The sequence below is a fragment of the Melitaea cinxia genome, chromosome Z, assembly GCF_905220565.1.
Source record: "Melitaea cinxia chromosome Z, ilMelCinx1.1, whole genome shotgun sequence".
In the NCBI taxonomy this organism is placed as follows: Eukaryota; Metazoa; Arthropoda; class Insecta; order Lepidoptera; family Nymphalidae; genus Melitaea; species Melitaea cinxia.
Window position 1 is genome coordinate 10,386,343 of NC_059424.1, and position 72,089 is coordinate 10,458,431.

At 33.6% G+C, this 72,089-nt stretch overlaps 1 protein-coding gene and 1 long non-coding RNA gene across 2 annotated transcripts; both read right to left on the minus strand.

Moving 5' to 3' along the window:
- Window positions 1-4,353: 4,353 nt before the first annotated feature.
- On the minus strand, window positions 4,354-29,865 carry LOC123668589 (intraflagellar transport protein 122 homolog). Its single transcript, XM_045602317.1, has 23 exons — window positions 29,731-29,865; window positions 29,311-29,541; window positions 28,344-28,554; window positions 28,080-28,227; window positions 27,824-27,978; window positions 27,528-27,725; window positions 27,211-27,348; window positions 26,791-26,919; window positions 25,985-26,149; window positions 24,798-24,938; window positions 23,926-24,023; window positions 23,311-23,464; window positions 22,594-22,752; window positions 21,499-21,659; window positions 18,777-18,905; window positions 18,173-18,318; window positions 16,173-16,323; window positions 15,588-15,776; window positions 14,975-15,083; window positions 12,954-13,116; window positions 9,017-9,195; window positions 8,068-8,220; window positions 4,354-5,005 (listed from the first exon to the last, which is right to left on the minus strand). Exons 1-23 carry the CDS (start codon window positions 29,790-29,792, stop codon window positions 4,832-4,834), a joined length of 3,543 nt encoding a protein of 1,180 aa, XP_045458273.1. The 5' UTR covers window positions 29,793-29,865; the 3' UTR covers window positions 4,354-4,831.
- LOC123668591 lies at window positions 13,462-13,924 on the minus strand. Its single transcript, XR_006745595.1, has 2 exons — window positions 13,892-13,924; window positions 13,462-13,542 (listed from the first exon to the last, which is right to left on the minus strand). It is a non-coding gene; the product is annotated as an uncharacterized LOC123668591 (long non-coding RNA).
- Window positions 29,866-72,089: the final 42,224 nt, after the last annotated feature.

Below are 72,089 nucleotides of genomic sequence, written 5' to 3' on the forward strand. Positions count from 1 at the left end.
AAACCCATTGCCCTTGTGATCCACGTCTATAAGTTACTATACCTTACTAATCGCATTTGTCGCAGGCTAGACTAATTCCAGCTAATCGACTACCGGCACATCGATGTGTTGAAGTGTTTATACAAAGCCGCAACCATGACAGTCCGAGTAAACAACGGAAGCACTTAACCTATTTCACTGCAGCGCGGAATTCGGTAAACTTTACCGCTGCACTGGAAGACGTTTTTTAGCTGATGAGGTTGTAAGGGCTAGGTATAAACATCAATGGTAAACACCTCACACTGCTTCGATTTGTCGATGATATAGTAATCCTGGCAGTCCCTGGAATAACACAGCAGTATGCTGGGTGACATCCATAGCGTCTTACAACGGGTGGGTCTTAAAATGAACATGGAAAAGGCAAAGGTTATGTCTTATGTCCATGTCACCCCCATACCTATCGTTGTTGAAGGCGCCACTCTTGAAGTTTTCGACGAGTACATCTACCTGCGACAACTGATCAGCATGGGTAAGTCAACTTCGAGAGAGAGGTAACTCGTAGAATCCAACTCGGTTGGGCAGCGTTCGGGAAGTTACAAAATATCTTCTCGTTCAGTATACCCCAGTGTCTGAAGAAAAAAGTGTTTGAGGAGCGTGTGTTGCCAGTGATGATCTACGGCGCAGAGACTTGGTCTTTTACCGATAGATTTTGCCATAGGTTCAAGGTTGCACAGCGAGTGATGGAGAGAGCTATGCTTGGTATTTCTCTACGTGACAGAGTCCGGAATGATGAAATCCGTAGACGAATGAAGGTCACCGACATAGCTCTCATTATCTGACATATCTCTCAAGCTGAAGTGGCAATAGGCAGGGCATTATTGCAAGAAGAATTTTCGCATCTACATGTATTGTTTAACAAGTACTTCTTACTTATGAATAATAATAAAAAATCTTCTACTTACAGAAAATCAGAAACTTTATTTTAATTACTCGTATAATAGATAGGAAAGTTTCAAAACACGACGAAGGTAGTTTGAAGTTTTGAACATATTGACTACAATACGAATCAAATATGATTAAATTTGTTGTATTTAGTGTAGGCCTGTAAGGTGTTTGAAAAAACATCATATTTTTCGCTAAACGCGCTATTTTTAAACTGCTTGTCCAGAAATTTGAATCACAATGTTTAATTTTCTACAATTTACCCAGGTGATACCTGTATTTAAAGATAAAAAATACGTGATTTTATTCTACTCTAAAACCTCATCATAGATCACCGCCACCACCAGATCACCAGGGCCTTTTTAAATATCTTTTGGTTTATTTTGGATTATAAACACCGTCGTTTGGGTATTTACATGTTCAACGTGATTCTTTAAATTGGTTCTATTTATAAACCGATTGACATGAAACAAACACTAAATGTTAAGTGAAGCTTACCACAATATGTTAGTGAAAATCGAATCTAAATCGGATAAGCCGTTTCTAAGATAAATGTGCACAAACATCTTACATTTACATTTTTATTATATATTATACTGTTTTATATCTATTGATTTTGTGTTACCAATAATAATATAATATTGAGATGGAATCTCTTTATTCATTGTGGTTCCTGATTGTGATTTGAGTATGACAAACATCGACTGGACAGCAATATTTATAACAAGTGACATCGTACGACAAGCACGCTTCGGTCATGCCGGTGCGCATAAAACACGGTCTATAATACGCATTTTTTTCGCGACCTTTCCTCTAAATAAATAATTGGCTTAGTACACAATGAATGTCAATTACAATTCAAACTTTTTAATTCATAGATTTCCGTCACAAAACTATCAATTTCGCTCATTTCAAAAAAGGAAAGCACTTTGTTCAATAAAAATGGCATAAATATGATTAGTGCTTAAATTTCACTTCGATTAGATAATTATTTAGTATATTTTTTAATGTTCTCACCGCAGCTGTCGCCATACTGGACTACCATTGTAACATCTGTCGACATATTGTCGCCCAAACCATAAACTTTGTAGTGCATCTCTGGTTTATCAAAAAACATTATCCTTAAAGTGTCACTTATCACAAAAGAAGTAAAATTATTTAATTACTTTGCGACATTAAAAATAACTTAAATGTAATATCAGTGTGAAATTTACCGCTTTATGTCATAAAAACCAAGAATAAATTAACTATAGTAGCCAGAAGTGCTTTTTTTATCTTTCTTAAACATGTTTTATATTGCATATAACGTCTGTACTTTCAAAAAACCGTTTGATAGAACTACGTACGCGCTTTAATTAACATGTATTTAATACATCTGTCTTTAAACCAAAGCTGCGTATGACTGGTTTAATTATAACGTGATTGGTCTCAAACATGTTTTGTATATTTACGTTTACCTACGTGTTTCATCGACTTTGTCATTTATCGTTCTACAAAAATAATATTTATTAAATTTCTGTTAACAGAAAAAAAGTACTTAAAAACAAAAATATTAAACATACCATTACATAAATTTCAATTTAATGTATAAAATATATATATTCGTATGCAAATAATTCATTAGAAAATGTGCGAAATTTTAAAATCGATCAACACAATACCACGAAACGAACAGGTGATATTAAAGTTTTTTAGTACATAAAAAAATTAGTATTTTTTAATATAATGATCGTTATACATAAGGTTAAATTTTAGGGGCCAGTGTATGCTCGAATTAGTAGGGTGCTCACTCATCCCGTGTTATTAAAACCACCATATTCTGTTTTGAGTTTCGATGAGTGAGGATGAGCGGGATTACAAACTGAAATAACGCGGCAAGATGAATCTTTGCATTCTAATGAAGACTTATTATTAATCAAAAAATATCAATTACTTTGTACCACCTGTCCACTGTGTTGCTACGTCGTATCTTTGAAGGAGTTTTAAACCTTTGATATCACTACATCAACTTTGATATCTTCGCGTTGTAACTAGTGAATAAAATTAAGATCGGGCGACTATGATACATAATCGATGTTACATTAACGGTAACGGCAGTATATTTACCTTTTTTAATATTATTAAATCTATGTATTCGCTGTTTGGCTACGGCACCAAAGAATATAGCCACCCCTCTCTTCCCGTGGGTGTCGTAAGAGGCGACTAAGGGATAACAAGGTTCCACTACCACCTTAGAACTTAAGAAGCCGACCGATGGCGGGATAACCATCCAACTGCTGGCTTTCAAACACACAGGCCGAAGACGGGCAACAGTGTCTTCGGTGCGAGAAAGCCAGCCCTGCGGTCACCAACCCGCCTGCCCAGCGTGGTGACTATGGGCAAAACACATAAGTTCGCGCATTTTTGGCGCGAACTTGTGGAGGCCTATGTCCAGCAGTGGACTGCAATAGGCTGGAATGATGAAATCTATGTATTCTGCCGTTGTTGTTGTTGTAGTTGTGATGAAAACAGTTCTATTCGACTCTGCCTGTGATGTCTCTATTTAATCTCAAAGGGAACGTTAAGCATTAGTTCCGGTTACTGTGAATATTTAATATTCATCCTCATTTTTGGAAATTTAATGCCTAATGACAGTAGAACCTGCGTAATAAATAGTCCTTTTGCTAATTAGTGGCAAAATATCTCATTGCTAAACGTATCAGAGACTCCATATTTTTAACATGTAAACACATAGCTTATAACGAATAGTTTTAGTGTTTAATTAATTAAAAATAATTTATAAAAATGGGTGTAATTAGAGATACCAGAAAAAAATAAAAATCTTGTATTGTGTTTGTACGAGATACTTGACCTATGTGTATGTTTGTATGATTTCATAGACAATAGACTTCTAACGGCAATTTTTTTTTACGTAAAGATAAAATGTTATATTAAATTACATGTAGAGAGCATATAATAAAGATCATATTAATATTTCTATGACATTTTCGAATTGTAGTAAAAATCAATAAATTAAACTCGGAAGTATACTATCAAATACGTTATAAAACGTAAGATGCGGCTTATTTACGTGCATGTACGTATTTTTAAATTTCTTTCTTACCTTAAACTTATTTCCAACCAAGGAATATAATGTCAATGACATTTCTTTGTCAATTCTATCTATTGTAGGTAGCTTTGAAACTATTTTTGCGTACATAAATAACTATATTACACAAGTGACTATATTCTAAAATAAAATCTCTCCGAATAGGCGAAAAACAGACGCCTCCCTATAAATAACGTGGTTATACAGAACCCGTCGACTGTAAAAATCTGTCACCGCTAAATCCTTGATGGTGACAATATTTTATATACTACTCTGCCACGAAAATACGGCAGGTGTGATTTCGCGGCAATTGCTTATATTTAATGGAATAATAACCGAATTAATTCATAATAATTTTGTATATTTATAATACGATTATGTGAGTTAGGTACATTGTAAATATTTTTAATATTCTTTTCACATTGGTAAAAGCAACGTCCTGAATCGTTATAACAGTATAACTGTACACACATATTATTTGTTTCCAAACTGTATTTTATAGTCCACTTGCGTTAAGAAAATAGCCACGCCAATTTAATCCACCAAGTGCAAAAGAACGTCTGTCTGAAGGACTAACTTCAATTGATCAATTTGAACACGACTTTCTAATTTGAATTTGATGAATTACTCAACACTTAACGCAAATAGACATGATATAGATATACTTGTCATTTAAAAATAACCTCGTTCAACCGTTTCTTTGTCAGTGTTGACTTTGTTTAACATAAATTCAAGAGGTCAGTAAATAAAAGGTGATTTCTGAGTATCACTTATCTTTAGGCGGGTGAATAGTATAATAGGGTCTGATTATAACCGTAATTTTTACCAAGTGGCGTCTTCATTACTGAGACTGCGTGGTGTCGGAGATCCAGTGTCGTTCGTCGGAGAACCTTCCCCACTATCCTCTGTGTTCTTAAGTTCTTCAGACAGATGTCTACAGAAAGGGCAGTGGCCCTTCGTGACTAATTGTATTTCGTAGTCCTCCATATAAAACAACTGCAAATTTAATATGAATTGTTACATCTGAGACATCTTGAAAAAAAAATCCGATTTCCTTTATACGTTATGTTTCATTAAATATTTTAAATATTTAATAATTTTAATATGAACAATGACATTATAAACAGTATAACGTGTAAAGTATTTCTTTAATGAACAGCAGGAACGAATGAATAATTTTAAAGTTGGAAATCTATAACGATTATGTGTTTTCATATAAAATTAATTAATGAACTAATATGTTTTATATATTTTTAACATTATTACGATTGTAGAGGACTGCGGGAAACCAAATTTAAAATTCCGTTTCAGGTTTTACAGTCCAGTAGCTGTGTCCATACCACCTTATAATAACTAAAATTATTAGTTTTTGTTTTGCAGACTGAATTTTTATACAATTGGGCCGGTAAATACGATTGGTACGGTACGCCTAATGGTAAAATTTAACAGAAAGACATTCTCTACCCTATTTCCGCCATAAACGCAGTCAAGATCGGGAGCAGTGGTTACACAACAATATTTGACTCTCTGAAGGGGGCAGTATTCTTTGGCTGTGATCTTTTGTAAGGTGGCATCTTGAAGAGGTACTTTCCATTCGAGATTATGATCATATGTATTTTAATGTTTTGCCTTATCTTGACAAAAATTAACTTGTTCAAAATAACGATTCACCATTTCTAATTTACGATCATCATACTACCTAATTGGGTAGATTATAGTATATTAGTCTTGTGTAACAACAGTAGGTCATTAGATTATATAAGTGGGATAAGTTTACTTTATAAGTATTTCACATGAACGAATGAAATACCTGAGTATTAGAGATGTGCCGTACAAGGTAAATTTTTGATTAGATGCACCGGTATTGATCCGCGCAAAAGTAATATTTAAAAAATATCTGTCGTGGTTAAGTCTCATCTTCGCGATTCGGTTACTTTAGCTTTTAATATATATATCTAAAGACTGGATACTTTGAAACCGTACATGAAATCACAGCATTACAATCGTTTAGTACAACTTATAAATATGAACTTCTAATTTTAGATGTTATGTCTGAAGACGCATGGTGTTATTTCACGACCAGTTTCGCGTTATAGATTAGAGCTGGATACCCAAAGATTATCAAAGTTGCTTTTCTGCGTTAGAGGCGAAAACATCAACTTTACATTAGGTAATGATTTTTAACACCAATAGCAATTATGAATTTCTTTTAGCATTTATCCAATTTTTTGAGTGCGTTTCCATTTTTACCTTTATATTTTTATTGTAGCAAAAGAAAATGTCTGCCTGAATTCATTATTTGATTATTTTTGATTGATATCTGGTCCCCATTCTTTTAGAAACTTACGAGGGGACGGTCCGGCAGGTGAATCGAGTTAAGAGCACTTCGCGTCGTTATAATGTGGGTAGGTTCTAGAAAAACGTCAAAATTTTAGCCGCCAACTCGGCTCGGTTTTCTAGATATCGTCGTCCCTTAAAGTTGGAAACCCGAGTACTTGTCCATGAAATTGGAATTTTAGTACAACAAATGTATGTACATTATTCTAGTTTTTGCTATATTTTTTTATTGATGTTTAAATTTTTTAAGCGCTTATTCTGTGTTAGTTCTTGTTAGCAAAAAGCAGCAATTAAGTATACTGAATATATAGACGATATAATCTATTTTAAATATTTTTACTGTAGTAATTAAAATCAGGCGCCTAGACAGGTTGCATTCGTAAGGCGAATTCTCCCGCCATGTATACTGACTGTTCTTTTCCATATTCAAAATTGAACGAATTTACATATTTAACTTGGATTTTTTTTTACGTTCTGGGTATTTTTCAATATAATAAGTAATAGATTTTTTTTCAGTTTCAATAATACAAATATTTAATAATAATAGACTCTACCTCCTTAAAATTAACAAGACTAAAAAAAATAGTAGGCTGCGATACAGCAGTGACCCAGAACCTTCACGAGCGCGGCAGGTATTATTATGGCTGTCAAAGGAAACACTATGTTCTAATGTGTTTCTAACAAAGACCTATACACAATATGTACTGCAGTCGACGCCGTCGACATTTTCTTTTGAAATGTTACGATGCATCTCGCACCATGGGGTAATTAATTAAAGTGTGTTTACTTTTTTACATTTTGAACAAGAACTATTTTTAATATTATTGTACAAATATAGTACACATTGAGAACGTCACGATTCAAAATTATTATTATTTATGTAATATGATATTATAATTCGTAATATTGTAATGTTCTTTTTTTAATGCTCACTTGATGGTAAGAGATTACCGTAGCTTATAGACGCCTGCAACACCAGAGGCATTGCAAGCGCGTTGCCGAGCCAATCCCCAATGCCCCCCCAGCAGCTCTGGTCACCTTACTCACCAACCGGAAAACAATACTGCTTGAAAACAGTATTATTTAGCTGTGATCTTCTGTAAGGTCGAGGTACTACCTCAGTTGGGCTGCTCCATAATTTGAGCAAGAAATTCCTGCTGTGCCCTACCTCAGTTAAGTGTTCATTGCAGTGCAGTTGTAGTGTATATTATAAATATGTTCTTAGGGCCTATTTCACCGGCCTCCGTTAACGTTATTACACATATTAACCAGCGGATAAAAGTTTATGATATTATTATTATTTTCACTATCGAATTCAACTAAGTATATTTATGGCATATTTCTATTCTCAATTGTGAATCTAAGAGACCTAAAAGGTCCTAGTAGCCTGTTCTTCCTCCTGGCGTCCGCCACCTTGGCGGACCGGTGAAGCACGCCTTTAGTGTGAGCGCCGTTTCAGAGCTCGCTGATAAAATTAATTACTAATAGTTTTAGGCCTTATTTCATCTCTATTACTATACTACTTTTAGATTTATACGTGGAAAATAGGAATATCTTTCAAAAACTTTTGTCTGCTGGATACCGTCACATGTCAGATAACTTTATTAGCCAGCGAAACAGACCTTAAAACATTCTTAAACGAGTAATAACGCCGTCATATTTTTCATATTATATTTCTGGTATGTGTGTTTGAATATGTAGAGAAAAGTATGAATACATACGTTACGACAAGAAGAGCAGGTGGTCACGGGCAGTTCGGGTAGCATGTTGCGGTAGTAGATGGGCGGTAGGGGGGGACGCTCCACCACTATTATAGAAGCAGGGTTGAGGCGTAGTAGGGCGAGTCGACTGCACTCGACTAGCCCTTCATCTTCCTGGTGATACAATAATTATTCGTATTAAATTTTATTTTTAAAAGAGCTATATAATAATATACTTTATTGCACATTTAAATAAAGAACAAAATTAAAATTACAAGCAATTATAGTAACAAATTGTACAACCAGGCGATCTTATTGCTAAAAAGCAATCTCTTCCAGACAACCTGATAATGAAAGGGATATTGCTTTTCAGATGGGCGGGTGGTGTACAGATTTAAATAAGTAAAAGAAAAAAAATAGAATATATAACTATTATATATGCATATACATTATACACATACGTACGCAAAAAAAACATATATAATATATATAAAACATATCTTACATCTGAATTGGAATGAATTCATATGAATATGATATGAATATACAAAATATTACTGACACACTTTTAACACCGGCAGGTGATAATTAAATGTTGTATAATGGAAATTAATACATGAAAGTTAACATAACTATATATTATATACATTTGTGTATGATTTAAACTGACAATAACTGACGAGTGATTCTCTGATAATAATTTCAATCATAAGTCCAAGGCATTAAAAAAATGCACTTGTAGGTTTAATATTTACTTCATTACAAAGTTATGAGTATGACTAATGTACTACTTTTGAACAAGCTAAACAACTTGCCACGTACGTCACGTACTAATGTTTGATCCATCATTGCAACTTACAGTTTCTTGTCCACATTTATTTTTAGGAAAACTTTTGTGCATATGACATTATACTTTATCTAGAAAATTAGATCTTATCAATTGACTGTGTGTAAAAGACAATTTACTAACCTCTTCAACTTTATCCAGAAAGGGATCAGAGTAGTCGATGTCGTGGTCTATTCGAAGTATGTCCGCTCCTTCATTGTTTGCATTCTCTACTTCTGGTATCGGAACACGTTCTATGAGCTCCATGGCCTCTTCGTGCGTGATTCCTTCCGAAGGCTCGAATTGCACCAATGGTAGAACCTCTAAGAATTAATTCCATGATTTTATATTATTCGAATAGTTTTACGATCCATGAATATATTTCTGAGTGGAGCGATGTTCTTCTGTTATTTTATGTTATACTAGTTAATCCGGCGAATTTTGTTGGTAACATATATTTTTTGCGTGATTTTTCTATTAATTTTATTTTTATTTATTTATTTATTTACTCTTTATTGTACACCACAATATGCAAATACAATATAATAATAATACAGACAACTTAAGAATGTGTAGTACAAGAGACGGTCTTATGGCTAGTTAGCCATTTCTCTCAGACAACCCGTAATAGGATTGAGTATTGTTTATTTGAAGATCGGGTAGGTAGTGTTTATATTATAATAAACTTACATACAAATATCTACACATTAATACTTACAAGCAATACATATATATACATTTGAATAATATAATATAATAAACTAATAAATATAACAACAGTATCTCATAGCACTTACAATCAATTTCGCCATAAAAATTAAAAATTAATAAAATAATTAAATAAATTTAATTCTAATAGCCCTCAGTATTACGGTAATGCTTTTTGACTAATTTTTTGAACGTTGGGAGTGATTTGGCTTCTTTTATATATAATATTAAATTATTCCATAGCTTAATTGTCCGAATAGTGAAAGACCGAATGAAAAATTTTATTTTATGAACAGGCAATTTTAACAGAAGATCTTAGGGAAGAATGGTCGCCAATTCACATTTATCTTTTAAATAAGACGGAGCTTTAGAATCAAACAACGCACAGTACAGAAGAGACAAAGTATGCAGGTTTCGGCGAGAACGTATTTGAAGCCACTAGAGCTTGGAACTCAGAAACATGGTCATATTTGCGAAGGCAGAATATAAACCGTATAGCAAAGTTTTGAAGACGCTCAAGCCTATTATGTTGGTCCTCTGTTAGATTAATATAGCTTACATCTGCATAGTCGAGAATCGATAGGAGAGAATTTGCCAATATAATTTTGGTAGGAATTGGTAAAAAAGACTTGAGGCGCCGTAGGGAGCTCAGCGCAGCGAAGGTTTTTCTTCTGATTTCTTTAATTGTACTGACCACGATAAAGTCCGATCGAGTTGTATACCAAGGTCCCTTACGGTGGCACAGTACGACAGACTAATACCATCTAGTGTTGAGCTATCAACCCCTGCAATCAAGCTTGGACTACCAATAATTATGACCTGTGATTTGCTCGGGTTAACATTAAGTCCGTAGCGTCTACTTCACTCAGAAATGTTAGCTAAATCTCTGTTGATTAAATCAATTGTACTATGAAGATCTTGAAGCATTGTGTGACGATAAATTTGGACAACGTCTGCATACATATGGTAGAGAGAAGAAATGGATTGAGTAATCGAATACTAATTTTACTTAAATTCGGTGCAGTATTTCGTATGTTACGCGCGTACAAACATTCCGGCGATTCATTGTCATTTATACAGAAGATAGTTTTGTTACCAGAATGATATGTTACAAGATATATCAACCAATCAATAGGTATATTGCAGTTATTTCGTTTACACTAACTGCTTCTAAATTATTTATTATTAAAACTTTTTGTCCTCAATTACTCTTATTTATTTATTAACACTTACACAATAAACAAGAAATAAAATAAGCAAGCAACATCAACAATAATTAGTAGAAAAATGTATAAAAAGCGGCCTTATTGCTTAAAATTAAAATGAAGACTACTCTTATTAAGATGATGTCAAAGTTTTCTCTCTATTTAAGTTATATATAATTACTAGCTAACCTGGCGAACTTCATACCGCCTTATTTTATTTTTTAGTATAATAATTACATATGTCAAAATAAATTATAGCCTATCTTTTAAGTTGGATCAAACTGTACACGGTGTGCAAAGATTAAAATCTGTTAAGTAGTTTTTAGGAGTCCATCGCGGACGATATATATATATATATATATATATATAATAGCATAATAGTTTTTATTATGTACATAAAACTTATTTGGAAAAAAATTTGGACACTATAATCTGTACAATAAAAGATATCATAGCTCTTAGTAAAAATCCAAAATAAATAAGAACCTGAAAGGTACAGAAGCCTTCGTATTTCTAGATCATTTTAGGCTGGTGGTTAATGAAGGAGTGCAATTGCCATTGATGGAGTAGACAATAAATGAATATTATCGTAATGTGTGAAGGGTGTACAATAAAATGCTAATGGCAAGGAGCGGTAATGCGTTAATTTTTTCAATTGTTTTGTGTTCAATAATCCTACTGCAATTTACGACTCATTTTGTAGAATTTCAATGGCATATTGAAAAAAATGATTAAAAACTATAATTATAATAATAACATAAGGGTATGGAGTAAGGGTACGATATTCGTTAATTCTACCAAGAGGAATGACTATTTATTTTATTCATTATTTATTTATTTATTTTTAATGGAAACAAACAGTGTATAATATTTTTTATAAAATAGCAATTTGGAAAATCATCACCAGAAGTCAGTTTCCAATGACTAATAATACATAATAAGTACGTGGCGTTGATGCGCCTTAAAACCAAGCAAACTTACATGAGTCAATGAGATTAGAGAGAGTGTGAAATTATTTGATTTATAGATTACATTAAGAATAAAAGAAAATAAAACAATTGTATCGATCAATAAGAATGTTAACTAGTACTTGTACTAGTAGGTACATCTTCTAAATATATATTCTCAAGAAGCTAGACCCAGGTTTTATTAGAAAAAAATGTAGGAGCGGTCACAAATAATAAAACTCCACAGATACTGAAATAGAAACAAGTATTTTTATATTTACTTGTAACGACACCTTGAGGCAGTGGCCGCAGAAACTAGCGGTAGCGAGTTCGATCCCCACTAATCGACAAACATTTGTATGGACTATCAGATGTTTTTAATGTGGTCAAAGCTAAACAACATACTGGTTTTAATCGAAAAATTCTTTTAAAGCTAAATAGCTCATTTAGCGTGGAAGACATAGAAATATACCATCATAATATCAGGCTACGGCAATTTTTTAGTCTTTTTATTCAGCCTGTATTCCCACAGCTAGGCATAGGTCTCTTTCTCCACGTAGAAGGATCATAGCTTAATCCACGAGACTGCTCCACTGTGGGTTAGCGAATATATTCCCTACTATGAATAACGATCGCTATCAGGTGTACATGATAACGATCGCTATCAGGTGTACATGATAACGATCGCTATCAGGTGTACATGATAACAATCGGGACCGATAGTTTAACGTGCTCTCAGAGGCACGGTGGGGAAACCCACAAGAACTAAAAACCAGACCGGAAATAAAAATCTGTATAATCACAAATATTTGTGTATGTCCACAAGTGGATATCCACTCTGAGCGGGAATCGAACCCGAACCGTCGGTTTCAGAATCGGTGTCGGTGTCGTTGTCGCTACCGACACGGCACACGGGTCGTCGACAGCTAATAGAAATGCAGTATCAAAAAAAAAAAAATAAAAAAATTTAAAACGCTAAAGGTTACAGCTTTTGATCTTATAATGTATTTATTTATTATATTTATTATTTTATTGAAAACACATAGTGAAACACAAAGTAGTACAAAAAAAGGAAATCAAAGAGAAACACTATCAGCATGCAAAGGCGGTCTTATTCGGTCTTATTATATTATAATCTCTATCAGACAATACCAGCTTATGATATTATATAAAAGTTTGTATGCAAACAAAGTTGCGGGCTACTATAGTAATAAAATTTACCATGAGTAGCAAGGGAGTAAGCCAGTGGATGTTTACACCGTGGACAGTGGTTGTCGAAACTCTGGACGTGACGGCGACACCTCCAGCACAGTGGAACCACTTCATCTTCACCAGGATCGATACTTCCTCCTCCACTCTTCAGCATAAGCAACTCCACGCCTTCCTTTGTTGATAAACAAACATAAAATTTTGTACCTAGGAGGCTAGTAAGCTGTAGTGTTTTAGCCTCTTTATAGTATGATTACATTGTATTTTTTTAGGCTTTGTTTTTTTTTTTCAACTTTTTAACATTAGCAGCTAGATATTTTTTGTTTTGTATTTTAATACCTTACTAGTGGCCGCTCAACGGTCGAAATTTGATCATAATTAAAAATTTATATTAAAGAGAACAAAAAAATTATGAAAATAAAGAACCTTTTTTTTTTAAATTTTCAATTTGACTACAGACTGAAAATCAACAAAAAAATATAATATGCGTCTGTGTGTCAACTACGTGGTGGTGTGAATAATGTTTTTTTTTTATCGATTTAATATATTTTTATGCATAATTTTGAAAAAACATTAGCCTTCTGCACTTCTCTAATATAAACTATATCATCATTACAGCCTATACAGTCCACTGCTGGACATAGGCCTCCACAAGTTTACGCCAAAAATAACGTGAAATCATGTGTTTTGCCCATAGTCACCACGCTGGGCAGGCGGGTTGGTGACCGCAGGGCTGGCTTTGTCGCACCGAAGACGCTGCTGCCCGTCTTCGGCCTGTGTATTTCAAAGCCAGCAGTTGGATGGTTATCCCGCCATCGGTCGGCTTCTTAAGTTCCAAGGTGGTTGTGGAACCTTGTTATCCCTTAGTCGCCTCTTACGACACCCACGGGAAGAGAGGGGGTGGCTAAATTCTTTAGTGCCGTAGCCACACGGCACTAAACGGCATAAACTATATAAGCGTACGCAATTTCATACTCCTCCGTCCGCGCAATTTTCGTAAAAAGGGGTACAAAGTTTTGCTTCACGTATTAATATATAGATGATAACTAGCCTACAATCAAAGTAGAATAAGCTTGATAAATAGAAAAGTTGCAAAAACGAATACTATTTATCTTTTATTTAATTTAGTTTTGTTTGAACGATACATTTATGATATATATACCTATTCGAAGGATATCAAAAAAACACGCAGAATTAAAGAACCAAATGCGCCATCTATCCAAATTGGTATTACTACAAATGTATGATACTTGGCGTTTACAAAAAAGTAACGTGGCTCACGTTACCATAGATGGCGCTTACGAACAACCAGACATATAAATAAAAAATTAATATACACAATCTTAAAAGTCTTTAAAATTTTAATCTCATTACAATCATATTATATATATATCATGATTTTATAATAAGAATTTTCTTTGTTAAAATATGATTTATAAAGTAATAACTTCACTAACGCCATCTAGAGATATCTAGCAAAACCTACTCCTAGATTTATTACACTTCAAGAATCTGAACTAAAAGCTCCTTATAATTCGTGCAGCAGAATGTTGGAACCAACATAGAGCAAAAAATAAGCAAACATTTTATAAAAATGAAAAACTGACATTCGCTTTTTTTAAATATCTAACATCTACAGATATCGGTTTGTTACATTTCTAAACAAATATAATTTTATTAAATACTAACTGTGCCCGCGACTTCGTGCGCGTTGAATAGTGACTTTACATTATCAACGTGACTCTAAATTGGCATAATATTTTTATTTATAAGCCGATTGACGTGAAACAAACACTAAATGTTAAGCTAATCTTGCCACAACATATTAGTAAATATCACGTCTAAGTCGAATAAGCCGTTTCTAAGATTAGCGTTCAAACGGACAGACAAGCACACAAAATTCTAACAATCATCTTTTTGGGTGCTGTTTGCGTTGATAAAGGTCCCAATAATATTTTTTCTCATATATCTTATGTACAGACAGCGACCCGTTACATTTTTATTATATATATTGATTGAATGAATAATTTTACCTGAAATTTTGGAGGAATTTGTAGACCCAATATTTTATCCAACATTTGTCGTGCCAGTGTATTTGCATTGAGGGCTTTAGCTTGCTTCGCCAGGCAAAGATATAAACAACTGTCATATGTTAATGATAATCATTGTAAAATAATACCGTGATTGTTAATTTGTTATGTCCTATAACTTAAACATTATGTTCTACAGTATAAAATTATACATATAAATTTAAATATAAGAAAAAAACTAACGACACCCAAATTTATGTGAAATTAAGTTTTTTAAGACTACTGTAAACTTTAAAATATTTTCGATAAATATGTCAAATCTTTTTTCAGATGCATATATATTGTATACATTGAAATTATTCTAATTATTCTTAGTTTAGTGAACTTGATGGTTTTTGACGTAATAACGTCATATAATAACAATGGCTGCGCGCACGAAAGAGTGTCACGTTCCGCCTGAGTCTGAGCGTGCAAGCGAGAGTGCGAAACAAGCGATAGAGAGGCACAATCGGCTCAAGCGTTGGCTTGTGATACATTTATTTATTTTCTCGCGTGACGTCAGAGCTAGCAGTTCGAAATACTTGACTGATAATAATTCAATTCAATAAAAGGATACAACATAGAGACACCGGCCGGGGGATCACCGTCCAACAAGGCGAGTACGTAGCGCGCGGCATTTAGTAACATCTCTGGTTGAGAGAGCGAGAACGGCTCGTGTATGCAGCGATGTACCGCGTCGTATGCGTGGTAGATACGAGCAAGCCGGTCGTAGTGCGCGTACTGATGCAGGAGTGTATCGCGATCTCTGTATTTTATACATCAATTAATGTATCAGTCTGAAAGTATCCCACTGTTGGGCAAATATCATTTATCTAAAAAATACACATATACATATAATAAAGTATGGCTCTTTTTGAAGTGAGCTGAATAGCCATATAAACATTCTGCTCATAGGTACAATCCTCTTCTATATATAGGAAAAAGGTTAATCTACAACGCTTCTTCACATTGAGTAGATAGATAGTTTCCCTATGATGAGTAATGATTGCTATCAGATTTCTATGATTTTATGTAAATGTAACAACCGGGACCGCGGTCTCCGAAGGAATAGGAAGACCCACAAGGGTACACAGCGAGATTAAAAACAAAAAATATTTGTCTCGAGTGGGAATTAAATATTTGTATATTTAAAGTACTAAACCTGTCTGCTGTTGTTGCAGATTCGATGCACTGAGAGGCAAGTAAGTGGTGCAAGTAGCTGGCGTCACTGAAGCGCTCCTCAGTCACCGCGTTACATACTAGCACGTTAAACACTTTCATCGCTGTTTCCGTTTCGCCGGCCATATGGTATGCTGCAAAAAACATCATGATTTTAGAATAAAAACAGATTGTACAAACATCATGATTTTAGAATAAAAACAGATTGTACGTAAAAAGTTGTACTAAAACTTTAATCATACAAATTTCAACACAAAAAGAAAACTTTTTAAGTTACTCAGAAGACAAATATTGCCATATTCAAAAATTGTATTTAAAATATATTGCAGAAAAAAAATATTACCGAGTCAGGGAGTATATTAAGACAATCTGTGCGTCAGCCAGCTCCAAGTTTATTCGTAAAGAACAATTGCCGCGATATTTAAAGATACGTTAAACTCTTTCTCACAAGAGACTTTGCGCCAGCACATTACTATTTTACACGATTTCACTCTTAAATGTTGTTTGAAGCGAAACTTTTATTCTATCGCCCCAAATTTTTTTTTTTACTTATCGCATGTCACATGTCGCAAGTGCTCCGCGGTATTTGTGTGTTTTGATCTGTGTATTAATGTAAATGTTCTTATTCACTAAAGTTTCACTTGCATCGTGGTTTCAAAAGACCACATAATTCTTTTTTTAGGGCACGGCCTTAAACCGTTTCTTAAGAGCCATTTCACAAAAATCGGTAATAATCCGCGAAATTGTAATATTTTGACGTCGTTAATCTCAGTGTTGGATGCAATAATGTAATTTATATTCTTGAAATATAATAGAGCAACCTTTGTTGTAGTCCATAGTCAGATCAGAATTTTGATTTATATTATGTGTATAAAATTATTAACCTTTTCATCAGCCTCCTCCCTGGGTAAACGGTCGCAATGTATACTTTGAAGTCCTACTTTTCAATAACCTCTACGTTGAAACCATTTTAAAAAAATATCATAATATGTGGAATATAATTTTGTTGTCCACTATCATAGATTTTTATTCCATTTGTATCTCTATTAAACGATAAAAAAAATTTAAAGTTACGAATATTTTCCAAATAAGTACAATTTTAAAAGCGATATTTCTCTTAGAAAACTAAGAAATTTTAACGAACTATCTTCATCAAAGTAAACTTACATCATTAAGGAATACAAAAAATAATAATTAAAAGATGTAATTATTTTTAATACATTTTATATTAAATAATAAAAAGATAGTATATATTGCCACGCATCAAGCCCGGTAAATCAGTCGAGCGCTAGCGCTCTTAGAGGTAAGGTCCACGCCAAATTCTGCGCAGCCGTCTCTTTCGCTCACACGCGCCGAGCGCCTGTTGTTATAGCGGATAAAACGCATTTGATACTTTCATAATAAAATATAAATAAAATAAACATATAACGAAAATGACTGTAAAATAATATAATGATAATTTCTGCAAACAAATGTATAATTTAATTTTCTTTTCTCACATTATCAATACAAATAGGCATTTCAATCTGTTTGTCTTGTTATTTGTTAATTAATATGTTTGTCGGTGTCGATGTCATTAAATGCTTTTTTATTCATATCGTAAACATTAGATTCATTCGTAAACTGAAAAAACTAAATCAATTTAAAAAAATTGTTTCATAAAATTGATTTTTTTAATTTTATTTTAAATTTATTGACTGTTGTTATATAACATACTTGAAATTTTTAACAAATTAATTATGTAAAAAACATTTTATACCATAGTTATAATTTTTATTATACATCAGAAAATGATCACGATGGTCTTTTGGTTGTCACACTATACGTACTAGCACAAAGATCGCGCGGCTCGTACGACTCGCGCGATGCGACCAAATTTACCTAAACTTGCAGAGCGTAAAATTGTGAAATGGCTCTTAAGAAGTAAACTCCAATCCTCAAAAAATAAAAAATAAAAAATAAGAAATAAAAAATAAAAAATACCTTTTTGCGCTTCGACGAATTTGTTCTCTTGTGCCATTCGATGCGCGTAAGGCAAGTATACATCCCGCCTACACTCTGGATGCTCCCGGGCGACGTCGAACGCTCGAGACCATTCACCAGCTACCACAGCTAGTTGAGCTACCCTCCTGTGAGAAATAACTCATTGCAGAGACAGTTCATCTAAACTTGAGCCGTTTAGAAACGGACCAACTCTGCTTGACTCATGTAATATGTGTGTCAAACTTGTAGTCTAAAATCGACGTTATTACAGTAGAACTTGAATAAATAGTGTTTAATTGTACAAATTAACATTCGTTAACGGACAAAGGCCTAAAATCAATGACGACAATTATTTCGAATACAATTATAGAAGACATTTCGGCAGTTCTTGAAGGGAACCAAGAAATACCGAGTGCTGTATACACACGTTTGTCACACTTGTGTTGTTGTTGTGCACAGACAGCCAAAAGATGGCGTTTGAGAGGAGATTATTAAATTTAAGAATCTAAATGTAGACAATAATCGACCATAGATATATAGAGTAGGGTGAAAGTGCTTCAAATATCTAGTTACTGCTAAAAGTAATGTGGACAGATTTGCTTACCTAAAATCTCCAAGTCTTTGGTACACGTCTCCAGCGGTCGCATATTCACTGACAGACACTAATGCCTCTGCTAAATGACGAAGGGAGTCGCTAGACCCTTTGTCCATCTTCCTTGCTAGCTCTATTAACCTGTTAAATAGACACAAGTAGTTGCGATTGCTGATATGTTATTTAAAAGATAAAATGATCAGCTACTTTTTTTTTACTAATAAAACTTCTCTTTATAAAACAAATATTGCTATTCGCAAACAGTCTTTCTCATGTCTTACCAGCACCTTTCATGCGAAATAAACTTTATTATCAATCGGTCAATTGTGCTCTAAGTTTCTTAAAATGTTCGTATAAAATCTTTTAATTTTAGAGTGAAAACTATAAATACTGCTAAAATAAAGAACTATCTCAGTTTAAAAAATATAAAACCGCATATAATTTTTAATAAATCTATTAATAATTGTCTAATTATTAATAGATAATAATATCTATTTAATATTTTCATTAAGGACATTACCATTTGCATCAAGAATTCCAAATGCTTAATTTATGCTGACGATTTAAAGCTTGCTAAAGAAATTACCAATAAGCATGACGTAAAATCTTTACAAGAAGATATCAATAGAGTTTTCGAGTGGTGCAACTAAAATAGAATGGAGCTTAATCCTTCCAAATGTCCATATATTAGGAGGGAAAATATTTGATTGGTACGCATCAATTACAGAAATTATAAACAAACGCTTCACACTCAACGGATACCCCAGTAGGATTTTCTCCTGTGTGGGGGGTCCGAAAACACACACACAATACACAAACACAACGTCCAGATCACGACTAACATCTATATAGTCGATATAAATGTTTGTCGTGAGCGGGAATCGAATCCGCGACCACCAGCGCAACAGCCAGTGCTATTACCGCTGCGCCAACGCGTCGTCGATATTGGAGTACATTCGCGATTTAGGTATCACTATTGATGCTTAGTTACGTTATAATGAACACATTGATAATATATGCTGGTCGGCACGCAAGATGTTGGGGTGTATTTTTAGAAATTCTAAACAATTAAAAAAACTTAAAAGCAAAAAAAAAAATATTCACTACATTAGTAAGGAGTAAGCTAGAATATGGAGCGTCCATTTGGAACCCAAACTACCAGACCCATAAAGATAGATTGGAAAACATACAGAGACGGTTTACGCAATTTTACTCTATTGGACAGGACAAAAGAATGCCCTACTACTGGCGGCTAAATAGGTTTCAGCTAAACTCACTCTCAAACCAGCGCAAGCTACCTGATATGGTTTTCTTACACAAACTAGTGAATGAAACTGTGAATAGTTCAGAACTCCTAAGCAAAATTTCATTTAATGTTCCCTCTCGCATACCACGATATCCCATTTCACTATTTGCTTATAAAACCCAGGGAATAAATCTCGGTCATTATTCCCTCATCCCTAGACTAAGTAGGCTGTACAGAGAATTTACAGTTAAAAACGAGTCAATAGACATCTTTGCTATATTTAATAAGAAACTATTATTATTATCTAGCTATATTTAAGAAGAAACTAGTAAAGTCAATTTAATTCCTCAATTCGAAAGCTAATAATTTATAATGGTAATAGTTATTTAGTTTTTTATTTTGTATGTATATTTTTGCTTTAATTATCTAAAGCGCATGCTGTAACTACTTTCAAAAGGAATTATATGTATATATGTATTTATTCATATTGTGCACCCAAGCGTCGTACCCGACATACACCACTCCTATATGTGACCAAATGTAGTACCAATTACTCAGCCAATTCTGTTCTGTCTAGACTGCCGCGTCTGTTTAATAAGACGTGTAAGGACATGGATATTTTCGTAAACTCGAAATCTCAATTTAAAAAAAGTTTAATAAAAATTTTAAAAGAGTAAATTAGGAATCTCATAAGCAATCATTGTAAGTGAAATAAATGTAATAGCTACATACAAGTTATAAGTCTGCATGTATATGTTGTTGTGTTTGTTATATACTACAAAGTTTTATTAACGATAGACATGAATAAAATTGCAATGTCTATTGGTAATTATATATAAACAATTTATGTTACATTGGCTATTTGTATACGTTTGGACTCACTGTACTTATTCTACGTCTTGTTGTTAGTCTGTGATGCTTAGTGTGATGGGTCATGTATGTATTATGTTGCTATCCTGTATGTGGCTATCCTATTCATTTCGATTTTGTTTTGTCTTTCAAGTCATTTTAATATCTGCTCTTGATGCTGCCCTTTTGTAACAGTACTAAGATGTATAGATAGGAAAACCTATTACTGGCCTTATTATTGTTAATATTATGTTAAATGTTATATATATATATACGAATTGTAACGCTGTTGGTTTTGGAATAAAATAAAAAAAAAAAAATAAAATAAAATAAAAAAAAATATTTAATACATTGGCATATAGCTGATTGTTATTTTTTTTAAACATGTGTTTCTGTTGGTGGTTCTTACTAAATAAATAAATAAAATAAACTAATCTACCCGCAACCTCTGCGAGTAACGATTTTAAACACCCTGGGTATCGCGATATACAGTTTGTAAAAACAATCGTCAACGAGATTTGTCTCAACGGATCACAACCGACAGTTTCTAAAACAGTGTCTTATGGGACGGGCTTGTCCCGCAGGGGTCGTGAACAGTTTGAGGTACAATAGTCTAAGAGTCAATGGGGTTTATCTCACATGTCCCGCCGTCCGCTTTCCGCCAGTATCGTGGCTGCCTTCTTGACATCACCGGCGGCGAGGTACATCTCAGCGGCCGCTCGAGGCTCGTTCACACGTCTCGCCCACTCTGCACGTTGACGCGCCAAGCTCGTCAGTCCTTCACCCTCATCTACATATTCCTGATAAACAATATTTTATTTAGTTTTTATAACTGTATAAATATTATAAATGATTGTTTCAATAGAATCATTTTTATTTAATCAAGTATACCTATCAACCCTTGACACCTGCAACACTGGAACCACCACAAGCGAGTTGTAATAGTTGAAAGTACTGGCTACTTTACTTACCACAGTAGCACAACACTAGTTGAGAGCAGTATTAAGTTGGGACGGATATTTGCTTCTGTGTCTGGACTCCATACAAGTAATATATATTTGAAATAGTTGTATTTCAATGTGATATTTTTTATGCACCTCGGCAAACAAATACACGTCTCATCTGATGGTAAGCGATTACCGTAACTTATAGACGCCAAAATCGCAAACCCCGATTCTACTACACCCGATCCTCCCCAGGATCTCTGGCCATTTCACCACAGGAACCCAACATATGAGGGCAGTATTATTTACCTGTGATCTTCTATATCTGCTGCGTGGTTACGGCATTGAAGAATATAGCCACCCCCTCTCTTCCCGTGGGTGTCGTAAGAGGCGACTGAGAGATAACACAGTTCCATAACCACCTTGGAACTTAAAAAGCCGACCGATGGCGGGATAACCATCTAACCGCTGGCTTTGAAACATACAGGCCGAAGACGGGCAGTAGCGTCTTCGGTGCGACAAAGCCAGCCCTGCGGTCACCAACCCGCCTGCCCAGCGAGGTGACTATGGGCAACACACATGAGTTCACGCCATTTTTGGCGCGTACTTGTGGAGGCCTATGTCCAAGAGTGGACTGCGATAGGCTGAAGTGATGATGTTGATTATGAGTGATGATCTTCTATAAAGTCAAGATATTTACCTAGCCGGGATATATCCTGCTCCAGACTTTGAGCTGCATATTTCCTCCTGGGTCCTATTTCAATATTGATATTTATAACATAACAATCACCTGAGCCTTGTTGAACATGCGCAGGTCGAGGTAGAGCGCGAGCGCTCGGTCGTCCCTACCCGCACTGTGGAACATACGCGCTGCCTCTGCGTACCGCCCGCAGTGTGCGACCACCTCGCCCGCTATAACTGCGCGCTTTTCTCCGTTCTCGATACGTTCCTGGAACGAATTTATTATTAAAGATCACTTTTTTAACAACTTTATTTGATGAGTTTTCGCCCCCCCCCCCCCCCCCCATAGACAAAAATCAGGTTTAATTTTTTCAATCAAATTAAATACTAGTATAATAATCATAAAATTAAACATTGTGTTAACAATATACAAGCAGACATTAAGGCTGCAGGCTATTCTGTTCATGAAAAATAAATACACGTAATATCTCATAATCTCATTAGTACACTCCTCGTTTTATTTCGTGATTTTTATCCGAGCCCCAAATTAAACATTGGATATTAAAAATTTGTAAAGGTTTACCTTATATCATCTGAACTAAAACCTAGGGAAGAATCAGTTACGCTGGTTTCGAAGTATCTGGAGGAACTTGGCGAAAATTTTCGTAAATATCGAAGGTGACATAAGTCTGAATTGAATTTTAATATATGCCATTGGGATTTAGTAATAAATATTGGTACCATATATATAACTTATTCTGATATATCTGTGGAAACATCAACATTTTTTAGATGTTCGCTTTACGTGGAATACCCTATATGTTACCTGCAATTGATCGATGAGTGTAAGGAAGGCGATATTCTCGCTACGTTGGAAAGCTTTTCTTGCAACTTCAAACGAAAGCTCTTCTAAGGCTGCGGTGCCAAGTCGTTCCCAATCTAAAGCAGTCACGCCCAAACATGCTACTGCGTACGCCTCACTAATATGAAAAGAAAGTGTACTTACAAACTATTAAAAAGAAAATAGAAATAACAATTCAATTATTACAGTTACAATTAGAACCGAAATAAAATTACTAAATAAGCACTCAGTACAATTAATAAATAAGTATAATACTTATCACTTTACAAAATTGCATAAAAGTATTTATTTACGTGAGTTGATTTGAAGTTGTTTCTAAATTGTAGCCGTCGTATATATAATTTTAATAATTAATTAATTTACAAAAATAAAAGCAATAATATTTTTTTAGCTGTTGATTCCGGTAGAGCAAGCAATTATCTATAAAATGATATGTAATAGATGTGGAGTAATTGTGAGGTTTTTTCTAATAACGGAGCCAAACAACTTAACAAAAAAACACGTGTGAAAAATGAAAATAAGAACATCAAACTTTAAAATAGTAAAATAAATATGAATTTAATAAATATAAATTCTTACTTAAATAATTTTTGCTGGACGTATTGATGTACGGCGTGCGAGAGGGGTACATTCACCGTTTGCATAGAATTGGCTTGCAAACAGAAAACACGACCACCCTGTAACGACGAGGAAAGAGAATATGCGTAAAAAAATAGTTCATACCATCCTTACCAAGTATATTTCATGACGATATTAAATCTTGCTTTCATACGATACAGACTAACATTTGCTGTAATAAAATATATTCTTTTTTTTAATTAATAAAATTAAATAACCCGAACTTACGTGAAAAAGAGCTACAAAAGAGAAAGTCAAGGTACTGGTACAGTATTACATATTATGTTAGTATAATATAAACTTTACGTACTGAGTGGTTTCATCCATGGCGAATTTATTTATTATAGTTTAAACAATAATTTCTATTAAAATTTTATAATAGGTTTGGTAGTAAAGAAAACTTATTAGGAATGTAGTATTACTGATAGAAGTATTTCATTTTTACATTTACGCGTTGTTTTATAAAGTACTGTTAATATTATGAGAATAAATATATTTGACCTGATATAGTAATAAAAAACATATGAGCGACTATAATGCCTATGGTACTGTAGTCCATTACATCTAATTTTAGGTTCGGTTAAGTAGGAGTAACAGATCTCGGGGTGATGGAAATCGGAGTAAGCTAATACGGTTAACAGAAATTAGGGCAACGTAAGTCGCGGTAACGAAATTCCGGGTAATATAAGTCGGGTAACAGCAGTCAGGGTAACGTAAGTCAGGGTAACGTAAGTCAGGGTAACGTAAGACAGGGTAATGGAAGTCAGAGTAACGGAAGTCGGAGTAACGAAAGTTGGGGTAGTGGTAATCGAGGTATTACAATATTAAGGTACCTGAAAGCCAACGACGGAGCCGGTTAGCGGTTGCGTTGCTGCAGGAAAGTTAGCCGCTTTTATAGACAGTAGTCCTCCGCCCGACAGGCAAAGGAGCTCGTCGCACCAAGAGTTCCAGGAGACTGATGTTACATTCTCTTCCTGGAGAAAACGTACCAAACAAACAATCATACATTCAAACAAGCAAACAGTCTAATAAAAACATAAGAAGACACAAATAAAGAAAGAAAACAACAATACTTTACATGTTTGACCAGACTAAAGATGGATGAATAATCCGATATAATAAATTATTTTATTTTTAATATATAATGAAATTTTTTGTAGCATATGTCCCCATCTTTTGACATAACTTCGGATTAAATTCTGACTTCTATAAAACTAAAGTCGCAAGCAGAAGCTGTCGAACATATATTTTTAAAAGAGTAAACGCGCCGTTTTTTTCGTGACGACTCTTTATCTACATTCCGAATTGGTGGTAGCTTCACGTTGATCATTATTAATTTAACGATTCAAAATTGCTTTTAAAGCCTACTTGAGTAACGGTTAATTTTTGGTTTGATCTTATCTTATATGTAACTAGCCGACCCGTGCCCACTTCGTGGGGCGTTAATTATTATTATATTAACCAAATAGCATACTTTAAAGAACAAATTTTACAGCACTTAAATAAATAATATGTTGTTTCAACGCCATTTATCAAAAATTGAGAAAACGTCGTCGATAGACTAAAATAAGACTAAATTAATAACATCGAAAGATTAATAAATTGTTTGCTAATATAGATAGATGGCGCTAGTTTATTTACCATTTTGATATTATATTTTAATTTTTTTCTTATTTACCAAATTTATTGTTCAATTATAATAAAATATAGCCTATGTCACTCCTGAAAAGTGTAGCTTTCTGTTAGTGAAATAATTTTCATGATCAGATCAGTATTTGCGAAGATTACCCCCTACATACAAACAAAGTTATAAACTTTACCTCTTTATTATATTAGTATGTAATATAACCTATGCCCCATAGTTTGATCCGCGTTAATTTGAGGAAATAAATTGACAAAAATATTATATACCCTATTGCCTTCCTCGGTGAATGTGCTATCCAGCACAAAAAATATTTTTCAAATCGAACCAGTGGTTATTGAAATTAAAGCATTCAAAGTAACAATTGTATATATTTACCGTATAAAGTAATTCAGCATTAGGCAGGCTGTACACGCGGCATACGGAACCCTCGTCTACAACTGCAAGGCGAGAGCGTGAGGCGTTTACATCCAAACAACGGACGTTGCTCGGACTCTGTAGGATTACTTTAGACACCCCACTGTCCGGCTCCACTTGCCAAATCTGAAAATGTTACAATTATTACATATGACTATTATTTAACCACCCACAATAAAAACCTTTCTCTTAGTCTTCAACTCTTCAAACTTGGTCTTAAAAGTATTCTTTTACGCTATTACTAATATTAGACTAATTAAAAAAAGTATGCTATTAGGTTACAATAAACACACAAATCTATCCATACGCCCTACAAAATTCCACATTAATCACATTTATATGAATAAAAATACAAATAAATAAATTCAATATACACATGGGTTGTTGCTTTATAGGTACCTACTTATAAATTTTAAGGTACCTCATAAAAAATAATAATAAATGTATTATGAAAAATATACTATTTAAAAAAATGTTAATGTATTGCTATATTTTTGGTAAGTATAATAATAACCTAATAAGCTATTCCGTCGTAACTCGTTAGTTCCGTTTTTAGTTGTTTCAGGAAAGAATGTAACTAGTTTGTACTACCCATTAATTCATAGATTTACTATAATATTTATACATTTAAACTAGCAAAGAAAACAAATAAGAATAATAAAGCCATATTAATATTATATATATATAAATAATACCCAAATTCCTCGGTCACACCATTCTTAGAATGTTAAAGCCGTTCTAAGTAAAAAATTAAGATGTTTACTTACTTGACCATTGAATAATCCAAGAAGCAAGACCTCTGTGAAGTTTATTGTTGTAACCTTAACATAACGGATGGGAGCAGGGACATTCCAAGACTTGGGTACCCTCGAGCATATCATTGAGAGTTTTGTATCCTGGCAAAGTAAAAAAAAAAACAGCATATAAACCCTCAAAACTATTAAGACATACCTATAAACTAAACTTCCTTGCATCTGCTTTAATATTTATTAGGCTGTTAGATATTTACTGTTATGAATGATAGTATCATATGTAGCAAGCTTACCAAGCTTACTTAACAATTTGGATTTTGCATCTAGCTATTGATTATAAAAAAATATTTTTCCTCATTATAATATATTATAATGCAATAAAATTTTCAGGGACAATATATGTGAATAAATTTAGCGGAAATAATTAAATATTACCTGACACAGAAGTAGAGCATCGCTGGTAGCTACTAAGAGCGAACATTCACTTTTCTGCATAAGTTTTTCTTTAACTCTGTACAGCATTCCTTCCAAATCACCTTGTTCATACACAACTACCCTTTCCGGTAATTGAACCTAAGTATTAAAAAATTTATTTACTTTAGAATTTAATCAAGAAATAATAATAATAACTTTGTATTCATAAATATGAATATATCCAAATATAGACCAAATGGTTTTAGAAAACGTTGGTTTTACACTTTAAAATATTAGACTAAAACAATATCAATATGAACTAGTACTAAATGTATTACCGCTAAACGATGTTTATATATAGCTATTTTCTGCACTCTATCATGACACTTAATTCGAACTTTGTTTCCAGTAGTTAAGTGTTGTATAATTATGTCTGTCATATTTTCTCTATAAGCGTATCTTTCACGGTACAGCCCATGCACTGTATTATATGCTATTTGATAGCACCATAATGATCCGTCTTGACAGGCTACTGCCTGGAAATAAATAAAATAAAATTAACCATCTAACTAAAAATTAAAAGCATTGCATAGTAATATATTACCAAAGAATTCAAAGTAAAAAATATTATTACCAAAGAATTCAAAGCATTTGAAGGTGCAACAGCCCAAACCCATTCCAAAGGTGTAGAGATAATTAACACTCCTTCCGAAGTAAGCACCGACCATCCCTCAATGCCACCCACCAGAACTAAAGCACCGAATACTGATATGGACACTGCAGATATACCTGGAAACAATATAAATAGCATAAAGTTTTTTCTATTAAGAGAAAGACATAATATAATCATAAAATATATTTAAAAAATTTTAAAATAAAAAACCAGTTACCAATATTCCTTTCTTTTAAGACTTGTTGACCCTCCAGATTGTAAAAGGATAAAATGTCATTCCAATCAGTAACTAAGAGAGTTGTTTTTGAGAAAGCAATGGCCCACACCGCTGCATCTCTAACTATTTTTTTAATTTCTTCACCTAACTGTAATTAAATAACATATATCATGAATTAGTTCTCATCACAGTAAATAAAAATTAATTAGGTTTATTTCCCACAAAACATCTTAGTAAAGCATTGAATTTGAGGCAGTTCTTTACCTTATTTCGTACTGAAACAACTCCACTAGCTAATCCTATAGCCAAATGCTGTCCTGTCGGAGACCAGGCACAGCTTGTGATACGACCAGTTACTCGGAACTTTGGTACTGCTTTTACGTCCGCTGACCAAAATGCAAAATCAGATAATGCACATGATGCCAAGTGATATGTCACTGGATTGTAAGCTAAGCATTGAATTGCTTCACTGTGTCTGTATAAGAATTTAACGACAATTATATAAACTATAGATGAATTAGAATTAGAATTATAGAAACTATAAACTATAGACATAAAATATAGAACTATAGATGTCATAATAAAAACAAAAACCCTGAAATGGAGGTGGGTAGGCCACATGCTCAGAGACACTGGAGATAAATGGACGAGGGATGTGTCCCTGTGGACCCCTCGATTTCACACCAGAAGAAAGAGAGGAAGACAAAGGAAGCGATGGTCAGACGAGATCAGAAGGGTTGCAGGCGCATTATGGCAGAGGACTGCATTGTCCCGAGAGAAGTGGAAGGAGTTGGAGGAGGCCTTTGTGTCCCAAAGACACGCGGATATACGTTAGCATGTACCCTTTTTGTAATATTGTCGATCAACATAAATTGTAAAAAATATTGTTAACTATATCCGCAATAAAGGTTTAATAATAATAATAAAATATAAACTATAAAATTCAGACCTGACTATAAATTTAAAATCACTTAACATGTTTATAAAATAGTTGGAATACCAGGGAGAAAACGTTTTCTTGGTGTGGAAAAAACAACAGGGAACTCTAAGGAAATATGATGTTTGTAAATAACAGTTCTTTTTTTTTTCAGAAAGAGGAAAAGGTGTTGATTGTATGCATTTTTAAGGGGTGAGAGGCAAATTTTTTTATGTAAAATGATTGAAGTACCAATCACAAAAGTAGTCTTTATTAATATATTGAAAACCATTTTAAAACACTACTTTAACTCACGAGTATTTAAGAACACCCTCCATTTTAGATGTCCATATGATAACATTCTTATCGGCACTGCCACTGGCAAATTTCTTGCCATCATTACAATATGCAACTGCATAAACTGCACCTTTGTGAGCTTGTAAAAGCTGAACAAGAGCTCCATCTCTAGGATCATATACCATAACTTTCTCTCCCGCACCCACAATCAACTGCGAGCCATCTGGACTGAAGCATATTGCGTGAACACTAAAAGATAACAATTTTTGATTGATTGATTGGTTTAATGGTATATTAATTTTTAAACTTCTATTGTAAAATTCAGCACTACTTCATGTCGAACAGGCTTCTGCAGTAACAAAATAACAAGAGCTTGTAATATGTGTTCCGAAATACGTGTACTAAATATTTATAATATTTGATAATCTGGTAACATACCTCGAAAATTCTATTTTATCAGCTTCATGAATTTTATTTACCCACTTAGGGATAGTCCTCATTTTGAAATTCTAGTCTGTATTACAAGTTTTTATCAGTCATAAATTGAAATATAGATAGGTGGGTATATTTAATTAAAGAATCTTAAAATTCTTAGCATGCCTAAATAATAATTTTCAAGTACTGCGTTGACAACGCTTTTATGAATAGTGTAAACAAATACTTTTGGTATCTAGATAGCCGATTTTGTTACGATAAAATGTACATATTAACAGACTAAATAATATATTGCTGCAGTTTCAAATATTAAAAGTGACTATTAATTAATAGCAAGGCCACGGTTGTTATTTTTATTTAATTAACTTTCATAAAAAGTATTTAAACCTCGTTTAAACAAAACGTAAATATTCAATTTTGTGACATGCGCAGTGTCAAAGCAGTGTTGTTTGACGACAAGCATAGACATTAGAGACTACAGAACTACAGAGTACAGAGTATGATTATTATGTACAAAAACCATAGTGTAAGAATAGAAAGTAGAGATGCGCGGAAAAATTGAAAAATCTCATTGTGATATCCCATAAAACGACTAATAGTTTGATACTTAAAAAAAATAATATTAGTACCTGGGTGACCGAGCTTAGCTCGGTATTTTTAGCAAATTGTGTTTTTTGGAAATCATATTTAAATACGAGTTACATATTTATAAAATATGAATAATTTTTTTTTACCAACAACAATAAAAAGATATAAACTAATAAAAAGTTGAAAATAAAAAAATAATTAAAAAATATTAAAGATAAATATGAATTAATAATAAAAAATAGGAACTGGCTATTTAAATAAAAAATAACGAGTGCAATTTGAAAAAGTAAAAAAAATAATAATAATCGATCTGGAAAGTTGAGGATTTGAACAGTGGTCTTTTCGGTCGTTCTCGACCAGCCGATTTCCTACTGAGCTATTGAAACTTTATTGACAATCGAGAAATTTACCTTTGTATACGATATTGTACGATATTGTAGCCATTTTTTCATTGTCTAAAAACTAGGATGAAACGACATTTTCTAAAAATGAATCCTAGCTGGATTTATTTAAATCCCCCGAAATCTCTTGCATTATATTATTGCATATAAATTCCATGAAAATCGTTGGAGCCGATATATATACAAGCATTGCTCGTTGAATACTATAAGATAAACGTTCAAATGTGAAAAATTAAGTATGTAAGAGTTCGTCGAGATGTGATGATCTTATTTTTGTTTTTAAGCTGGTGGATCTTAAGCGTGACATTAAATTATAACGTTAAGCGATTGAATATACGAACGAACTTTTACATACCCTTAATTAATTGATGTTACAATCCTTTAAAGGATATAAGCATTAAGGATATCTAAAAGTTCATAACTAACTTTATTTATTTTTAGTATTTGGTGTAACTCAGGTGTCAATCTACCAAAATCAATTATTTTTACTTTCACCTAGTTGAAAGTTCAGTAATGTCAAATACGTATCACAAAACTTAATACCTTTAATGTTAAAATATTTCCTAATTAAAGTAAAAAATAAAGTTGATTGATATGTTATTTTTATTATTATCTATTGGTTCCAACGTTTGGGAGCCAGTATTGTTTGTGCCAGAATTTTAAGTGATGTTCCACACATAACGATTATTATCATTGTGCCAAAGATTATAAATAATCGGTAGAAATAAATGCTAATATGTAAATAAGGTGTAATATGTATGATCTTAAACACAGGTCGGGCAACTTGTTTTTTGCTAGTGACAGACTTCATTTAAATGACGGCCGGACGGGACGGTTGGTTTATGTCGGTTGCCAGTTGACGTATATATAATTTTTAGGATATATTATATTTAATATCTTTATATATATATATATATATATATATATATATATATATATATATATATATATATATATATATATATATATATATATATATATATATATATATATTTCTCGTGTGCGTGTGTATGTCACTGAACTCCTCCTAGACGGCTGGACGGATTTTGATGAAATTTTTTGTGTGAGTCAAAGGGTTTCGAGGATGGCTTAGATTCACAATTTGGTCTACTGGAAAATGTTTATATAACTAATTTTTCATTTATAAGTAGTTGTTTTACATTGGATCCGGTAGACTGCGCTACCATCGCAGCATCAAATCTATACATATAATAAAATGGTAGGAAAGTCGAAACTGTACATTGAATATTTTTTTAAAAGAATACTTGGGGTGTGATCTACAATCAATACCGAAGCCAAAAATATAGTTTTTAGAATTTTTGTCTGTATGTCTGTATGTATGTCCGGGATAAACTTAAAAAGTACTGCATGGATTTACGTCAAATTTGGCAGAAATATTATTAAGAAGTCGGGTCAACATATAGGATACATATTATCACGCTATCTACGGGGAACGAGCAGTGAACCTTTATTTGACGCATATTTGAATGTTGTTATTATGTTAATAACCATGCTATAAGCTAGCTTCATGCTATAAATAAAGACATTCTGTGGTATATTTAGTATCAGCATTGCACCCGTGCGAATTCGGGGCGGATCGCTAGTAATAAATATTATTCTATTTTAATTTCAGTTTATCCCGACAGTTGTTACTGCGATCAAATTGAGAAAAATATTTGAAATTTTTGTGTTATGGCAAAACAACGTTTGCGGGGTCAGCTAGTATATTAGATATATATCTATATAATATATTTTTAACAGAAACGAAAATTGCGATATTACTACATCCTTTGGGGCATCACTATCACTTTTCAGTTGTTTTTGATAAGAACTTTTTACATATTTGAGTTAGAGCTCCTGGATGGTTTAGATTTAAAATTCGACCCGGTAAAGCGATGTAATAGTGGAAGAAATCGCTCTTAGCGATAAGACCGCTTTTGTACATCTTTCTTTTCATGTATCACTTTTGTTGTAATGTTTCTTTGTGGTGTACAATAAAGAGTATTTATTATTATTATTATTATTATTAATAGTGTTTCTAGGCTTTTTTCAGATACAACAACAACAAAACATCTGTCGAGTTCGATAGTGGATCGATAAAAGTCATTTAAATTAGGTATATTAAAAAGGTCTATTAATTGTTACTTCGTGATTTTCATAAGCTGTAAAACATGTTTTTTAATTTTTATTTTATTTAAGCTACTGTTTGTGTACATGTTCAAGAAATCAAAATCAAAAACAAACACAGAAATTAAAAAAAAAAAAACTGAGTTTGATTTAGAACACAAGACTGAAGTAAAAATAAATAAATAAATAAAACTTCTTTAGCTCCTAAAGTAATATACGAAACTTAACTCTCTCTATTTCTATCTTCACTTACTCAACTTCTCCCTCTCAACTTCCTTTAGCCTCGTCTGATCACACTTTTCGTACTGCCCTCGTCACGCATTCACCAGCTTACTTACTCCCCAAGTCAAACGTGTGTCAGATTATTTTATATTTTTAAGTAAAGAAATTGTTAATTTATAATGTAATATTTGATAAGTAATATGACAGGTAGGAGTCATACTTGTTTGTCGTCATCTATAAAACGAGTGTTCCAACTCGATTGGCTTAGGAAGTGGAGAATCGAGGTCAACGCTGAAAAAAGCTCAGCGGTGGACTTCACCAGAAACCCAATATATATATATTGTAGACAAGGACAACCGGAGACATTCAAACTCTCCGGGACACTGATCCCATGGCAAAAAGAAGCCAAATGCCTCGGAGTCACTCTAGATATAAAACTAAATTTCAGATCCCACATCAACCGCGTTCGTAACAGAGCCGCTTTCGTTCTCAGTAGGCTATATATGATGTTATGCGGAAAGAGTAAAATGTCTCTTAGAAATAAGATGACATTGTTAAAACTCTGCGTTCGTCCGATCATGACCTATGCGAGTCCAGTCTTCGCCCACTGCCACCCCGCCTACATCCAACGTCTGCAAGCATTGCGGAATCGCTTCTTACGTACGGCCACGGCCTCACCGTGGTATGTGCGTAACATAGATCTCCATAAAGACTTCAGGATCGATTCAATAACGAAGCATCTCAAAACAATTTCTAAAAAGTATTTTGAGAAAGCAATTCGACACCCTAACCCTCTTGTAGCTGAGGTCTGCACCTGCTTAGGTAGAGAAATCATACAGATAAGACTTAGACGTCCTAAACACGTCTTGACAGATCCCGTCGATAGATTAACCCTAGCTAACGCCTCTTTCTCAGGGAATACATAAAATACTCTCACATAAAACACACACTCACCGTCTTCGCCGGCGAAGACGAGGTCCCTCGTGTTAGGACGGTTCGGATACACTTAGGCGCATCGACCGTCGACAACTCTCCACAGCGCTCCGCATAGTGCCTCCTCCATTCCGACGACGTTCTAAGACGAGGTGCAATCTCTCTAGGAGACACCCTTAGGATGAACGATGAACTCCCCGTGCTCTCCAAAAGGGCTCAAATCTTCCCTTGCGGCCGGTGTCTATAGTACCCAACCCCTCTCACCGGTGACGCTGTAAAGGCCAGTAGAGCAAACAGTAACAGTCATTTCGAAAAAAAAAAAAATAGTTTGGCTCATTCTTGTTTAAGACATCCACCGGTGCGGAGCTCTCAGGAAAAGAAAAGTATTATAGTTATGGTATATGTATATATAATAAATAAGTGCATACTTGTATAATAATATATCGATAGGGACGAGATATTTAATTAATTATACGCTTCATAAAAATAAAAGTATTTGATTTCACTGATCAGATAATATTCTTAGTTTAATAAAGTATGAATATTAAATAATTGTTTTTTTATTTACATTTTTCTTTCTTTTTCTTAACACGTGCGTAAAAAAGTTTTACTTCAACGTTTCTAGTTACTAAGTGTAATTTTTCCATTTAAAAAAATTACACTTAGTAGCGTGTATTGTAACATAAAGACAATATGATTTTGTAGGAAAGTATTTACCTGAAATCCGTTTTTTAACGACGCGTTGGCGCAACGGTTACAGCACTGGTTTCTTTGTACCTGTTGCGCTGGCAGTTGCAGGTTCGATCCCCGCACATGACATACATTTGTATTGGCCATGCAGGTGTTTGCCGTGGTCTGGGTGTTTCTGCATTCCTTCTGGGTCTCCCCACCGTGCCTCGGAGAGTACGTTAAGCCGTCGGTCCATGTTGTTATCATGTAGGTACACCTGATAGCGATCATTACTCATAGTAGGGAATATATTCGCCAACCCGCATTGGAGCAGCTTGTTGGATTAAGGTCGGACCCTTCTCTTACATGGAGAAAGAGGTCTATGCTCAGCAGTGGGATATTACAGGTTGAAGCAGTTTTAGAAACTGTATTTTTTATCTTTTGTTGATTTTGTACGATCTGATTTTATATATAAAAAAATTCTTGCTTCAAAACAATCTAATATATAAAATTCTCGTGTCACAGTTTTCGTTGCCATACTCCTCCGAAACGGCTTGACCGATTTTGATGAAATTTTTTGTGCTTATCCGGTATCTATGAGAATCGGCCAACATCTATTTTTCATCCCCCTAAATGTTAGGGGTAGTCCACCCCTAAATTTTATTTTTTATTTTTTAGACAAAATTTTTAATTTCTATTTTTTTATGATACAACATTAAAAAATACATACAACCCTAAATTTTCAACCCTCTACCATCAACCCCTATTTTTAATAGCGTTTAGCGGCAAGACAACGATTGCCGGGTCAGCTAGTATATATTTATGTGTACTGTGTTAAGCGAAGGTTAATTTTTTATGTCTGTATTTTTATATTTATGCCATAAAATTTGCACCAGTAATGCCGGTTTTATTTCAATAAAAAATTTACTATGTGCCTTTACACTTTTATATTGTAAACGTAACTAACTTACTTTAAATTGTAAAAAAACAAGAATCAAAACAAAATTGTAGAGCGTGAAGAAAAACATGATAGACATAAATATATTGTCATAATTTTGTTAGTAACTTTTTTTTGGTTTTATGTAGTGACGATATTTGTTTCATAACCGCTTTTGGTGGTACGTATTTCATGTATAAACATTTCCGTATATACAAATACTTCAACAACCTTAGTATTTACAAATATCTGTGTCAAAATTTTCAGGCAGAAATTTTCAGTAAAATAGGTGCACCAGCTTAATGTAAAATGTACTTATCTTCAGAGATTTCTCCTGATTCTACGTTCCAAGTTATTTGGATTTTTACTTGCGGTTCATCATTACATCATCATTACAGCCTATACAGTCCACTGCTGGACATAGGCCTCCACAAGTTTACGCCAAAAATAGCGTGAACTCGTGTGTTTTGCCCATAGTCACCACGCTGGGCAGGCGGGTTGGTGACCGCAGTACTGGCTTTGTCGCACCGAAGACGCTGCTGCCCGTCTTCGGCCTGTGTATTTCAAAGCCAGCAGTTGGATGGTTATCCCGCCATCGGTCGGCTTCTTAAGTTCCAAGGTGGTTGTGGAACCTTGTTATCCCTTAGTCGCCTCTTACGACACCCACGGGAAGAGAAGGGGTGGCTAAATTCTTTAAGTGCCGTAGCCACACAGCACTTGCGGTTGCATATTGGTATATGCGAATTCGGACAAAACACCTTGATGTATTTACGGAATGCTCTTGGAAATGCCTCATTAAAAAAATATCTATACATGAAATCAGACTACATTAATGAACTGTATTTAAGTACATATAACAGACGTACATACTATGCTTGTAAGTCTCTCTCAAAGATAAGCTTATAAATTTGATTACCCGGTAAATAACTGTAGTAACCGACGTTGTCCGAGGACTAGTGACTAGTGACCGAGACTTGACCAATGCCGATGGAGCAGACATATTTTGAAGTAAGGACTCATTTCTTTCGTTATGTTCGTAGTCATCACTTCTCAGTCAAACGCTTGACGATCCGTCTCCATTCTTACCGGACAGCTGATTTTTGGGAGCACACATGCAATGGAACGCCCATTGCAGCCTTTACTTGCTTCGTCCATCTCATAGGCAATCTGCCACCAGGTCTGCTTCCTTCTACTTTTCTTTGGACGACTAGACGTTCGATGGAGACATTTCACGTCTAGTCACGTGACCAAAGAAAGTAAGGATTCGAGCCTGTCCGATGGAAGATAGACGCTACCTAATGCAGAGTTCTTCCAGAATGGACTTGTTAGTCCGGAATTGATTTCAGGACACTCTCAACATTCTTCTGCAGACCACTTCTCAAGAATGTCTATTTTCTTCTCACTTTTTCACGTCTCCGACGCGAAACGCTAACTAGCCAAGTCCTTGTGGCCTTAGCGATTTTACGATTCCTTCATATTGTTGTTCGAGATCAACGGTCCTAAATAGACATAAGATTGCACCACATCACAGTTTGTTATTTGTGTCACATCTGACGAGTTGTTGTTAATTTGGTCGATAATTGCGACTTTAGTCTTGCTGCGGTTGATCTTGAGGCCGAATTCTAGACTTATGGATTCTATCTTTTGGACAAGTTCTTCCATATGGCAAACACTAGTCGCAAATAGTGTGGTATCATCCGCATAACGTAAGTTGGAGATTTTCAAACCTCCGATTGCTGCTCCATCAGCCCAGTTCTCAAGACTTCGTCTCATTATCATTTCTGTTGTCCAGTTCTCAAGACTTCGCCTCATTATCATTTCTGTAAGTAAGGACTATGCGTTGTCAAACGCAGTGTGGGGTTTCATCCGACCTCTATTTACAGACAACCGGAAAATTGGAAATTTTAGTTCTATATAATTATGCATATAGAAATTTGTTAATTATTTTTTTGTGAAGTTCGGCACCGTTTTAAAAAAAATAATAAAAAAATAATATGTAAAAAAAACTATGCCGGTACAAAGGTTAACTAATTTATTATAAATATTTGATATGAGAACTTTACTAAAGAGGATAGAAAACCTTATATATATATATATAACTAGGTCAGTAAACAACCCTACGGAGCCCTTGATGGTAAGCGATTACCGTAGCTTATAGACGTCTGCAACATCAGAAGCATCGCAAGCGCGTTGCCGACTCTATCCCCAATGACCCAGGAGCTCTGGTCACCTTACTCACTAAGAGGCACACTGCAACACTGCTTGAAAACAGTTTTATTTAGCTGTGATCTTCTGTAAGGTCAAGGTCGGGCTGCTCCTTATTTTTAGCAGGAAATTTCCTACTGTGCTCTACCAAAGATTCAAATATATTATATAACATTAATATTCAAATGGGTGTAGCTACTATTTAGCTGCTAAACAACAATTTAGGGTACATCTTAGAAGTCGTATTGATTAAACCATCAAAGTCTGTCACATATTCATTACTTCGTTTCTGAACAAAATTCTTAGAGACCATATTTACATTTATATATATTAGCTAGTTGACAGCTGTGTCTTATGACCCTGCCTATAAAAACATATAAAAACGATATGCATTACATTTTATATACACATTAAATACTACATAGTTATATCTAACAAAATTGATTTTTATCGCCACATATTTATAAATCGAGCGATTATCATTACTGTTACTTACTGAAAACTTATTGTCAAAAAATTCATAGGTACGAGAGAGAGTCTAAAAATGGTGATCAAAAATTATTTTACATTTTAGACAGCGCCAACCGAATCCGAATAAAGCGATATCATGAAGAGCTTTATTTCAGTTTTAACTGAAGTTGACGATAGATAGGTATGACAGCTCCCGGCAGTGAGCGAAACGAATAGCTTTTCCAAAACTTAGTACAGAAAGTAGATAGGTAAGTATTTAAACTTTTTGAATCCAGAAGCTGTAACTTTTCTTTCACTGTAAACTTTTCTTCAGTGGAATAATCGGCAGTCTTATGATGAATTTTCAACCAACAGACATACGTTCACTAATGAACTTTATTGAAAGAATTCTAGAAGGTTTCGTATGAAATAAGTCATACATTAATTTTTTACTTATAAAGGTAGTAATTTTGTTGACAAGCTGTATTAAATTTTTTATTATTGTTCACTACATATTTCATGGAATCATGATCAAAATCAACAATTTCTTTATTCAAGTAGTTCAAAGCACTTTAGTTAATAAAGTATTTGTAAAGCTATCACCGATTCGGAATTAGATTCTGTAGAAAACAATCTACCAAAAAAACTCCGCAGTTACTTTTTGAAAAAAAATTAAAGAAATTTAGTAATACTACTGTTAGTGTTACTAATCTAGCTGTATTTTTATTTTCGCTAAAATAAAATAAAAACTAAAAACCTTTTTAAAATAGGTACCTTTTTACTTATCTGCATTTTCATATCTAAAAATTCAAAAAATGAACGTATACGATATAAGAATATAACGATATTCTTATGAAAAAATCGACTTAGTGTTTGTTGACACAGGTTATAAACATTTTACAGTTCCGGTCATTCGATTTCTTTCCCCGGGATCAAATAGGCCATTTATTACTGAGCTTGCAGAACATAAGTAAAGGGAATTGAACACACGCGTTAAGATTTCAACAGCTAGAAAGATAAGTCGCGAATGAACAGTCTTTTGCCTATTGACACAGGGTACAATATGGTGAAAAATCTCTAATGATATAAAAACTTGATGAGACATAATTAATGACGTGTGACATTCGAAACGCTACTGTCCGCCCATGACGCGCCTTAATCCATAAATTATGTCGTTCGCCGTGTTATGTATACCCTCTGAAAATAGTTACACTTATAAAAATAAAGTTGATATTCCTATGTTTTCTAGTCTTGTTTAATGTGTTTTGTTTTTAAATGACATTAGTAGTTTGCTTAAAACTTTAGGATGTTCCACAGATGATTTTTTTTAATGTCGCGACAGACAGTCTGTCGCCGACGCCGGATGTAGGCAGGTAATTTAAATATTAGTAGATTCGAATAACTGACAGTTTTATTTGCTAAAATAATGGCTAGTTGAACGAAACTGTTTATTCGAATAACTGGTAAAATTTATAACAGTTAACATACTTATTAAATCATAATAACAATATGAGTCAGAAAAACAACGGTAAGACATTGACTGAATTTTCACAAAATAAGAGAGAGTTGATAATAATAACAAACTTAACAATTAAACAATTAAACTTAACAATTAAAATTTACATAGATTTGAATTAATACTACATAGTTATATCTAATAATATCATAGCGATATCTAAAAAAATCTGAAAAAGTGGCTTCAGAAGTAACAAGAATATACCTAAACATTTAAAAACTTAAAGATAGAATGCGAAAGCCAGTAATGCTTCTGGTTGATTCATCCTTCTTCGCATTCCTTGAAGTCATTAAACTTATTTCTTGTTTACTTAATTGAAATGACCCCCAACTACTTCTTTATGTAATAAAAGATAACAAAACTATGAAGTTACTGGAGTTTTAGAGGCATTATATCTACTGCCTTGAAACTTTCTTATTGTGCTTATGTGTGTATCCAAACGTACCTACTCAAAAATATAAGATTAAAATCACTATATCACTGTATCTAACTTACTACTAGCACACGAAGCTAAAGCGCAAAGAATATCCAATAAAAATTAGAAAAAAAAGCTTCAATAAAATTCGTCTAAGAATGCCTTTGTCCGCTTCACAAAACATTTTTATCAGCGCAGCTTAGCGAATACTAAACGCGTGGGATAATACACTCGGTTAACTTTATCACCCCGTCACGTTCCGTGCCACCGGGAACATAATTAATCCATTTGGAAATTATCCGGTGCATCCCCTCAGGCTTTAATTAAAATGTAAATGGCGACGGCTCTTTATAGGCGGTATCACATGAACACGGACCGTCATCGAATTTTAGGAGCTGGTGAAAAGCGTTCGCTGAATTTATGAATTTAAATTGACATATTAAAATTTCACTCGGACGTCTACGGGTAAAAAAGAAAGTTAGGCCGGTGTTGGATAATCTAATATTTTTATTTCAGATTATAACAGTACCTATAAGATACTCACGATCAGCATACAGAACGAGTGGACCTTTTTTTTAAATTAAGTTAGATTTAAGCCAAAGGGTTGCTGCATTTCAAATTATTTTATTTGAAAATTTATTTCGTTCTCCACTATGACCACTGTGAGGAAACAACATACCTAGACACCTACATGACAAATGACAATACGTAAGCAGTGGAATAGCGTAGCACTTTTAAGCCCTCTGACATCTCTACTCTTTATCTCTGAAAAGAGTAGTGTCATTTGCCCACACGTAATACATTTACAGGCTTTTATAATATGTACTTTAAAACTACTAGTTATGTTATATTATGATATTTTCATATACTTGCACAAACGATAAATTATCACGAAAGTTTTTATAACGCAGACGGTAATCGCGAACATATATATATATATATCTTAATCATAAACTATAGTTTCATTAAACTGGATTAGTCTATAAAATAACATTATCAATAGGTATCATGACAATATTCATATACATGTGTTACATAACAATTTACTTATTACCTAGGCGACGTTGTTAAAACCATCAGGTAAATTTTAAATATCTTTTTTAATATCGCTCTGGTTAAAACACATCGTTTGTCTTGTAAACGTAACTCTAAAATCAATACCAGCTCGCAAGAGAGGGATAGAGGAACACAAAATGGGCGGAGCTCGCTAATTCTACTTCCCGCCCCATTCGACTATACCCCGTCGACTATGACGTATCAACCCCTAGTCACTAACCACAACGGTTTTAAACAACTCAATTTCGAGGGTACGCTATATATTACGATAGGAAAAATTTACCTGCAACTTTGTCGTTTATATAAGAATAAAAATTATGCCACGTTACATTCAGAAAATTCTCTGAGGGTGAATTTTTAAATGACCGTTAGGGCTTCTTTTCTACTTCGAGTTATGAGAAATAGCAGCTGACATTCGTCATTTATACTTCATTTTTAGGGTTCAATATTCAAACGATTTATTAGAACATAAAGGTATATAAAATAATAACAAGCAAATAGGTCTTTACAAATTATTTTATCATTATTTGCTCAACGAATCTATTCTTTTGTGAATAAGGAATTGAAATATTAATACAATTAACATTGGCCTGTTGATAGCACTTTTGTTTAGATAGTATATAATCATTATAATCATAATGTATATTTAAAAGATAAAATTATGGTGTGTGTAGCACATGGGGAGTATTATTCGTTTACGCACCATTCATTAATAAATAAAAATTCCATTCGCCTCACACACTCATAAACTTTCATTGAGGTAATGCACAGTAGGAAGTATCCTGCTCAAAATCTGGTCCCGGTTACCAGGTACGTTAGGAAGATCACAGCTAAATAATACTGCTTTCAAGTATTGTACTTCTGTGGTTTGTATTGTGGCTAGAGCTCCTGGGGAGGGTCAGGGGTAAAGTCGGCATCGCGTATAGCAAATGCTTCTATTGTTGCAGGGTCGATAGGCTACGGCTAACGCTTATTATACGCATTTTCGCATCGCTGGTCATAAAAAAAGAAATTAATTGATATAAATAGCCCATGACCAATACCTGTAATAAAACTTTAACTGGTTTATGTCTGAGATAAACAACCGCTCTGGTGTCGTGGTGCGTGTGCCATGTACGCACCTAAACATCAGCGGTTTTCGGTTTCGATTCCCGCTAGAAATGGATATTTGTACAAATATTTCCCTCCGATTGGGATGTCTGTCCTTATTGGTCTCTCTACCGTGCCTCGGAGAACACATAAAGCTATCGATCCCGGTTATTATCATAATCACCTAATAGCGATCGTTACTTATAGTAGAGAATTTATCCGCCAACCAGCAGTGACGCAGCGTGTTGGATAATGCGGAAAACCTTCTCCTACATAGAAACAGAGGCCTATGCCCAGCAGTGGGATGTTACAGGCTGAACCATCGTGTCTGAGATATTTGCGAAATTTCACGGGAACGAAGGCGGATGGACATTTAGCTGTAAATTATATAATGAATGCTAATTATACTCTGGCATTAGACTTTTCACTATAAATGGGTAAACCGTGTATTAAAGCCGGTATAATAAGCTCGAGACTCAAAGAAGTCAAATCTTATAAATTTAAATTCTCAAACGATTGAGTATCATATGTATACTTCAAGCTGCACTGCACTTTTAATTCTAGGACGTCACGCTACTATGTCGAAAACCTGTAAAGTAATAATGGCACATGAAAAGTTTAAAGCAAATAATTTAGATTTTAACTAATTCACTAAGCGATGGAATCGTAAGCAGAATCTTTTCTGTAGATTATATCTTATTTTACCACAATTGTAGATAAGGTATCATCAAGCGGTCAGACTAATCGCATTAAAACATACCTTAATCCATTTCGATAAAGCCACATTTCAAACATAAAAATAACCTATGTTACACAGACGCTAATCGAACAGACACACACATGGCTTTTACACAAATTTGCAGATATGCTAATTAACTAAGTACTGTAATACGAAAAATATTACAATGAACGAACCGATGAAGCATTTTAATTAAAATTTATCGTGTTTCAAATCATATTTAATTAGTATTTTCATCTATACAGCAGTAAAATTGCTGTTAATTAATATTAAAAAAAATCTATTTCTCTCTAAAAGTTTAAAAAATGCGTACGTTTTCTGTAATGAGTTTTATATTACTTGGACAGTGGCGTAGGTGTTCTATCTTGATATTTATGAAATAATTATTTATAGCTTAATATATAATAACTTTTTTAATTTTTAGATTTTGTATATAAATGTAGCGGATTATACGTAGGTAATGTTGTAACGAGGATAAAAATGAAATTAATTCACCTTGATAGAGAACTAGTGCTAGACGCTGTAAAAAATATCCAAAGAGTAGAATATTTAAAGGGTTATTATAACAAGTATCCTGAGTATGATCTAGGCCACACATTGTACAGAATGAGAAGTAAATTTGCCAGAATGGTCAGGGTTTTCACAATGTCAAACGATAACCTACGTATCTACAATCACAATAAGGTAAATGATTATGAAATAGTCTTTTCGAAGCTAGATATCACATATTAATTTAACTGTAAACAAATATTTAGATAATTAAGTTTTTGTAAAATTTCTTCAATTTTATTCTAAAGTAATTAATATTTCTTCATAATTATTATATAAGCGATTGTAAAAAATGCAGAGCGGCCGTAACACTTCACGGAAATATAAATGACATCAATTAATTAATTTCTAATTATTTTTGTAATTACTTTCATATTACATATTATATTTTTTCATAGCAAATCCAAAATTTGTTGGAGATACAAAAACTGGCCATGGATGTACACAATTTAATAGAAATTTTGATAGATTGGGAGGCAAATATTGATAAGCGCAAAACTAAACGCACTCGCAAAACTAAAGATAAAACTCCATCCGGAGTAACGGATGCCACGCCAAAAAAGAGCAATAATAAACTACGTACGGGACTTTCATGGACAGTTTCAGTGCCTAGAAACGTGCTCAGTCAAAGCAGAAAAAGAGAAAATGAAAAGGATCCTTTAGCGCCGAGTGACAGCATTTTGTCGGGGAAAGATATAGTACAGTTCAAACATGTAGAAGGAGTTGGATTTGACTCAGACTTTTACTAGATTTGTTTATGAATTACAAATGTGTAAATAAATATGTAGGTAGGTTGAATTGTTTTTCTACTTTGAAGACACGTATCAAGTAAAATCACCATCATCTATATATTGATACGTGGAGCGAAAGCTTTGTACCCATTTTTTACGAAAATTGCGCGGACGGAAAAGTATGAAATTTCGCACAATTATAGTTTATATAGAAAAGGAGCGCTGAATGCTAATATTTTTTTAAAATTACGCATAAAAAATACATTATATCAATAACAAAAACATTACACACACTACCATGTGTTTGACGCACACACGTATGTTATATATATACACTTTTGTTTATTTTTGTAGAAGTCTTAGTTTATTATTGTAAGTCCTTAATAACGTCCAAACTTATAATTAAAATAAATCATGGTCGAATTTCGACCATTGGGCGACCACTAGTATATATGAATACGCTAAGGTTAAGTAAGATGTTTGCCTCCCTGTTTAAAAAAAACCTCACAATTACTCCACATAAATTATATATTATTTTATACGAGAAGATGATTGTTTGCGTTGTTATAAAATAAATAAATTTCTAAAATAAAAGTAGCCTAACTTACTCCTTATTACATCAGCTATCTGCCAGTGAAAGTCCCGGGCAGGCGGATTGGTCACCGCAGAGCTGACTTTGTCGCACCGAAGACGCTGCTGCCCGTAGTCAGCCTGTGTATTTCAAAGCCAGTAGTTGGATGGTTATCCCGCCATCGGTCGGCTTTTTAAGTTCTAAGGTGGTAGTGGAACTGTGTTATCCCTTAGTCGCCTCTTACAACACCCACGGGAAGAGAGGGGGTGTCTATATTCTTTAATGCCGTAACCACACAGCTTATCATTAGGATATTATTTGAGGCTAACTTAATGAACCTATACACGATACTTGAAGTGAAAGAAACTAAGTATTACGAAGATAACTGGTGATTTAAAAAATAAAAAATAAAAATGAAGGCGAAATCTCGATGATAATCGGGTACACATTAAAACAATTTTATTATACATTTAAATAGTTACTAGATGCGCAGTGATAGAGACACAGGTACATAAGAACACAGGTTCATAGATGCAGAAGTATACTCATCAAGCTTGTAGCGTTGTTTTCGTCTGATCTGTAACTGTACGTGTTTTACTTTTGAGCAAATGTCACTTAATACTTCATTGCTGCACGGTACATTAGGATATTATGTGCATGTCGATCGAGATGACGTGTTTTTTAACGACTCTGAAAATAGGAGGAGGTTTTCAATTCGACTTTTTTATGTGTGTTATCTCATAACTTTTTACTGGGTATAACGATTTTTGATTCTTTTTTATGAATGTTATCTCATAACTTTTTACTGGGTGTAACGATTTTTGATTCTTTTTTATGTATGTTATCTCATAACTTTTTACTGGGTGTAACCATTTTTGTTTTTTTTTTATGTATGTTATCTCATAACTTTTTACTGGGTGTAACCATTTTTGATTCTTTTTTATTCGAAATCTTGTGCTTGCCGTGTTGTCCTATTTAAATTTAAATGATATGTTAGAAGTGTTTTTTTAATTTTATCCAATATATTGACGATGTACTAATTTTTATTCTTTTCGACATAAATTAAAAACAGTGCGTTTTCGTTTGCGAGTAAACAATTACCTAACGATAAATGGATTTATCATACAAATTAGACTAATCCGATTGCGCTGACAGCATTAACCGTATTTTCTACTCCGGCGATTGTGGGTTCGATTCGCGACTCAAACCTAGGTATAATTAACACATTTACTTATGTACATATTATTTACACATATGTCATTTTAATGTGTATAAGTGTATAAAAATAACGGATTTTTCCAACAACGTGGCACCGAGGATGCTGTGTATGACGCCATGAGCATGATCCGCGATGAGTTAAATAAGAAGAGAATAGTCGCCCTGGTGTCACTCGACATCGAGGGTGCATTCGACAATGCGTGGTGGCCTAAAACACTCGACTGCATGATTGGAATTGACTGTGGTCAGGCCACCATTAAGATCTTGTCTAGCTATCTCAGTGTTAGAGGTGTTACTTTGTCGTACGCAGGTCACAGCGTGACCCGAGATACAAACAACAGGGTTCCACTGGAGGGCCTCTTATGTGGAACCTGCTTATGAACTCACTTCTCCATAGGGCGGAAAAGTTTCAAGCACACGCTTGAAACTTTTGGTAATCGCTAGTGCAAAGGATACAGACGATCTCAAAAATAAAGTGAACACTACGCTCGCCAGGATATCTGAATGGGGCTCGGAAAACAAATTACGCTTTGCCACCCACAAGACTCAGGTACTTATTGTAACGAAAAAGTACAAGCTCGTTGCCCTCATTTTTCAATTAAACGACTGTGATTTGTCTGTATCTGATCACCTACTCAGTGTGTACAGCGTTACTCTGGACTCGTTCTTAAACTTCAGAAAACATCTTGAAAATGTATACGCCAAGACAATAAAGCGCTATCAGATGGTTGCAAGGGCGGCAAAGGCGACATGGGGTCTCTGTCCAGAAATACTCTACACGCTAAACCAGGCGATAGTTGAGCCAACCGTCCTCTACGTTGCAAGTGTCTGGAGTCCAATTCTCGAAAAGAAATCCGCAATAAAAACGTTAAATAAAATTGCCCGTCTCTTTGCTATCAAAATCAGTAAAAGTCACTGAACAGTATCACTGAACGCAAGTACACTCTTGGCTAGAATATTACCATTGGACTTAAGGGCAAAGGAAGCCACGGAAGCTTTTCTAATGAAGAGAAAAAAACCAATAATCAGCAGCTCGGTAGGATGGGTGGAGAAACAAATAAGCCCGTTTCAACTTCCGCACCCTGCTAAAAGGCGCTCTGTGAGGCATAATTGTATCGAGACACAGATAGATTTAAATGAGATAGAGCTTAAAGAACTTAGTATCTATACTGGGGGAAGCAAAATTAAAGGCAAAGTGGGGGGTGCAGCATCGGTCTGGATTAATGGAGTGGAAACAGATAACCACATTTTTAGACTTGGCGACAAATGTTCCGTCTTTCAAGCGAAACTGGTAGCATTGTTTAAGGACTTCTCACTAGACGACCATACTCCGGGAAAAATGCTGACGTCTTTTCAGACTCTCGTTCGGCACTTCAAGCAATCGAAGACCCGAACAGCCTTCACCCGATAGTGGTGGAAATAAAAAAATGCGATACAGAACTTGGGGATCTTGGGTGGTCAGGTGATGTTTTACTGGGTGTGAGCTCACACAGGCATTAACGGTAATGAGAGAGCGGATTAGTTGGCAAAGTTTGCGGCCAAACAGGATGGAACACCTACTATTTACGATGCAATCCCAGTTGAATCCGTAAAGTGGTTGCTACGACAACGGTCCATTGAGTTCTGGCAAGAAAGGTTCAGCGGAGAAAAAACAGGTGCAATTACGAAGCTATTCTTCCCGGACGTTCACCTGGCCCATCACACACTCAAAAAATTAAGAAATGATAACATTATGGCACAAATTTCCACAGGTCACGGAGGTTTCGGAGAAAATTTACACAAATATGGGTACAGGGGTGACCCGGCGTGTGATTGTGATAATAAAACTAACGAGAATTTAATACACATTTTATGTGAATGTCCTAAATTTATAATATCAAGATATAATCTGGAGATGAGTACTGGTGTAAACATAACTTCTGATAATATTAAATTCATTATGGGAGACGATGGTGCGAGGGGCGAGTTCCTTAACTACGCTAGAAAGATCACCAAAGTAACTAATATGAAAAATAATTCAAAAGTCCTCACTACATAAATAAACGTCCAGTTGCTCGCCCTTAGCATCTTATTTACATCCGATGTCCAATGGGATGGTTTCGTCGCCACACATCTCTGGCATCCTTCCCCGTACGTTACAATAAAAAAAAATGAAAGGTGATAAATAGAATAGAATAATGATAATGATTTAAAAATAGTGAAAATTTATAAAAAAAAAAACAAAAATAAAAAAAAATAAAAAAGTGTATAAAAATGTAACTAAATGCGTCGGTACTAATAACACAAGAATTAAGTTTCTTATCTTAGGAATAGACTACCGTGTAAGTATGTTAAAATATAGTTTATTTGTTTCGACGCACTAATCTCAGGAAGTGCTGCTTTGAATCGGAAAATTATTTTTATTTTAGATCCATTTACCGAGGAATTCTACAGGCAATATAATATTTCAGCACGTTCGAGTGAAAGCGCGGAGCACACAGCTAGTGTATTATAAATTTAAATAATTTTTATCTAAAGCAATCAGGGTGTAAAGCGTAAAACCGTAATAATATGATAATTTGTTTTACAAATATATTGTTATGCTTATTCGAAAAGAAACTATGAAGTCTCTTTCCGTTTTTTTTTTCAAAAAAATAATAATAATACAAGAGTTGTAGATCTATTAGGTACCTACAACTTTGCCATTTAGCTTTTTTTCCACAGAACTTGTAGTTTAACCGGAAATCGAGATAAACCAATTTCTACCCTTACCCCCCCCCCCCCCCCTATTACTTCTCAACCTATGATCGCCCGTAATTTATTTTTCTTTTCATTTTCATTGTATTCTCTACTACTAACTCACTAAAGATGTATGTTAATTTCACATATTATATATAATATAAAACCTTACAAAGATCCATATAACATTCCGCGTCCTGTCATGTATTAATAATATCGACAAATTCTGTAGTCAGACCGTCGACTGCTTTGGGTCCAACGTGACCTGACAATAGCCTCAAAGGTTATGTACGTCACAGATGGACGGCCACGTAAGCATGTGTCCTATTGTTTAACCAAAGCTGTAAATTCGTCGTAACAGAAAAAATCCCGCGCCGCGCCGCCCTGCGCCCATATGGCTTACAATAACAAATTCTTAACCAAAAGTAAACCAATGTATCCCCGCGTTCCGTTTTTAGTGAGTCTGCTCGTACGAAGGCGAAATGGCATAAAGCCGTTTGAGTGCTTTTGTTTCCTCTAACCTTCGAGCACTTCAGCTGAGTTAACTTTAAACAAATAAATTAACCTTCTACCTATTACTCGGGTTTTTCTATTAATATTTGTTGATTGTCTTTAAAAACATTTTTAAATATACTATGTACATAAAATATTAATTCACATATAACATAACATATGATAGTCAAACTTGGGTTTTAGAGTTAAAGAAAACAACGATGTGCATAATACGTGTCTATTTATATTATCTTTTGTTCAATTAAATTTTCGTTACTCTTTTTAAGATTTTATATATTGTTATTTTTATACATAGTTTTCATCGTTAGTTGTATCGATGATAGTTTGTATTTGTCAACAATACTTCAAAACAAAATATTGTCTTTATAAATACTGTAGAGACGAAGAATAACCTTAGACAAAACTTTTTTTTATTTGACCTGTTTTAAATTCTCCTATCAAGGTAATCTATTTTTGATAAACTAGATGAGACATAAAAGTACAAACACAAAGTATCGTAAATTAATTGAACTGTTTTGACTTCTAAATTAATTTTTATTTATTTATTTATTTATTGAACAATTTTTATACGTACAAAACTATATATATAATATATTTGTCATCTAGACTCACGTATAATGGGTGTGTGTCTATCCCTATAAGAAATTTCTTCCAGCACACCAAAAAGGAACGGTTACAGACAGAAATTAAAGTAGGTAGACGTACAATAAGAAAACGTTAAATCATTGAAATATATATACATATACACACACACATATATATATATACATATACATACATACATACGAGTACACACGCGCAGACATATTTTTGAAATTATAGAATCTTCAAATATTCTGCATGCAAAACTACATCTAGCTTCCTCTTAAAATACAGAATCTTCAGATGAAAGAACTAGAATTAAATGACAATCTCCAAAAAAAAAGACGACGGGAAACAACAATAAACCAGCGCGACGCTTAAGTTTTGTAAATCAGCCTCCTATCAATATTATTTATACAATTAATCTTGGTAAGCAGTTTGTAAGCATAGTATAATCTTTACAAAGGCACGGTTAAGTTTTAGCCTTTATTGAATATCCCATTATTAATATTCCGAGTAAGCTTGCCTCTCCGCCCGCGGAAATTTGTGCCTCGGCTGCTCATCGCCTCAAGGGATCCACTTAGCGATGAATCGATACATAATTATGTTCAACACTTTTCAGTCCGATTAAATATAATATTAAAATTTATTTTTTGTATTGTATTAACTAAACTAACTGTCATGTAATGTAGTAGTAGTATGATAATGTAATATGTATATGTATGTAATATGTATACTATATTTAAGTATTGTATTTATTGTAATAAATACATACTTAAATATATATTAAATGATCTTTTTAACCGACTTCCAAAAAAGGAGGAGGTTATCAATTCGACTGTATTTTTTTTCATACTGTTAATGAGTTATATTCAATATATAATTTTTTTTATGATATTAATACTCTGCAATGTTGAACAAACTCACTCTTACAAAAAAAAAAAAAATTGGTTTAGACATTTCAACAGCAGGTTTTATATTTTAACGTGGGCTGTAACTAACGAGTGACGCAGCGACAAAATTGTTATCGTAAAAACAGCCCTAAATAAAATGTCATACGATTTAAGTTGCTTAGACGAGGGGATCTTTGGGCACTCTATTTCGAATGTCATGGATTAAATCGACAATAAATGTGTAGTATTTACTTTACATTTACTCTTTAATTGTACATCGCGTCGACTAGTGACGAGCGGATACTCGCACGAATTCTCTCCATGACAAAGCACGATCGACGGTAGGTGAGCCATTACTGTTATTGTATGAAATTACCTTCAACAATATATATATATGTATATCACCTACAACTTCCTTTTTTTTCACAGGCCTCCCTTAAAGGTCTACTTGCAAATTTATAAATTTGAAATCTTATAAATTACCGTTCTTTCGTCCGACTGGCAACTTCCACAACTTTTAGAGTGTTAGATCAAAAATTCAAGATCAAAAATAGTTTCAAACAATGTGTAGGTGTAGAGATAGAAAGTGTGAGAGTGATATTGAAAGAAGAGTGAATGCAGGAAACAGGGTGAATGGAACTTTGCACTCCTTTATGAGCAGTCAGAAGGCGTCTAACGAGGCTCGTTTAGCTGTGCATGATGTGCGTTGGTTCCGACGCTCAATGTACGGAAGTGAAAGTTGGGTATGGCAGAAGAAACATGAAAGCAGAATAAATGCAGTTGAGATGAGAGCGTTAAGAAGTATGATAGGAGTTAAACTGAGTGACAGGATAATAAATAGTGAGATAAGGAAACGTTGTGGTCTAAAAGAAGATGTAGTGACAAAAATTGAGAAAGGTATGCTCAGATGGTTTGGGCATGTCGAGAGAATGAGTGAAGAACGATTGACAAAAAAAGTGTATAAGACGAATGTGAATGGAAGGGTTGGAAGTGGTAGATCTAGGCGGACGTTTCGAGACCAAATAAGGGACGTCTTGAAAAAAGGCCAGGTCAAGAGTAACCTAAACCGAAGAGCATGTATGAAGGGAATAATGAAAGTGGACGAAGCGAAAAAAGTATGTAAGGATCGTAGCAAGTGGAAAGAAGTGGTCTCTGCCTACCCCTACGGGAAAGAAGCGTGATTATATAGCTGTATGTATTTTACATCTGAATCTACAATTATTATCATTAAAATTACAAGGTCTTACCAACGACTGACATGATAAAATAATTTTTATAAATGTCACATTAGTAATTTCAGTACTCGTGTCTCGCATACCGGGTTTTTGAAAAAAAAAATTGTATTCCATTACAAACGTCGTAAATTTATAAAGGTACCAACTAACAAAAGGTCTTAAATCTTTTTAAAAAGTTCCTACCGGACGATTGTTTACTAATAACATATTTGCACTTATAGTATAATCATTTACAGCTTTTCAACTTTTAACCTACTTTTTTTATGTATGTTCGGGGATAACTCCGTCGTTTATGAACCGATTTTAATAATTCCTACTTTGTTGGAAAGGAGATATCCCTAGTTTGGTACCATGATAAGAAAACCAGGATCTGATGATGGGATCCCAGAGAAATCGAGGGAAACTGTCATAACTTTTTACTGGGTGAACCGATTTTGATGATTTTTAATTTAATCGAAAGCCGATGTTTGTCATCTGGACACATTTAAATTTCATCGAGATCTGATTACAACTTTTGGAGTAATCTTTGATAATGCGTATTTACTTGACTATTTTTTCGTCTACCTACGTTGTATTACTTGTTGATATAATTGAATCGTTTTTTCTTCGTTTGCCTGCAAACACAATTATAGAAATATGAGTCAATTTATAAATAAACTATGACTAGATACACTAATCAATGTCGATATTTAATTAAATTAAGTCTGATGCTCATCAATATTTATTGATTACAATATAATGCATAAGTATATGAAGTTTGGTTTCGAAGAACGATCTACCATAATTAAACCAAAGAATAAGGGTAGGGACGCAAAAGCGTTCAATAATGTTGACGGGAAGACGCATGCGCTAACCCTGGCTGCCGACCTTATAGGTACAACAGGTACATAACTTTATTTACAACATATAAATATATATTAATAAATAGTTAATATATATTTCCTCTTCGTAATTTCATTGTTAGGATTTTTTGTGTATGAAGTGTGTGTGTATCTGTGTGTATGATACCATTTAATGTTATTTTCATTTTATTGTATGAAAAATTTAACAGTGGCGTATTTTAGATGCATCGGGGCGTGGTCAACTTCACATCTCTGTGAGATCAGGCATCAACCCTACTAATTATTATTTTTTAAAATTAAGCAAAGAACCTTAATCTTCCTACAAAACCAACATCTTAAAGAAACTTGCTGTGTGGCTACGGCAGTAAATAATATAGCCACCCCCTCTCTTCCCGAGGGTGTCGTAAGAGGCGACTAAGGGATAAAACAGTTCAACTACCACCTTGGAACCTAAAAAGCCGACTGATGGCGGGATAACCACCATCATTTGAAATACACAGACTAAAGACGGGCAGCAGCGTCTTTGGTGCGACAAAGCTAGCCCTGCGGTCACCAACCCGCCTGCCCAGCGTGGTGACTATGGGCAATACACATGAGCTCGTGCAGTGTTAATTTGGGAAGGCCTATGTATGTGAAATTAAATATAAACGCTTCTAATGTTAATAGAACAGCCAATAAATTGTGTTTCGTACCACCTTATTTATTTTTCTTAATATAATAATTACACATATCAAAATAAAATATAGCCTATCTTTCAAGGTGGATCGAAATACACACAGTGTGCAGATTTGATTAAAATCGGTTGCCTAAGAGTCCATCGCGGACAAACAACGTAACGCGTAATTTATATATATTAAGATTAGTAAATATGTTAAATCGTATTTACATGGTAGTCTCCATAAATAACCACTTGCAACTATATAGAAAAAACTAATTTGTCGCTATCCAAAAAAGTAAAGGGATGGAAGGGTAATGATCGAACAAGTGTTAGATTGCGGCACTAAAAATATTCACCGTACACTATACAAAATTGCAGCTTTTATACATACAATCACGACTCTTTTCCGTAGGGGTAGGCAGAGACCACTTTTTTCCACTTGCTACGATCCTTACATACTTCTTTCGCGTCGTCTACTTTCATTATTCCCTTCATACATGCTCTTAGGTTTAGGGTACTACCTGGCCTTTTTTCAAGACGTCCCTTATTTGGTCTCGGAGCGTCCGCCTAGGTCTACCCCTTCCAACCCTTCCATTCACACTTGCCTTATACACTTTTTTCGTCAATCGTTCTTCACTCATTCTCTCGACATGGCCAAACCATCTGAGCATACCTTTCTCAATTTTTGTCACTACATCTTCTTTCAGACCACAACGTTTCCTTATCTCGCTATTTCTTATCCTGTTACTCAGTTTAACTTCTATCACACTTCTTAACGCTCTCATCTCAACTGCATTTATTCTGCTTTCATGTTTCTTCTGCCATACCCAACTTTCACTTCCGTACATTGAGTGTCGGAACCAACGCACATCATGCATAGCCAAACGAGCCTTGAGACACCTTCCGACTGCTCATAAAGGAGTGCAAAGCTCCATTCACCCTGTTTCCTCCATTCACTCTTCTTTTAATATCACTCTCACACTTTCCATCTCTTGTAAACTTTGAACCCAGATACACAAACTCGTTGCAGCTTTTATAATTAATACAAACTATAATTAAAAATATAATTTTTGCTTATTGCTTTAAAAATAGCACTGGACTAGTGCTACCAATAAAAACAATTTTCATTAAATATGGCTTACTACTTAAACTTATCAAGATAGTGTTTAATTGTCTCGCGCAAGTCTCAGTTTAGGACGAGGTCATCAGTCTCGCCCACGCCTATGTTAGTATATTAATATTATAATTATAATTTAACTAACTGACCACATTTTTAACCAAGACTTTAAAGTGTTTTAGTGTATGAAATCATAATCAAATTGATTTTACGTTTGATAATACTTCTAATTCGATTTCTGTCATCACATCCCGGGGGGTCTCCCTACAATATTGAAGTTGTACTTCACGTCATTCACATCCAATTCGTAAATCGCTACTTTTTGCATTTTACGTTTTAATTTTCGATCTTATGTCTATATTCATAAAACCGCATTTCGCAAGGAACATCTAAAAATTGTTGTGAGGCTCCTAAACAAATAAATGTTTTTTTTTTTTTTTTTTGATAAAGCACAACAATAGGAGCTTTTATTGGCCGTTTTGTAGATCAGAAACTGTCACGAAACGTTAAGTCATCATCCTATCGGCTGTGTAAACATTGGAAATTAAAAACTCAAGTTGAGCGTGCTTGACAAAGAGGTGTTCTTTATGCGCTAATGAAATTGACAATGAAAATAAAATATTATTAATTACGAAAATTTTGATAATTGAAAATGCATATACTTGTACATTTTAGCGTTCACTTTAACTTAACTTTGTTCAAACAACACATTTATGATTACTGTTTTGATCCCACATTGACATATGATCTATTCAATATTTTTTGTCTTTACATACAGAAGAATCCGACTCTCTTTGCATTAGCAGAATTAAAGTTTCATTAAGTAAAACAAATTATGCATGAATACCATACATCCAATCGAAATATCCCTTCTACAAAGGTTTAGAAAATACATTAGTAGCGTATCTCGAAATATTTTGCAATGAAGAACACTTATTGAGGAAGTAGTATCGGATAAGGGTGAATGAATATCTTTCCCATCACCGGAACAGTAAAGTCATTTGAACAAATAAATCTTAATCCTCATTGTGAGGTGCGTCGCAATAACACTGACTCGTAAATTCGTAACCACGACAATAGGAATTAGAAGTACGTTCTATTGTTGCAAATTGGGCAGTACCTCGCCCGTGAAATCACCGTGGAACTATTGACGACAGGCGTTAATAAAAACATGACGACATGTCAAAACTGACCAGATTTGGTAGGCGACAAGTGATGGGCATTGTTCGAGGTCCATTGAAATCGGTGTGGCCCTCGTCTACGCCTACATGGAGGCCCAACGATGACGGGAATTTAGAGTGACAGTGTTTGCGCATCAGATTGCTTGAAGATTTAATCGTCGTGTCTTAATATTAAGCACGCCCTCCATTCATGAAATATGTTCAAAACTTATAGTATGGAACCGTGAATCTAATCATAAATAGTTGTGTAATGAAAAAGATTTGTAACTAACCTTTCTCAAAGATAACTCTTTTTACTTTATTAATTTTATAGTCAGTAACATATTACATTTAAAAAAAAAAAAACTAAAAAACCTGTAAGTTTAAAGTAAGACGTACTTATTATTTTAAAGCTTATATGTAGTGTAGGTACACACATTATATTATTAATAATTATTTATCTTTAAATTAAAATTATATACAATTCTTTGAAAAGATTGTAATAGTTTTATGTATATTTCACAGTTTTGCTTATAGTAGATGTAAGTTAGTGTAGTTCTAAACCAAACGCTTTTTAAATCACAATTATAATGAAAACGCTAGTGCTAAGTGTTGCTATTTACAATAAAAGCCTTAAGCAGTGTTTATGAATAAAATTTATAGATAAGTAATACTAAAAGCCTGTTTCGCCGGTTTTGATAACGCTATTTGACGTATAAAAGTAACGTAAACGTAACGTAAGTAACGGATAAAAGTTTTTTTTTTTCATGTAACTATATAGATCGGCAAACAAGCATACGGCTCACCTGCAGGCCTAGCATGCACGCCACGACAAAATTTTGTCTACCCCTTTTCTCGTATTATCTCTCTATGTCTACAGTAGCTAACATGCGTGCATGTGATACTCTTCTCATTACGTCAATAGAAGAGATAATCATTAAATTTTAGTGATCTGTGATATTTATCTCTACGGAAGCTAACATGACATCGTAATTTTGTCGAATTTTGCCGTTTTAGGAAGAGAAACTTCTCGTCTTCAATATTATCGACGAGAAAGACGATAAATAAAAAATAAATAAAACCGGGTGCCTATTGTTTGTATACCATGGCGTTTCCCTATTATAATTATATAATTTCGGTAATTTCTTCTTATTCTAAATAATAATAATAATAATACTTTATTTCAGACCAAAGTATAAGTCCATATTGGGTTAGTACAACAAGACAAGACAACATTCAGAATAAAAAACAAAACAAAATTATATTAAAAAAATCAATAAGTAAAAATAAAATTAAAAAGAATAAAAAGTAAAATCAATAATCAAAAAAAAAAAAATTCAAAAAATCAAAAAATTTTAAAAATTAAAAAAAAAAAAAAAAAACAATGCGTGATAGAATTACAATTATCTAATGTGCGACAAGATATAAAGCACAACACGAGCATATTGTTTTACATATATAATTAAATTCATTTACTTACGCCGTTTTATTTTCCATATTAGATTTTTTAAATTAGATATACACTTTTTATCTTAGCCAAAAGGCCGAGAACATTGTTAAATAAAACATGTGTCACTCGTTTGAAATTATACAAACGTTAGCTCATCCCGGTTTGGCAGGATTGGTCAATAACCTTGTAAATTCAACTTTACGACATAAGAAATAAGAATGATATTCAGTTGTGATTATGGTTGATAATGTTTCTCTACTCGACAAGGCGAAGTCTTCGGAAGAGAATTTTGTCTCTCGTAGTGCGCATGTTAGGGTAATCGAGAAAATACTCGATGTAGACATTATCTCTCTCTCTCGTCAAGAGATATCTCGTTGTATGCATGCTAGGCCGGCTGGTGGTAAGCGATTACCGTAGCTTATAGACGTCTGCAACACAAGAAGCATCGCAAGCGCGTTCCTGACCCTATCCCCAATGACCCAGGAGCTCTGGTTACTTTACTCATAACAGGAACACAACACTGCTGGAAAACAGTGTTATTAAACTGTAATCTTCGGTAAGGTTGAGGTACTACCCCAGTCGGGCTACTCTATATTTTGAGCAGGAAATTTCCTACTCAAAATATGGAGCAGCCTCAATTATTATTATCTACCTCAGTTATTTTATTAAATACTAGCTGTGCCTGCGACTTCGTCCGCGTGGAATTTAACGAAAAAGTTATTGTTCAGTTCGCAGAGTAATAAATAAATAAATCTCTAAAATAAAAGTAGCCTAAGTTTCTCCTTATTACATCAGCTATCGAGCAGTGAAAGTCCCGTAAAAATCGGTTCAGCTGTTTCAGAGATTAGCCGGAACAAACAGACAGACAGACAAAAATTGTAAAAAATGTCATTATGGTATATGTACCGTGTTTACATCCATATGCATTTAGTAAAAAGCGTTTATTTTAATATTACAAACAGACACTCTAATTTTATTTATTTGTCTAAGATTTTGATTGATTATTCCTTTTTGCCATCGAATTCTGCTTATGGCATATTTCTATTTCTAATTGTGTATCTAAAAGTTATAATTTCTTAATTGAGGCATCCCCTAATGATCTATTTTACCTCCTGCAGTTAAAGTCTATTCGTAACTTGTGTGCAGGATAAACTTTAAAACATTGAAACAAGCTCTAAGGCTTATGATTCAGCTCGGCAAAACGCGGGGTGCGGCTCTATCACTATTATTATGGTTAATTGTATGGTTATTTGTTGTAATCGATTACTATTTCATCTCCTGCTGATAAAGTCACTGATACTCTATCAGCAACTAATAATAACGAGATAAACTTTATCAAATATTGTTAAAATCGGTCCTGCCAATAGTGAAAAGTTATATTAATCGAATCCCCATTGGTATTTTAGTGTCATATTTCAGTGTCTGTAACTTCGTATAGTAGTTTGATATCTTCATACTCAAAAGATAACACTTGTTTATTTGTTACTTATATATTTATAATATGATTTATCAAATAAATAAGAATGTTATTTATTTCTATCAATTGTTAAATAAATATAGTAGTGTCAGAACCCGAGAATGACTCGACTCCGTGTTGTTTGTCTTGTATATTATACATGCCGTTTAGAAAATCCTTCTTAAGTTTCTCTCTGCGATATTGACTTACGATCATTTTGCTCCTTTTAATTTCAAAAATATATTTAAAATTAAAGTAAGAATCATCTAAAATGGAAGTTTTGACTATTATAAAATGCAGGCGTGATTTGTAATATTGTATTTACCTACAAAAACGTTTGGCAAATCCATCTACTTTTTACTTGCAGCTAAACAATAGGTAGGTACTTCCTTTTTAACCGACTTCCAAAAAAGGAGGAGGTTCTCAATTCGACTGTATTTTTTTTAATGTATGTTAATCAGAACTTTTGACCGTGTGGACCGATTTCGACAATTTTTTTTAATCGAAAGGTGGTGTGTGTCGATTGGTCCCATTTAAATTTATTTGAGATCTAACAACTACTTTTCGAGTTATATCTTATAATGCGTTTTTACTTGACGCTTTTTTCGTCGACCTACGTTGTATTATACCGCATAACTTTCTACTGGATGTACCTATTTTGATAATTCTTTTTTCGTTGAAAAGGAGATATCCCTAGTTTAGTTCCATGATAAGGAAATTAGGATCTGATGATGGGATCCCAGAGAAATCGAGGGAAACTCTTGAAAATCCGCAATAACTTTTTACTGGGTGTACCGATTTTAATAATTTTTAATTTAATCGAAAGCTGATGTTTGTCATGTGGTCACATATAAATTTTATTGAGATCTGTGAACTACTTTTTGAATAATCTTTTATAACGCGTAGTTACTTGACTATTTTTTCGTCGATCTACGTTGTATTACTCGTCGATGTAATTGAAGTCGGTTTTTTTTTCGTTTGCGAGCAAACACAATTATACCAATACTTATTTGTAAAATTAACTCTCTGCTTTTCGTTCTATGTATTCGAATACGGGTTGTACGGAATTGTCGACTAATAAGGATATATTACAATTTTAAGAAGTATACATTGTTTTATTTATAATCAATTTTTGTTTGAGAGTAGTGGTTAACGAGTTAAATAGTGAGGTTAGCCTACACTCGCCTAGATTGAATTTAAATATTGTTGAACGTTGGATTACGCCTCGTCGTCCATGTGCTCGCCACATTGCACTCCGGTGCGGTTACACTGAGCTAACACAATTTATAAAACACCAATATTTACCCAATACCAGGTTTCTGAACATCAAACATTTATGTGGATTAAATTATAATTATGAGTAAATTATAATAATGATATTTTAATTTGTCGTATTATTTTAATTAATTTTAATTGACACTGTTTTTGTCATATTATAATCGACAAGTAGGCTATTTTTTATGACAAGCAACTGAATAATTTTTTTAAACCATTTTAGTAATATCGAAATTTGAAGCAAACCAAAATATAAAGAGGTCCATATCTGACTTACATTTAATTTAATCTTTTGTTACACTTACTGATTAGATAAAATAAAGAAATATAAAATATATGATACTTATTATTTGTATTCTTATTTGTGCATACAGAATTAATTAAAATTGCCCTACGACGTTAGGATAGCGCAGTTATTTCAATAAGCACTCAGACAGATAAGCTCTTCTTTTACCCGATACCTATATTAGGGGAGTTGTGTTTACGCAGGGGATATTTGTGTGTGTGTATTTAATGTTAAAATAAGTCTACCGACCGAAATTAGGCGTGGAGGCTAAATCCAAATTGCAGCTGTTTGCTTCAGCCGACCGACGGCGTATCGATTAAATGGATCGAAAGATACTATAAGAACTTAAAATAATGCACGCATTTGTTTTTTTTTTTATAAACTTTTCATTTTTATAAAGTTTTCTCGCAATTTTTTGCAATTTTAAGCTCCAAACAGGAAGTAAATAAACATTTCAGCCTTGTTTATTTATGTAAAAATATGTATGTCATTATATAATATAAAAATACTAAATGTTAACAATAACATACAAATACTAATTATTTATTGAGACATCAAACTATTTTGTCCAATAAAATTTAATAACCAAAAATTAATCTTAATCTTTTTACTGATATTAAAAAACAGTCTTAGAAACTTACACACATTCAAGGAGCTAAATGCAAGTGTGACATTAAATTACGCGCGATGGTGTCAATCAGTCCGAGAAGGACTAACGTTTGAGGGATATTTCTTTTTCGAGAATTGCCCAATTAACAACAATGCCTTTGAAGTTATTACTGTGCTTTTATGAAACTTAAGTTATCACCACGTTTCTTGTAGAACTGCAATGAGAAAATAAAATAGTTAATTTAATTAAATTTAAATCTTATATAGCTTTGTTATATCTTAGTATATAAATTACAATTAATTATTTAATTAATAAATTAATATTTTAAAATAAACTATTTTGATTTTTGATCATTTTAAACTATGTTACGGTACCTTCGCTTTTGAAATACTATAATTTATTTTTTATTAGTTAATCTCGAATAATATCTAAGGAACTTTTATATATATTTTGATATCTTTTTTTTAAAGGTTAGATGATTTTTCGGACATATTAACCAAAATTAGTAAAAGTATTAAAGGTTCTATAAAAAAAAATAGGTTCTCATGGTAATCATGCAAGCAAATGAAGGAAACGCATCATTTTTGCTTACTATATCGTGATTGCGTAAATGAATCCAAAATGATATTTTCGTCTTTTCCGCAGCAATTTCGTAGTAATCCTGTGATAATTTCAAACGTATTGAGTCAGGTGTCATCAATTCAGACGTCGCAGTTGACGGCATGCTATAAACGTTTGATCTGATCAAAAAAGATGACAGACAGATTGCTAAGTCGTTTAATTTGATCTCACATATCCGTTGGCGTTTATAATAAGGACGATTTTGGCGGACTTTAAATGTACATATTGCGGATGTCCGCTTAGATTTTTTCAAAGTTTTATAACTTTTAAAACGCTTATATAAAGAAAACGTTATTTTTATATTGATATGTTTTTTTTTTTACTTGAGAAGCTAAATTAACAAGTATTTAAATCGTAGATTTAATAATTTTGTTAATATTATATGTTTAAGTAATAGAAATAGGTATTACAATTATGATATGTCATTAACTCGGAATATATGGACAACAACTATACTAAATATCTGGTCTAATTTATTTTTGTATACTTATGAAAATATCGAAAGATTTTCTTCTTACAATAAATAATTCCACTGTCTTTTCTTTAATATAATTAAAAACTATATATTTGTTAGTCGAATGACAATGAACAACAGACTTTTGCTCATAAAAATGTATATTGTGTCCTTAAGCAAAAGATATCTAAATCGAGGCTCGAGGGGATGGTTTGAATTTATCAACAGCGAACTCAATTGAACATCATTACAAAGCTACAGGGTAAAATATGTTGATCCGTAAACAGTTTCGAATTAAAACCGCACCGAGAATCAAGCTGAAAGGGGTTGCGGGCCGTGGCTAGGCGCGATAACGCGGCGCCGGCGAAGCGTGAGCGCTGATCCTCGGTTGCGTACGCTCTGAACAAACCGTGAAAAGCGAACAATATGAACAAAGTGAATAAACCTGCACTAATCCCCGCATTGTGAGAACACGCGGGTGCCCGTGACAAATTTACCGAAACCCACCCGCGAGATGTCATGACTCGCTAATGTACTCCTTACGTACTAACGAATACAGTTTTTAACAATGACCAAATACGTCAAATTAACAACGACTTTCGTAACAGTGACCTAATGAAATATACCGTACCAGATACTTTTACAAAAATAATTATTTGTATCTATTTGATTCTAAGTACTCACAGTCTTAGGAAATAATATGGCCATAGATTTTTTAATGCTAGTAATTTATAGCAACATCAAAATTTAGTATTTCTTTTCTTTGACAATAGATAATGTTTACTTTTCTAATGACATGAATGGTGGTCTATTCATTAAGAAATGTTGTCGAGAAAAAAATGCACAAGTCGCTTCGAGTATATTTTAAACTCTATGTGCAATGAAATAGAATCTTTGGAAACGACATTTGCTTATCGCTTATGAGAAAAAATCCGGGTCGAGCGGACGGGATGAATGGTGTCAAAATGACATGTCAACTTTTATTTTTTCTGCAATTTTTTTAGACACCTCTGCCATGCTGACACGGACAGGCCGGGCGATACGCGGCTACATCCCAGTCATATTTTCAATAAAATAAATACTTAAAATAATGCTTGCTAATGCTAGATGAGAAAAACAAATATGTGTCACTACCAAACAAAATATCACGAAGAAATAGGTATCATGTATTTTTTTTTTTTTTGAAAATAATTAACTATTTGAAGCGATATTATCTACAACATTCTATTTTTCAATTTCGTGCAAAAAAACGAGCCTCTATTTATACAATAGTATAGTCGATAAAATTCTATATAAGACCGATAAACAGTCTACCTGTTAATTTGACAGCGTAGTAAACCGTGTGAGATAATGCTACCCTGTGATGCTACCTAAAAACGCAAGACCACCGACATCAAAACGTTGGTACATTGTTAAAAATTGAATTAAAGTTATATTCCCGCACACAAAGACTGAAAAAAATGGCTGCTACGTTTTTAAAAATCGATATCTGTGTTTTAAGATGCACAAAAGAAGTTTAAACGTAGTCAACAATGGTGTGTTGTAAATTGTAATATTGTGAGTTTTTGCAGATTGTATTGAGCTTGTTATTGTAACGCGGGCCGAGCGCGAGGTGGATTATGCGCCACATTAGCCGCTGCGAGATCGATCCCAAACTGACAATTCAATTGTTGCTCATTTCGGAGCCGGTTTATTTCGCTATGTCCTGTATTAGATACATACATATACATACATACTTAAAATTTTTGAACTGATATGAATTTATATATGATATCATTAATAATATATCATACAACACACATGAGTTCACGTTATTTTTGGCGTAAAGTTGTGGAGGCTTATGTCCAGCAGTGGACTGTATAGGCTGTAATGATGATGATGATGATGATGATGATCATTAATAAAAGTACTATGTAAGCTATGTCAAATATTTTTTTAGGGTTAATACTATAATTTCATTTATCTCGAGACGTGAGTGCTCAGTACTTAAAATTGAAGCAGCGGTAAATTGATCGGTCGTTAGCGGTGAGCTTCGAGCCCGGGCGTCTTTGGACGCTGGTTTGTTATGAATAAAGCGCCACAAAACATTTACGGGCGGTTTCAGTAATATATAACTCTACATACATATAAAAATATAATTGTTTAAATTATATCTACAATAAGCAAAAACAGTATAAAAAATGTAATCCAATTTTATATGAGAAATCTTAAGTAAATTAAAGTAACTTTAATATCAATTATTGTGCCTTAATAGCAGTATTAATATTATTATTTTTTTGAATTATAGAAATAATTAGTAATTTTTGAAATACGAATGGGGCCTTATTGTCCAGCAGTGGACTGCGATAGGCTGAAGTGAGTGAGTGAGTGAAATAATAAAAAGCGTGTAAATAGGTATTGAGATTTGTTTTTGCTTTTAATTTTTCAAAACTCTAAATTAATAAATAGTGTTGGCAATAAAATATTTGCTATTTGGATATAGTGTTAATATAAAGAATAAAATAAAAGGTGTATACCCTTCATTTTTATAAACGACATAATTTGGTGTACACGTTTTACGACTTCCAGATTGCGTAAAAACACGTCTATAACAAACTAAACAAACACAGGCGCGCGCGCAGCCGTCGATAAAGCGCAAGTTATCTACATTTAATTACATTCGGTATTTTTGTAAGTATGGTCGGGACCGCCGGCGACGCGCGCTCTGGTGGTCACCTTACTCTATACATTGCAGTTTTGTTTATTAATCAAAACTTTCCTTGGTATTTTATCTAGTACAAGCTGATTATTTCATTACATAGAACCTAAAATTTTACGAAACTGTGAAACTTAGCGTTACAATGTTAATACTCGTATCACACTGTATTAACTCAAAATTCCTACGTTTAATCCAGCTCTAATATCATACCAGGTAACATAAATTGAATTTAATTGTATTTTATCATGATTTTTGTAAGTCCCTAAGGTTACCTTGGATTTTAAAAGATTAAATATTAAGGTCACTGTTAATAAGTATGGAACAGAACTGCATTGGATAGAGACAGGATAAATGAAACATTTTTCATTTTCTTCACTTATCTTCTTGTGAACAAATAAGCAGTCTCTATCTTCACTCCTAAACACATAAAACAGATACACAGTAGTAATGATTTTTTACATTAAATATAATGAAAAATATATTGTTCATAGACAGCCGGTGTTAATTTAAATAATAGACAAATTATTGCAAATAAATTCTCGTCACAAAATTACGTTTGGCAGTAGGTATGTGTAAATCATTCTACTTACGGACTAATTATTTTATATATATAATATATATATATCTATAATATATATAAAAGCGAAAGGTCACTCATCACGAAATCTCCGAAACTATAACACCTACAAACTTGAAATTTGGCAGGTAGGCTCCTTATAGGACGTAGACATCCGCTAAGAACGGATTTTACAAAACTCGATCCCTAAGGGGATAAAATGGGGGTTGGAAGTTTGTATGAGAGTCCCATGTTTTTGCAGTAAGAGACTTGAAATTTAAAATGTATGCTGTATAGATGGTAACAAGGTGTCCAAATAATGTATCTTTAGAAATTAACTCCCTTTTGGAGTTAAAACGGGAGATGGTAGGTTGACCCACTCATCACAAAATTTCCGAAACTATAACAGCTACAAATTTGACATTTGGCAGATAGGCTCCTAATAGGGCGTAAACATTCGCTAAAAACGGATTTTACGTAATTCGATCGCTAAGGGGGTAAAACGAGGGTTGGAAGTTTGTATGGAAGTCCTATGTTTTTGAAGTAAGAGACTTGAAATTTAAAATTTATGCTTTATAGATGGTGAGAAGGTATCCAAATAATGTATCTTTAGAAAGCAACTCCCTTTTGGGGTTAAAACGGGGGATAGTAGATTGACTTAGTCATCACGAAATCTCCGGAACTATAACAGCTACAAACTTGAAATTTGGCAGATAGGCTCCTTATGGGGCGTAGACATCCGCTAAAAACGAATTTTATGAAATTCGACCCCTAAGGGGGTAAAACGGGGGTCGGAAGTTTGTATGAAAGTCTTATGTTTTTGAAGTAAGAGACTTGGAATTTAAAATGAAAGGTGAACAAATAATGTATCTTTAGAAATCGACTCTCTTTTGGAGTTAAAACGGGGGATGGTAGGTTGACTCACTCATCACGAAACCTCCGAAACTATAACAGATACAAAGTTGAAATTTAACAGGTAGGTTCCTTATAGTGCGTAGACATGCGCTAAGAACTGATTTTACGAAAAACGACCCCCAAGGGGATAAAACGGGGGTCGGAAGTTTGTATGAAAGTCTTATGTCATTGAATTAAGATACTTGAAATGTAAAATATATGCTGTATAGATGTTGAGGAGGTGACCAAACAATGCATCTATATATATATATTCCAACAGAAGTTAGTATTTTAGTAATTCCATAGAAACAATATTAAAAGTTAACTCATGTGTTTTTTGGCGTTAACTTGTGGAGGCCCATGTCCGGTAGTGGACTACGAAAGGCTGCTGTGATGAATATTAAAAAAGTGTGTGTGTGTGTGTGTGTCTGTGTGTGTGTTTCAACTCCGACGCACGACTGGAGTTTACCTTCAGATCGACTGTCTAAATAGGCACAAAAAAGGGTTACTAGTCTAAGAAAAAGATTAATACCATATCGAATGGTATATAAACGATTTAAATCACGCTATCTATCGGAAACAATTGGGTTCCGCTAGATGGCGTTATTAGAAAACGTCGTCGTTTATCAGAACCCTATTGAGTTCCATTAGATGGCGTTACGAGAAACGTATTGAGATCATTCCTTCAGTAGATTTTACTCCTCATAGTTTTTCATACCGAGGGCCTTATATGAAAATTGATTCTCAAAGAGTAAACTCCAATAAATCCCAAAAAAAAATTGAAGATAAGCAATAAGTATAATTTTACAAACAGTATAAAATTCCGAGCCAATAATCACTTGTCGCTTAAAATAACTTACTGCTAAAATATTTAATTAAAACTACATAGTAGTAGCCCAGAGGTCGGAATAGGGTACATTCGGTAGTGAAAAATAAATTATGAAATGTGATAAAAATTAAAATTTATGTAAAAATACACTTAAATATTCTGATTTGGAATCGTAAAGGCACATTATTGTTTCATTATATTGAAATTAAAAGTCGTCTATTTTAATCAGTACATCACGTGACCTAAAACACGACCTGCCATGATATGACGTCATACGAACAATAACAAAAACAAAGTTCTGTCAGAGCTGTAAACAGCTAGGTACATATCTATCAACTTTAACTTCAAGGAGTAATACTTGTACTCTTTCGTTAGCGCATTTTATTTGTACCTATTTATTTATTAAAATGCAAAAAGGTTTTGTAAAAGCAGATAGTACGTAGGTATCTACCAAAAATTGATTCAATGATGGTTGCAAAGTTTTTTGCGTATAGCCCAGACTTCTGTTCTGCCGAATTTCGGAATTTTAAAACATCTTTGTAACTATTACATTATACTGCTTTTTTATGTAGGTATACTTAATTTGAAAAATAATGTTAGAAAGTGTTAAGTTATGTTTTATTCCTTATGTTACTGCCAAATTAAGACTTAATAGTTTTTTTTTAATGCTAGTATTTGTACAACTAGACACTACACACCAATGATAGCTATTGTAATTCATTATTTTACACAAAAACACCAAATATTTGTAGCTGTTAAAGTTGAACGACAAAGAGTGTATGTATAAAGTATTGCACTTTTGACGTATTGAACGAGTTCGGTCTTACATACGTCATACACGACTTTTGTTGCTAACAATATTACGTCACCAAATGGTTTATAGCGTTTTCGCGGAAATAAAAAAGGTTTAAAATATAATTGAAGTTTATGGCATGAAAGCGTGTTTATTTTGCTGAAATATTTTTTTTTTGTGGCTTGTTATTAGAAAATCAACATTTTGAAGTACTTTTTCGAACATAGTGGAATACCCTATTCGACAATAATTCAAAATTTATATTAAAGAAAGTAAAAAATAATGAAAATAAAGAACCTTTTTAAAAAAAAATCAATTTGACTACAGACTTTGACAATCAACAAAAGAGTGTAAATATTCGTGTATGTGTTAAATACATGATAATGTGTGTAATCATTTTTTTATTGGTTTAATATATTCTTATGCATAATTTTAGAAAAATATTAGTCATAATCTGCACTCCTTCTCTATATGAACTATAAGTGTACGATGTTTCATACTCCTCCGTCCGCGCAATTTTCATAGAAAGGGGTACAAAGTTTTTGCTTAACGTAATAATATATAGATTAAAATCATTCATATTAATTAATTGCAAATATAAATAAATTGTTTTTCATTGTCCATTGATCATTAAATATGAAGAAAAAAGGCAGAGATACGCAACATCTTCACATTTTTTAATATCATATCAAAAATCGACCGTTCCAGCGGGGATCGAACCTGCAATAACACAATAAATAATGTGTGGGTAACACAAAAATAAAATCGTACAAATTTTCTTCAAATCCAAATAAAAGGACTACCCTTAAAATTTTGAGGGATGAAAAATAGATATTATTCGATTCTCAGACTTACCCAATATGCACACAAAATTTCATGAGAATAGGTCAAGCCGTTTCGGAGGAATTTAACTACAAACACAGCGACACGAGAATTTTATATATATATATTTCTGTATTAGACTGATTGTACTTCCGTAATATTCAAAGTGTTTCTTAAATTATAGTTGTTATATTTAATATTTTTTCTATTGATTAATCTGTAAAAGTAACGTAACTTAAACCTAATTTATTACTTATTTATATTCAAAATTATGAAAATTAAATAAATTATGTGGCTTTTGCTTATACAATTTTCTTTAGGTTTGACTTTATTATAGTTTCATTAAAATATAGGTCATACAATATATACATGTAGTGCAATATATAAATATCTATACCGATCAGTTAAAACAGTAAAAAGCGTTTTTTTAACTTTAAAACAATTTTGATTTCTTTTTAATATGTTTATGATAATGCTTACGATATATTAATATATTGTGTATTATTTAAACTTATGTATTCCTAAATGATTAAATGGTCGTAGCTGTGGAAAGGGAGTGTTATACATCGTTACCCACTCCCCCTATGTACATAGGGGGAGTGGGTAAACATCGAGTTATAAACGGTTTCCACTAAGCGCCCAGGGCGGCATTGGACCAAAAGAGGGTTGGCGGGAATAGGCTAATATTTACCTTAAGGGCTGAGAAGCATTCGACTAATTGTTCTTTAAATACCTCAGACCAACTCTACAAATATTTCTAAAATCAATTTACCGAACTCACTTCCCGGGTTTACATGTTTTTTTTTTTTTTTTTAGGTCTGTGGTATGGTATTCTTGTGAGAGTTTCTATGATATTCGTTTTTTTAATTGTGCTAAAACAGAACTAATTCGTGTTTAACCTTTAGCTGACAAAAAAGAAAAGCGTCGACTTTATTTTCTTATTTTTTTTCCTAATAATTAAAAGACTTGTTTATATTTAAATATTTTGAGCTGATGTATAGATAAGTATTGTTACTTACTTACTCCTCTGGCTTAGCGATACGTAGTGGATTTTGACCCCCAACACCACAAGTCTTCAGCGATCCCGGTCCAGAGCTATCTCGCACCAGTCCGCTGTCACCAACTCTCGCAGGAACCTCTGCACCTCATCCTCCCAGTGGTACTTGGGGTGGGCCTACAGCCGTCAGGTTTCCCTAAGTATGTTCTTTTCACTGCGCGATCGTCTCCCATCCTTACTACGGGGCTGAGCCAGCGGAATCTCGCTGTTTTGGTTTTTTAGTAAGTTTTTTTAGTTTCTCCGATGATATTGGATTCTGCCGCTAGATCTTCAATCTCTTGGTTCTTTCTCACCCGCCATCTTCCGCCAGCTTCTTGGATCGGCCCTAGTCTTTCGGAGTATTTTTTGCTCTGCCACAAGGAGCGTGTTCTTTTATTTAAGGCTTTGTACCCAAGTCTCGCATCCGTACATAAGGATTGGTCTGATCACAGTTTTTGTAGATACCAACACTGTATGTAGTATTATTACGTATAATAATTATAAACTATTACCTTATATTATTTCTTAATTCTTATATATTTTTTAATATATCAAAGAAATAATATCTTACGAAAAATATTAGCTTACCACAGTTTGTCTTCTTAATTACTTTAAATATTAAATAGTCTAAAATGGTAATCAAAACGGTATGGACTACAAATACCTACATTGTATTGTATTGTAAATAAATAAATAATACCTAATTATTACCTGTATTATTCTCTTCTGAAAATATTCTCCTACATTTACAATAATGTTATAAAAGCGAATCTATTTTTAAATTAACATGAAAAATGGAATGTGAAACCATTAGGTCGGGGCTGATCGACGTTTGTTTCACTGTCAGCGTTTCTATTTATGCCGCCGCGTCTATTTGTCACGCTTGTCTAATTTGTGTTCATGTTGAAGTAAAGATTTATTGTTACACATCGGATAAAATTTTATCACCTATGTCATTTTGTTACAACACGGCTTTTATAATTTTATTATCGCTACTATAGGACGATATGTTTTAAGAAATGAAAATGACCCCATATATCTATTTTATTCTCGAATAAAATCGTTTTTAAACTTTACACCTATTATACTTAATAAATGTTTTTAAAATTTAATAAATAATAATTTAGCAGCAAAAAAAACAATTATTTATACCAAATCCTTTCTAAATCCAAAGTTTGATGGACTTCCGAGCATTACACAATCAGTTAACCGCTGAGTGTTTCAACGACGAAAAGAAAGAAATTAAAATAACTAGCGGCGTGGCTGGGTCCATATGGGCCATGTCTTGGCCTACCCTTTCTGGGCCCACTATTTTTATAATGACAGTTCGCAGGCGGCCGAGCCGCACTGACGCGACCGTTCCCGGGAAACACCTAATTGTGCCGCTCGGCTCGGATTCGATGAATGAATCGTTATTATAATCAATTCATTGCGTAGTCTAACGTTCATTCCAGATTTATTAGCGAGGAAGTATAAATCTATTCACACAATACATCGTCGAGTCAATTTTTGCCGCCTTGATGGAAGATTTATATGAGTAATCTGTGGGAATAGGACCGAGCTATCGAAAATAATAAATATATCCTCTTTTTCTCGAGACTATAGTTTAAATATTTATAAAATGAAAGTATCATTATTACTCTATTTAATTCTAGAAACGCTTAAACTATTTTAATTTATAAGTTACGTACAAGTGTACGAGTTAATATGTTATTGTAAATTGAAAGCCAATGTCGTTTAAAGATCTCACGGTTGCGTAAACGTTACTAAGTCAAGGATTGATGGAATAGTTTATTTTAAAACATCTATATTTATTTACTTAACAAGTGCTTAGTAGTCAAACGTAAACTAAAACTAAACGGGCGATACCGACGCGAGAATCAAACCTGGCGACGGATACGACGGTGATCGGACTCGAACATTTAATTTACATTCATTTCAAAACAATAATATAGAAAATTAATTTAATAGTTAAAATAGTAACATATTCTTTTGTCTTACCAAAATAAAGGAATAATAGTTTTAAAAATTCATAATAAAAAACCAAAACATCAGATATCGATTGAACGAAATTGAAATTGTTTAAATAAAAAATTCAAAGCAAAATTTATACATGAAATAAATATCTTTTGTTTTATATCTTATAGCATCGTCGTCAGCCAAAAGGAAGGCGTTCACAGTACGGTGGCCGGTTCCGTGCCAAATTAGACTCGATAAAGTAAATATTTATCTAAGTTTCAATATAAACGTAGGAGGTGAGATAACCGTCAAATCAAATTGCTTTTTCGAATCGGCTGCGGGTGGTAGCGTAGTTTCTCGGATTTCCAATAAGCTTTTAAAGTTTTAATCTATCGAAGAACTTATACTCGCAGACTTGAAACTTTTCAAGACTATTTATACTATATAGATTTATTAGCTTCTTAAAACATGAACTTGGTAAAAATTTAA

Bases quoted from the DNA above. Each gene is read 5' to 3' on its own strand.
- LOC123668589 (XM_045602317.1), bottom strand. From the start codon at position 29,792: ATGAGGACTATCCCTAAGTGGGTAAATAAAATTCATGAAGCTGATAAA. The intron at 29,542-29,730 runs GTATGTTACCAG...GTTATCTTTTAG, and splicing joins GATAAAATAGAATTTTCGAG to TGTTCACGCAATATGCTTCA. The intron at 16,324-18,172 runs GTATTTTTTATT...TGTTTTTTGCAG, and splicing joins ATTCGTCGAAGCGCAAAAAG to CATACCATATGGCCGGCGAA.